Source organism: Amblyraja radiata, chromosome 8 (assembly GCF_010909765.2).
Source record: "Amblyraja radiata isolate CabotCenter1 chromosome 8, sAmbRad1.1.pri, whole genome shotgun sequence".
In the NCBI taxonomy this organism is placed as follows: domain Eukaryota; kingdom Metazoa; phylum Chordata; class Chondrichthyes; order Rajiformes; family Rajidae; genus Amblyraja; species Amblyraja radiata.
Genome location: NC_045963.1, coordinates 14,856,245 through 14,928,333, shown reverse-complemented (window position 1 = coordinate 14,928,333; position 72,089 = coordinate 14,856,245). Strand labels below are relative to the sequence as shown.

Here is a 72,089-nt window from a genome sequence, read left to right as displayed (position 1 = left end):
AAAAATCACAAAATCTTCTGTGTTCATTAACAACTGAAATTGTCTTTAGGCTGCTTTTTCAACATCATGTCAGGAAATGTTAGAGGTCAAGGTGATGTGGCTATTGCTGTAGTATCCTCTAGGATAGCAGCTACATTTCTGCCTGGTGGAAGAACTACACATTCTCGATTCAAGATACCCATCCAAGTGGCCGAGGATACATTGTGCAACATCGAGAAGAACTCTAAGACGGCACATTTCACGAGGCAAGTGAAAGTCATTGTTTGGGATAAACGTCCAATGATTAGGAGAGAATGACTTGAAGTTGTGGACAGAACTCTTCCAGATGTCTTCAGCAACACTAAGCATTTTGGTGCCCCCCTGCCAGTACAGGCCTCAGTGACTGAGCTGCCAGCCCTCAGTGACTGAGCTGCCAGCTCTCAGTGACTGAGCTGCCAGCCCAAAAATCCATTCTGCCCACAAACTCCTTACTAGCCCTCTGGAAACCAGTACCTTTGGCCCAACATACTAGCTCAACAGAAATATGAAGGGAAATGTCAAAGGTTTCCTGAAGGATGGAACATCGCCCAAGAATGTTGTCATTAATAGCGTGCTTCGTTGAATGATGACTTCTGAGATAAATTCTCAGATTTTCCTTCTTAAAATTTGACCGCTGACTTTCTCTATATTAAAATTGCCTCTTTTTATCAACAGGAAATAGTCATCAAGAGGCAGCGAGCAGCAGAACTCAACAAGACGCAACAAGACAAAACAAGTAAAAACTTAATAAATCTCACCTTTAAAATTTAAATTGTTCTTATATTTTAAGAGTCATTCACATTTTAAACTTTAATAAAACCTTTTTGCACTTTTAATGCTGTGTGTTCTTCATCACAATAGAACCTAATAGGCAGGAACGGCTGCTCTGTGGGAGAGCCACTAAGAGTGCATGGGGGGGAGGTTGTTTGGATATGCACTGAATGTGTGGGTGGGAGGGTAATGGCAAGGAGCAGAGTGGGGGGGGGGGGGTGAAGGTAGGTGGGGTGACTGAGTGAACTGTCAGCGTACCAGGCGTGAGTGACTGCACTGCCAGCCCACAAGCCGTGAGTTAGTGAACTGCCAGCCCACCAGCTGTAAGTGACTGAACTGCCAGCCCAATAATCCATTCAGTCCACCCTCTTCCCCCTTCTCTCTTACAGTCTCACCTGTTTTGGGCAGAATTTCTGGCAGTTTCTCAGCCGCCAGCCTGCCAGGTCCGAGTGATTGTACTGCCAGGCCTCAGTGACTGAGCTGCCATCCCTCAGTGACTGTGCTGCCAGCCCAAAAATCCATTTGGCCCACAAATTCCATACTAGCCCTCTGGAAACCAGTACCTTTGGCCCCCAACACTCATACTAGTGCAAAAGAAAGCCCCCCCCCCTCCCCCACTGGCCAGCAATATTGGAATTGGTGGAGAGGTGGAATATTGTGTTGGGTGTCCAGCCCCCCACTTAGTCTAGTATATATTAAATTTCTTGTTGTTAGAATGAGAGGAATAGATCAGGTAAATGCACCGTCTTTTGACCAGAGTAGGGGAATCGAGAGCCAGGGGACATAGATTTAAGTTGAAGGGGAAAAGATTTAATAGGAACCTGAGTTTAGTTTAGTTTAGAGATATAGCACAGAAACAGGCTATATGTTTGGCCCACCAATGATCCCCGGACATTAACACTATCTTACACACACTAGAAACAATTTACACTTATACCAAGCCAATTTACCTACATTCAAATCAATTCAATTCAATTCAATTCAACTTTAATGTCATTGCACAAATACAAGTATGGGTACAACGAAATGCAGTTTTGCATCAGTCCGTAGTAATAGTGCAATATAGAAATAAAAATACAGAATAAGCAAACAATGTGGACGGAGAGACTGGAGAAATCTATCGGCGGGACTCCGAGTTCAGCAATGTGATAGTGTTGTTGTAGAAGCTGTTCCTCATCCTACTAGTACGAGACCTGAGGCTCCTGTACCGCCTCCCTGATGGGAGGAGGGCAAACAGTCCATGGTTGGGGTGGGAGGGGTCTTTGATGATCTTCCCGGCCCGTCTCAGACACCGTTTTCGGTGGAGGGTATCCATGGCAGGGAGCGGGGCACCGATGATGTACTGAACAGTTTTCACCACCCGTTGTAGTGCCTTCCTGTCTGCTACGGTGCAACTGCTGTACCATACCGTGAAGCAGGTGGTCAGGATGCTTTCAATGGTACAGCGGTAAAAGTTGGTCAGGATCTGGGGGGACAGGTGAGCTTTCTTGAGCCTCCTCAGGAAGTAAAGTCGCTGCTGTGCCTTTTTGATCAGCTTGGAGGTGTTGAGGGACCAGGACAGATCCTCCGAGATGTGTACCCCGAGGAATTTGTAGTTGGAGACGCGCTCCACCTCAGTCCCGTTTATATGGATGGGGGTATGTCTGCCCCCTCTGATCTTCCTGAAGTCAACAATAATTTCCTTCGTCTTCTTGGAGTTGAGGATGAGGTTATTGTTGGCACACCAGGTTGTCAGGTGCTGGACCTCATCCCTGTAGGCTGACTCGTCGTTGTCACTGATCAGCCCTACCACCGTGGTGTCGTTGGCAAATTTAATGATGGCGTTGGAGCCATTCTTAGGGATGCAGTCATGGGTGAAGAGGGAGTAGAGGAGAGGGCTGAGCACACAGCCCTGTGGCACGCCGGTGTTCAGTGTTATAGTGGAGGAGGTGAGGTTGTTGACCCTAACAGACTGTGGTCTGTTGGTGAGGAAATCCAGTGTCCAATTGCAGAGGGAAGTGGAGATGCCAAGTCCGCTGAGTTTGGTGATCAAGCTGGCGGGGATGACAGTGTTAAAGGCGGAGCTGAAATCAATGAACAGCATCCTGATGTAGGTGTTATTGCTGTCCAGGTGGGTCAGGGCAGAGTGTAGGGCCGCCGATATGGCGTCATCTGTAGACCAGTTGGTCCGGTAGGCAAACTGATGGGGGTCCAGTGTGGGGGGGAGGCTGGCTTGGAGGTGGGCCAAGATCAGCCGCTCAAAGCACTTTGCAATGACAGGGGTGAGTCTTTGGATTGCGGGAGGAAACTGAAGATCTCAAGAAAACCCACGCGGTCACAGGGAGACCTAGACACTCCGTACAGACAGTGCCCATAGTCGAGATCGAACATGGGTCTCCGGCGCTGCAAACACTGTAAATCAACAACTCTACCGCTGTGCTGCTACTGAATAATTTTTTAACACAAGAGGTGTTGGGTATATGGAACGATTGCTAGAGGATATAGTTGAGGCAGGTACAATTGCAACATTTTAAGAAGCATTAGGATAGGTACATGGACAGGATAGGTTTAGAGGGATACTGGCAGGAAGGTGGGACGTGTAGATGGGGCATGTTGGTTGGCATGGACAAGTTGGGCCGAAGAGCCTGTTTCCACGCATTATGACTTTATAATGCTATGACTCTAATTAGAATGAGTACCCTTGTTCAAAACTCCTGTAACTCTTTTGCCAGTACCCCAGTTCTTCCAAAATTCAATTCTGATGAAAAAATGATTTAGTTGGGTAGTTATCGACTAGATGTTATTCGGCCCAGAACTGAAGATGATCACCAGTAAATCCAACAGGAATTCAGCCAAAAGCCAAGAGGGTGGTTAGAAGGTAGAACTCACTATCACAATGAGAGCATAAATACATTTGAAGGAATACTAGATAAATGCAAAAAGGAGTGAAAGGATATGTTGATCTAATTTGGTAAATAATAATGAGAGGAAGTTTATACCATTATGGACTAATTAAGCTAAATTACAGATCTGTGTGCTTTAAGTAATATTGGGTAATCTATTTTGTTCTTATAGAGGGAAGAAAATATAGAACAAGACAGGACTATTTCTGTAATTTACAATATATAATTAGCTCAGTCATTCCTTTAACAATATATTTAATGTTCAAAGGGAACTGATTGCTGCAAAAAAAATTGAAGATTGAAGATTGCCTTGTGAAATTTCTTCCTGATTCATGAGATTGTCCAGTGAAGCCCCAAAGTAGCAATCTAATGTTCAGCTTACATAAAAAGGCTGTAATATTAATTCATCAAGAATGCAGTAAAATATTGCACAGTATTTTGTATTTGCAGTCATTTTAACCAAAACGGGTGCTTCTGAGTCTTAGTTTACTAAATATAAAATTCAACTCATTTACAATGTATGAAGAAGAAATCTTAATGTATTTTGTGTTTTATTTTGCTACAAGCATGCTTAAAATCATGCAAAATGATTCAGTTGCTATAATTCACAACAGAATTAATGAATTCACAAAATATTATTCAAAAGCCTGATTGAGTTGATCAGCATAAATAACTACAAATTATATGTCAGGAAAACTCAAAGAACTGATGGCAACAATTGTTAAGAGATCATCAGACATGAATAATAACATCCATTCATACTGTCAATGTATCATGTAGGATCTTAAACATTGGTTCTTACAATCATTTTAAAACATGTTCCATTTAGTTATTTGTCAAGATCAGGCAGATTTTATGGTGGAAAATGATGCTGTGATGGTCCAGTGAACCAGATTTATTTTATATTCAAGCTCAGAAGGTATAATCTACATCAGTAAATATTTCATTAAATGCAGATTGACTAGACTGGCACATTGTGTATTGGATTTAGCCCAGGATTTCATTCAATTGTATTCATGAATTTTATTAAGGTCCCATTTCCTCAGTGATTAAAAAAACCAGAGATGTTTCACACCTGTACCTTAATTAGAACAAAGCAATAAAAACTGTACATTTGATTTTGAGTTCAGAAGGTTGCAACATGCCCAGATGGAAGATAAAGCATTTTCCTTCAGGAATATTGAATCCTCCAGCTTTCGGTAACTCACTCTATATGTCTCCACCAGACTGACCATTTCGGCTTGTTCACACCATGACTCCGGTTTTCTTTATTAATATAGCCTGGCCTATGGTGCGATTCCCACAACCTTGTTACTTGCAATGTGTATAACGTGAATGCATTTGCTTTGATGTATTCAGAAAGAAGAATTATGTACTGCATTACTGTATTCTTGCTTTCTGAATTTAATATTACAGCTTTAGTTTACTTTAGACTTTGGAGATACAGTGCAGAAACAGGCCCTTCAGCCCAGTGAGTCCGCACCAACCAGCCAGCGCCCCCCCATACACTAGCACTATCCTACACACTGGGGACAATTTTACTGAAGCCAATTAACCTAAAAACCTGTACATCTTTGGAGTGTGGGAGTAAACCTGAGCACCCGGAGAAAACGCATGTGGTCACAGGGAGAATGTACAAACTCTGTACAGACAGCACCCATGGTTAGGATCGAAACCCGGTCTCTGGTACTGTAAGACTCTATCAAGATGGCGCCTACCTGCGGCCACATTTTGCGAACAGCACAATAAAAAAGGAAAATCCACTGAAATCAACGCTGTAAGTAGCGAGCTGCTTACGCATTTAAATGCATTAGCGCTAGGGAGAACTCCCAACGTTAGTGACGGTAAGGGAATCCCCGATCAGAGGAGAATCCGCAACCTTGCGGAGGAGTGTAGGTACAGCAAGAACCTTACCTGCAAACACCGAGGAGGCCTTCATGGAGTTCGGAATCGAAGCTGTCGGGCAGGATACCCCAGCAGCAACAGAGCTGGAGGTGCCGACTGTAAGGGAATCTCCGATCTCAGGGGTTCCCCAACCTCGCAGAGACCCGTAAGTGCTGTACCTTTAAACACAGAGGAGGGTGCCATGGGGTACGGAAACGTGGCCGTCGGGCAGGACTACAAGTAAGACTGAAGTGGAGGGGACTTCGGCCCCCTCTCAAAATTCAAGATGGCGGCGCTGCCTTAGCAGCTGCGGCTCGCCTGCAGTCCGTTTTTTTTTGTTCTTTTGTCCTGTTTTAGTTAATTTTTGGTTTTATTTTATTATGTTGTGTATGGGTGTGGTGGCCGGGAGGGGGGGGGGGGTGAGAAACATGTTTTTGGTCTCTTCCTTCGGGGGGGGATGCGACTTCTCTTGTCGTATCCTCCTTGTCCATCTCTGTCTGCGCCGAGGCCTAATGGCGGAGCTGGCAGCCTCGGAGCTGGGGCAGCGTTCCAGCGGCAACATCAGAGCTGTGGCGTGCCAGTGGGAACATCTGAGCTGTGGCGTTCCGGCGGCAGCGGCAGCGGCGACCCGACAACGGAGCTGTGGCGATCCGGTGGCCGCGGCAGCGGCGACCCGGCATCAGAGCTGTGGCGTTCTGGCGGCAGCGGCGACCCGGCATCAGAGCTGTGGCGTTCTGGCGGCAGCGGCGACCCGACAACGGAGCTGTGGCGTTCCAGCGGCAGCGGTGACCCGACAACGGAGCTGTGGCGTTCTGGCGGCAGCGGCGACCCGACAACGGAGCTGTGGCATTCCGGCAGCAGCGGCAGCGGTGACCCGACAACGGAGCTGTGGCGTTCTGGTGGCAGCGGCAGCGGCGACCCGACAACGGAGCTGTGGCATTCTGGCGGCAGCGGCAACCCGATAACGGAGCTGTGGCGTTCTGGCGGCAGCGGCAGCGGCGACCCGACAACGGAGCTGTGGCGTTCTGGTGGCAGCGGCGACCCGACATCGGAGCTGTGGCATTCCGGCGGCAGCGGCGACCCGACAACGGAGCTGTGGCGTTCCGGTGGCAGCGGCAGCGGCGACCCGACAACGGAGCTGTGGCGATCTGGCGGCCGCAGCAGCGGTGACCCAGCATCAGAGCTGTGGCGTTCCGGCGGCAGCGGCGACCCGACAACGGAGCTATGGCATTCTGGCGGCAGCGGCGACCCGACAAGGAGCTGTGGCATTCCGGCAGCAGCGGCAGCGGCGACCCGACAACGGAGCTGTGGCGTTCTGGCGGCAGCGGCAGCGGCGACCCGACAACGGAGCTGTGGCATTCTGGCGGCAGCGGCAGCAGCGACCCGACAACGGAGCTGTGGCAATCTGGCGGCAGCGGCAGCGGCAGCGGCGACCCGACAACGGAGCTGTGGCGTTCTGGCGGCAGCGGCAGCAGCGACCCGACAACGGTGCTGTGGCGTTCTGGCAGCAGCGGCAGCGGCGACCCGACAACGGAGCTGTGGCATTCCGGCAGCAGCGGCAGCGGCGACCCGACAACGGAGCTGTGGCATTCTGGTGGCAGCGGCAGCGGCGACCCGACAACGGAGCTGTGGCATTCTGGCGGCAGCGGCAGCAGCGACCCGACAACGGAGCTGTGGCGTTCTGGTGGCAGCGGCGACCCGACATCGGAGCTGTGGCGTTCCGGCGGCAGCAGCGACCCGACAACGGAGCTGTGGCGTTCCGGTGGCAGCGGCAGCGGCGACCCGACAACGGAGCTGTGGCGATCTGGCGGCCGCAGCAGTGGTGACCCAGCATCAGAGCTGTGGCGTTCCGGCGGCAGCGGCGACCCGACAACGGAGCTGTGGTGTTCCGGCGGCAGCGGCGACCCGACAACAGAGCTGTGGCATTCTGGCGGCAGCGGCGACCCGACAAGGAGCTGTGGCGTTCCGGCAGCAGCGGCAGCGGCGACCCGACAACGGAGCTGTGGCGTTCTGGCGGCAGCGGCGATCCGACAATGGAGCTGTGGCATTCTGGCGGCAGCGGCAGCAGCGACCCGACAATGGAGCTGTGGCAATCTGGCGGCAGTGGCAGCGGCAGTGGCGAACTGACAACGGAGCTGTGACGTTCTGGTGGCAGCGGCAGCGGCGACCAGACAACGGAGCTGTGGCGTTCTGGCGGCAGCGGCAGCAGCGACCCGACAACGGAGCTGTGGCGTTCTGGCGGCAGCGGCAGCGGCGACCCGACAACGGAGCTGTGGCGTTCTGGCGGCAGCGGCAGCGGCGACCCGACATCGGAGCTGTGGCGTTCCGGCGGCAGCGGCGACCCGACAACGGAGCTGTGGCGTTCTGGCGGCAGCGGCAGCGGCAACCCGACAACGGAGCTGTGGCGTTCTGGCGGCAGCGGCAGCAGCGACCCGACAATGGAGCTGTGGCGTTCTGGTGGCAGCGGCGACCCGACATCGGAGCTGTGGCGTTCCGGCGGCAGCGGCGACCCGACAACGGTGCTGTGGCGTTCCGGTGGCAGCGGCAGCGGCGACCCGACAACGGAGCTGTGGCGATCTGGCGGCCGCAGCAGCGGTGACCCAGCATCAGAGCTGTGGCGTTCCGGCGGCAGCGGCGACCCGACAACAGAGCTGTGGCGTTCCGGCGGCAGCGGCGACCCGACAACGGAGCTGTGGCGTTCTGGCGGCAGCGGCAGCAGCGACCCGACAACGGAGCTGTGGCGTTCTGGCGGCAGCGGCAGCGGCGACCCGACAACGGAGCTGTGGCGTTCCGGCGGCAGCGGCGACCCGACAACGGAGCTGTGGCGTTCCGATGGCAGCGGCAGCGGCGACCCGACATCGGAGCTGTGGCGTTCCGGCGACAGCGGCGACCCGATCTCGGAGGATCGGCCACGGGCCCGGTGGACGACAGCGTCGGGAGCTCACAGATCGCCTCGGAGCAGAGGAAGAACAAGGAGGGAAGAGTCAAGGACTTTAAGATTTTTGCCTTCCATCACAGTGAGGTGGCGCCTGATGAACTCACTGTGCTGGATGTCAGTTTTGTGTTTATTGTGTGTTTTTGTCATTTTTATTATATGTATGACTGCAAGGCAACGAAATTTCGTTCAGACCGAAAGGTCTGTATGACAATAAAGGCTACTTTACTTTACTTTACTTTATCCTACTGGCCAACGTACAGTCACTTGAAAATAAAGTGGAGGACTTAAGAGCAAGGCTGCTTTATCAAAGGGAGCTGAGGGAATGCTCTGTGTTCTGTTTCACATAGACATAGCTCACCCCCAGCTCCCCAGACGCAGCGTTCCAGCCTGAAGAGTTCTCTATCCACCGTATGGACCGTACACAGGCATCTGGGAAAGGGAGAGGAGGGGGCGTCTGCCTCATGGTCAACTCTGCGTGTTGCTCAGACGTGGCAGTCCTATCCAAATCCTGCTCAACATTCCTCGAACATCTGGCGGTGAAGTGCCGTCCCTTCTACCTTCTGAGGGAATTCACCTCCATCATCTTGACTGCGGTCTACCTCCCACCCCAGGCAGACATCCGTCTGGCACTGGAGGAGCTGCACGTCATGGTCAGGGGAGCAGAGGAACAACTCCAGGACTGTTTGGAGTCTGTAGACTGGGCAATGTTCAGGGACATGGCAATAGACCTGAATGAATACTCCTCAGTTGTTACAGACTTCATGAAGAAATGTGTGGAGGACTACATCCCAACAAAATCCTTCCAAGTGTTTCACAATCAGAAGCCTTGGATGAACTATGAGATCCGCACTCTTCTGAAGTCCAGACACCGGGCATTCATGTCTGATGATACAGTGGTCTACAAGAAGACCAGATTCGACCTTAGTAAGGCCATCAAAAAGGCCAAAGGAACTTCTGCTCCAAGCTGGAGGATGAGACTGATGGTTGGCAGCTGTGGTGGGGCCTGAATGCAATCACCTCCTACAAGGCAAAATAGTAAGATTAAACGAGAACTTACCAGTTTGAAGTTTGATCTGTATTTTATGAGGAGTTACGATGAGGGATTACGTGAAGAACCCGCTCAGTGCGCAGGCGCGGCATACTTCCAAGCAGCGGTGTGGAATCACAGATAGACACAGTTATTTTGAAGTAAACATAGTAAAGATAAGGAGACATCAATTTATTAGTTTGATCCATATAATGAGGGTGGGAGCGGAGGGCACGTAATCCCTCATCGTAACTCCTCATAAAATACAGATCAAACTTCAAACTGGTAAGTTCTCGTTTAATCTTACTATTTTACTTCGGAGTCACGTGAGTGACTACGTGAAGATTTCAAAGCTCTGTGATTTCAAACCGTGTAACAGTTTCATTTCACTCACTGCCGAAGTTCTTGAGGGAGGAAGTGTTATCGTAATGAACCAATGAGTCTATTTGTAGAAAAACACAATGGTATTTTTTAAACAATAACAACAAAGAATTAAGTTGCTCCCCTGGGCTTAAATTAAATATTTGCAGTTCGTAAATCTTTACTGCAAATAAACCAGGTTTTGCCAACGGCTTATTATAAAATTTCTGAACGGTCTTTTCCCTTCCCACCATCCTGCTGTAGCCAGGATGTGGTCTATAGGCATGTCCATTCTTTAGCCGTCGACATGGATGCTGCCCTGGTGGAATAAAATTTGTACATGTTAGTGTTTATCCCAGCAGTTTCTAGCACCTGCTTGAGCCATCTCGCAATGGTTTGGCTCGTACCCCACCATAAGGTTTTTGTGACTGACCCACAAGGCTTTTCATCTCCCTCGAATATTCTGGTTGTGTCTATATAGGATAGTAGGTGGGTCATGGCACATAACCGTGGTTCTGGTGGGTAAGCCACGACTGGATTAGGTGTTCCTGGTCTGCTCTGTTTGACCAGTCGCTGGATAACGACAGATCTGGTCTGGAGCTGTGATCATGTTGTCCAGTCGCAATAGGTGTAGTGACTGGACCCTCTGAGCGGATACAAGTGCCATCAACATGAGCGTCTTTAGTGTAGCTTGCTCGAGGCCGGGGGATCTGGCTGGTGGCCATTCCCTGAGATATGTCAGGACCACACTGATATCCCAAATATGGGTATACCTGGGCTTAGGGCTTGATATTGTAAATGCCCTTCATCAGTTTTACCACCAGTGGATGGGATCCCATCGCCTGTTGTCCTGCCGCTGGTTTGAGATAAGCAGAAAGAGCACTCTGCGCTGTGTTGATGGCACTGTAGCTGATCCCTACATCGTGGTGTAGATGGCCAGGAACTCCAGTATGTTGGTGGCTGTAGCTGTTGCGTATGTTGTCCATGTTTCCTGGCAGTACTTCTCCCTTTTTTGATGCTGGTTAAGTACTGCCTCTTGGTGGATGTTCGAAGGGATGCCGACATGGTGGTGATGGTTTGTTTGGACAATCCCAGTTCCAGGTAAGGTCTGTTCAAACTTGCAACCCAGGCGTTTAATTTTCTCATGGCATGGGTGTTTAGCTTACCTGGTAGGTAAGTAGCTGATAGCCAAATATGTCTTTCGACATACCATTGCCAAATCATGTTGACCAATTTGTCGCATGATAATGATTTTATGCCACCCATATGGTTAATATAAGCCATCACCGTAGTATTTATCAATTTGTAACCGAACATGCAAGTGCTGCATATTAGATAAATATGCTTTTAAACCATAAAAGGCGCCCAACATCTCTAGATAGTTAATGCCCAGTGTAAGTAGTAATGATGACTCTAGTTTAGTCCATCTACCACTTGTGCTGGATATGGAGTTAGTCGCTCCCCAGCCTTGAGCACTGGCATCTGTTTGAATAACTAAAGTAGGGTTAGTGATAAAGATAGGGCTGAAACTATGCCAAACGTTTTCTGCCCACCACTGTAGCTCTGATATTGCTTCAGTGGGTAAGTTCATGACACGATCATAGTGACCTGTATGTCGTTTTATTGCCCGTACCTTTGCTCTCTGTAAATGTTTTGATAGTGCAAAGGTCCGAATTGTGTAGCCGGAAATGCTGCTACCATTTCCCCAATTACTCTTGCTACTTGTCGAATAGTTGGTCGCTCGTTGACCATTAATTTGTTGCATGATTGTGCTAATTCAACCATTTTTGACTTTGGCAAGGTAACAGTCATATGGACTGAGTTAATTGTGAAGCCCAGGTAGTCCATGATAGTGGATGGCTTCAACTTAGATTTATCTGGATGTAGGACGAACCCCAGAGTTTCGAGGAGCTGTTTTGTAGCTGATACTGCTGCCACAGCCAATTCCATCGTTTTCCCTACTATGAGAATATCCTCCAGATATGCCATGACAATATGTTTTGTTTTCATTAGTATTGCCATGGCTGGGTTCAATATTTTGGTGAATAATCTTGGGCTGAAGTTCGCCCATAGGGCAATGCTTTGTACCATCCAGATAAATTTTAGGTATCTGCGATGATCCTTGTATATGGGTACTAGATAGTAAGCATCTTTAAGATAAATGCTTGCCATGAAGTGTCCTTTGGAATTCAGTTGTTTGGCAGTAACATATGTCTCCATTTTGAAATGTATATACTTAACAAATTTGTTTAGTGATGTTAAGTCAATGATGATGCGACAGACACCATCTTTTTTGGTTTTAGTGAATATATTCGATACAATTCCAAAGGTTCATGTTTGGTCTTTTCGATGACCCCCTTTGTGATAAGTCTCACCAGTTCAGCTTGTCCCTCACGTTTCTCTTTGACGGAGGGAGAAATACCCTTTGGGGCCATTGTTGAACTGGCGGCGTTTTTTCTGACATGAATTGTATTTTATATCCTGTAATGTTGTTGAGTATATACTTGTCACTCGTGACCATACCCCATGCTTCTTTAAACAAGTGTAATCTCCCCCTGTTAATAAAGCACCCTTATTCTCTATATGCTGGTAGGGACCAGACCCACCTACCTCCATGGTTATTGGCGATTCTGTTTCTTCATTTTCCTGAAGATTTTGTTCTGACGTGCTGGCGATGTTGGGGGGAGGCGCATTTTCCAGAGGGTCCGCTGCGGGCCCTGATCTGAAAGATCTTTGGGGATAATGTGCGGACCCCAAGCGTTCACCAGTCCCATATTGCGGACGTCGACTGGTGGATGCCGTGGGGTGCTGCCGCTTGGGTATCGGAAGGTCTTGGTTTGCTCGTCCCGGGGCCTGCCCTCATTAGGCCGAAGGTTTTTGATGCTTCCTGCATCTCCTTCAGTTTTTATTGAAATCTTTCCCAAATAGCAGCGCGTCCGTCTCCGCAGCTGGGGCTTTACACAAGCCAGCAAATTTGGGATTGAGGGCAGGTCTTATGTTTCCCTCCGTAGATTGTTGATCTCAAATTGTGTGGTACACATTAATGCCAGCACATCCTGCTGGCAGGTATCCATCTCCGTGGTCTCCACGGAACGAGCAAAGGCTGTGATGGCTGACGTCAGGAGCCTTAGGATCCGCTGTAGCTTGAGTTCTTGGGTCGGGATGTGTGACCCACATGCCCCCAGATTTGGCTGTTGACACTTTTTACTTTGAGGGCCTCACCGTTTTCTGGTGCTGTGTTGTTTCAGCACCTCAGCGAGCACCTTTTCCAGTAATGGTTGATGCTGGCCGCCATTCTTGGTTCCAGCGGTGCTCCAGCCCGTGGGGTTGCTACAAGCGGTCCATCACACCCAACAGCTCTTCATGTTCCTGCACCCCTGGCATACTCCCGAATTCGTCCGCCTGCCCCTGTTCCAGACCAGCCCAGCCCTGGTCACCAATGCTAGCCTCCAGTAATGAGGGAGCAAAGGGCAGTGCATGAAGCACTGTGGAGGGGGTGCCTGACCTCCCTCCGCGAGAGCGCTCTTTCTGCGCATCTCGCTGGAGCTGCTCCAATTGCTGTTGGATGCAGCTCAGGCGGCTGTCTCTCCTCCATTTAGGTTGAGACATGTCCCCGTCCGACGAATCGGACGCCACCGGCCGGATGCCTGTTCGGATGGCTAGACATCCAGCCCGCAGTTCAGGCACTAGCGGGACTGGGCTCGGCGCGGTGATGGGGATAGCGGGGCGACCGGTAATTGTTCCTACCGCCTGTTGCTGCCCCCCTTGCAATGGAACGCTCCTCCGCTGGAGTCGAGCGGGGGACAGGTTCTTCTGGAGCTTTTGTGCCTTGTAGTAGCGAGAGCGCCCCTCTAGCAGCGCGTCTCGCAGGCATTTGCTCCGTGAGCCGCTCCAGCGGCTCAGGCGGCTCTCTCTCCCCCCGTGCGGGTGGAGAGACGTCCCGTCCGACATCGGGAAACACCTGCCGGATGCCTCTCGAGTGGCTATGCGTCCAGCCCGCTGCTTCAGGTACTAGCGGGCTGGCCTCGGCACGGTGTCGGGGAATTACGGAACACCGGGTCGCTCCTACCGCCGTTGCTGCCCCCCTCCCCGACGGGAAAACGGGGGACAGTTTTGTTCCAGAGCCTTTTTCTCTGCCTGTAAAAACACAAGCAGAAAAAGGCTCACCTGTAAAGAAAACCCGACCTCAGGGTACTCACCTGACGGTCCGGTTCATGCTGTAACGGGACAGCCTAGCTCCCGTGGCAGCCGCTGTTGCACTGCTGGCGTAATGCCGCGCCTGCGCACTGAGCGGGTTCTTCACGTAGTCACTCACGTGACTCCGAAGTAAAATCAGGAGGCAGCTCACATGTCAGCGAAACATCACTCCCTGACAAGCTCAATGCGTTTTACGCACGCTTTGATAGGGAGAAGACTGATGTGCCTTCTCGAGTCCCCATTCGCTGTGATGGTATTTCAGTCCCGGTCACAGAAGTCGACGTCAGAAAATCCTTCTGAGGGGTGAACTTTCGGAATGCGCCTGGACCTGATGGCATACCCGGTCGTGCTCTAAAAACCTGCGCGGACCTACTGGCTGGAGTTTTTACGGACATTTTCAACCTCTCACTTCTGAGTTCTGAGGTTCCCACCTGCTTAAAAGGGCCTCAATTATACCGGTGCCCAAGAAGAGCAGGGTGACGTGCCTCAATGACTATCGACCAGTGGTACTAACGCCGGTGGTGATGAAGTGCTTTGAGAGGATGATCATGGCTAAAATCATCTCCTACCTCGACAAAAACCTTGACCCACTGCAGTTCGCTTACCGCCACAACAGATCAGTGGTGGATGCGATCTCGCTGGCTCTCCACTCCGCTCTGGACCACTAGGACAACAAAAACTCATATGTATTCATTGACTACAGCTTGGCATTTAACACAATCATCCCCTCCAAGCTGGTTACCAAACTTTCAGAACTGGGTCTCTGCGCATTTCTCTGCAATTGGATCTTCGACTTCCTCATTCACAGACCACAGTGTGTTCGTATGGGTGGAAATGTGTCAACGTCGATAACAATCAGCATGGGAGCACCTCAAGGCTGCATGCTCAGCCCCCTGCTATACTCACTCTATAGTCATGACTGCGTAGCCGGTCATAGTGCGAACTCCATCATCAAGTTCGCTGATGACACCACTGTTGTGGGACGTATCACTGATGGAGATGAGTCAGAGTATAGAAGGGAGATCGACCGTTTGACCAAATGGTGCCAGCACAATAACCTGGCTCGCAACATCAGCAAAACCAAGGTACTGATTGTGGACTGGAAGGGGTAGGATGGGGACCCATAGTCCCATTTATATCAACGGGTCAATGGTCGAGAGGGTCAAGAGGTTCTAATTCCTGGGCGTGCATATCTCTGAAGATCTCTCCTGGTCCGAGAACACTAATGCAATTATATAGAAAGCTGATCATCGCCTCTACTTCCTGAGAAGATTACGGAGAGTCGGTATGTCAAGGAGGACTCTCTCGAACTTCTACAGGTGCACAGTAGAGAACATGCTGACCGGTTTCATCGTGGCTTGGTTCGGCAACTTGAGCGCCCAGGAGCAGAAAAGATGGCAAAAAGTTGTTAACACGGCCCAGTCTATCATCGACTCTGACCTCCCTACCATCGAGGGGATTCATCGCAGTTGCTGCCTCAATAAGGCTACCAGCATCATCAAGGACCCACATCATCCCGGCCACTCACTCATCTCCTTGGTGCCTTCAGGTAGAAGGTACAGGAGCCTGAAATCTGCAAAATCCAGGTTCAGGAATAGCTGCTTCCCCACAGCCATCAGGCTATTAAACTCAACTCAAACAAAACTCTGACCATTAATAGCCCATTGCTCTTTATGTGTTTATTTATGTGTGTGTATATATATATTCATTGGTATATGGTCACACTGATCTGTTCTGTTCTGTTCTGTATTTATTTATGCCATCTAAATTCTGTTGTGTTGAAGCAAAGCAAGAATTTCATTATCCTATCTGCGACACATGGCAATAAACTCTCTTGAATCTCTTGAATCTCTTGAATTTTGAATCTCTATCACTACACCACTGAGCAACAACATTATATTTCATATGACCATAGAGGTCTTTGTTCTAGGATTCCAACCATTCAGTGTGATAATCTCAGAACCTATTTATTCAATACCTTGACCATTCATATCTTTGTTTAAGATCATAGCTGTGACACAAATGTGATTATGTAATCAATGTTTTTTCTCTGTTTTCTTTTTTTATGTCCCTCAGCCTTGCTCTAACAGCTGCGTTCGGCTTAGGTTGCAGCTCAAAGAATAAATAGTTTTAAAAAATGGTTAGAGGAAAAGACAATATTATTGGTCAGTCTGAAACTAATGGCAGGGCAAAAGGCAGATTTTACTTCGGAGTCACGTGAGTGACTACGTGAAGAACCCGCTCAGTGCGCAGGCGCGGCATTACGCCAGCAGTGCAACAGCGGCTTGCAACGGGAGCTAGGCACTCTCGTTACAGCATGAACCGGACCGTCAGGTGAGTATCCTGAGGTCGGGTTTTCTTTTACAGGTGAGCCTTTTTCTGCTTGTGTTTTTACAGGCAGAGAAAAAGGCTCTGGAACAAAACTGTCCCCCGTTTTCCCGTTGGGGAGGGGGGCAACAACGGCGGTAGGAGCGACCCGGTGTTCCGTAATTCCCCGACACCGTGCCGAGGCCAGCCCGCTAGTACCTGAAGCAGCGGGCTGGACGCATAGCCACTCGAGAGGCATCCGGCAGGTGTTTCCCGATGTCGGACGGGACGTCTCTCCTCCCGCACGGGGGGAGAGAGAGCCGCCTGAGCCGCTGGAGCGGCTCACGGAGCAGATGCCTGCGAGACGCGCTGCTTGAGGGGCGCTCTCGCTACAGCAAGGCAAAAACTCCAGAAGAACCTGTCCCCCGCTCGACTCCAGCGGAGGAGCGTTCCATTGCAGGGGGGGCAGCAACAGGCGGTAGGAACAATAACCGGTCGCCCCGCTATCCCCATCACCGCGCCGAGCCCAGTCCCGCTAGTGCCTGAACTGCGGGCTGGATGTCTAGCCATCCGAACAGGCATCCGGCCGGTGGCGTCCGATTCGTCGGACGGGGACATGTCTCAACCTAAATGGAGGAGAGACAGCCGCCTGAGCTGCATCCAACAGCAATTGGAGCAGCTCCAGCGAGATACGCAGAAAGAGCGCTCTCGCGGAGGGAGGTCAGGCACCCCCTCCACAGTGCCTCATGCACTGCCCTTTGCTCCCTCATTACTGGAGGCTAGCATTGGTGACCAGGGCTGGGCTGGTCTGGAACAGGGGCAGGCGGACGAATTCGGGAGTATGCCAGGGGTGCAGGAACATGAAGAGCTGTTGGGTGTGATGGACCGCTTGTAGCAACCCCACGGGCTGGAGCACCGCTGGAACCAAGAATGGCGGCCAGCATCAACCATTACTGGAAAAGGTGCTCGCTGAGGTGCTGAAACAACACAGCACCAGAAAACGGTGAGGCCCTCAAAGTAAAAAGTGTCAACAGCCAAATCTGGGGGTATGTGGGTCACACATCCAGACCCAAGAACTCAAGCTACAGCGGATCCTAAGGCTCCTGACGTCAGCCATCACAGCCTTTGCTCGTTCCGTGGAGACCACGGAGATGGATACCTGCCAGCAGGATGTGCTGGCATTAATGTGTACCACACAATTTGAGAAGGAGGGAAACATAAGACCTGCCCTCAATCCCAAATTTGCTGGCTTGTGTAAAGCCCCAGCTGCGGAGACGGACGCGCTGCCATTTGGGAAAGATTTCAATAACAACTGAAGGAGATGCAGGAAGCATCAAAAACCTTCGGCCTAATGAGGGCAGGCCCCGGGACGAGCAAACCAAGACCTCCGATACCCAAGTGGCAGCACCCCACGGCATCCACCAGTCGACGTCCGCAATATGGGACTGGTGAACGCTTGGGGTCCGCACATTATCCCCAAAGATCTTTCAGATCAGGGCCCGCAGCGGACCCTCTGGAAAATGCGCCTCCCCCCAACATCGCCAGCACGTCAGAACAAAATCTTCAGGAAAATGAAGAAACAGAATCGCCAATAACCATGGAGGTAGGTGGGTCTGGTCCCTACCAGCATATAGAGAATAAGGGTGCTTTATTAACAGGGGGGAGATTACACTTGTTTAAAGAAGCATGGGGTATGGTCACGAGTGACAAGTATATACTCAACAACATTACAGGATATAAAATACAATTCATGTCAGAAAAAACGCCGCCAGTTCAACAATGGCCCCAAAGGGTATTTCTCCCTCCGTCAAAGAGAAACGTGAGGGACAAGCTGAACTGGTGAGACTTATCACAAAGGGGGTCATCTAAAAGACCAAACATGAACCTTTGGAAATTGTATCGAATATATTCACTAAAACCAAAAAAGATGGTGTCTGTCGCATCATCATTTACTTAACATCACTAAACAAATTTGTTAAGTATATACATTTCAAAATGGAGACATATGTTACTGCCAAACAACTGAATTCCAAAGGACACTTCATGGCAAGCATTTATCTTAAAGATGCTTACTATCTAGTACCCATATACAAGGATCATCGCAGATACCTAAAATTTATCTGGATGGTACAAAGCATTGCTCTATGGGCGAACTTCAGCCCAAGATTATTCACTAAGAAAACAAAAACATATTGTCATGGCATATCTGGAGGATATTCTCATAGTAGGGAAAACGATGGAATTGGCTGTGGCAGCAGTATCAGCTACAAAACAGCTCCTCGAAACTCGGGTTCGTCCTACATCCAGATAAATCTAAGTTGAAGCCATCCACTATCATGGACTACCTGGGCTTCACAATTAACTCAGTCCATATGACTGTTACTTTGCCAAAGGCAAAAATGGTTGAATTAGCACAATCATGCAACAAATTAATGGTCAACGAGCGACCAACTATTCGACAAGTAGCAAGAGTAATTGGGGAAATGGTAGCAGCATTTCCGGCTACACAATTCGGACCTTTGCACTATCAAAAAATTTTACAGAGAGCAAAGGTACGGGCAATAAAACGACATACAGGTCACTATGATCGTGTCATGAACTTACCCACTGAAGCAATATCAGAGCTACAGTGGTGGGCAGAAAACGTTTGGCATAGTTTCAGCCCTATCTTTATCACTAACCCTACTTTAGTTATTCAAACAGATGCCAGTGCTCAAGGCTGGGGAGCGACTAACTCCATATCCAGCACAAATGGTAGATGGACTAAACTAGAGTCATCATTACTACTTACACTGGGCATTAACTATCTAGAGATGTTGGGCGCCTTTTATGGTTTAAAAGCATATGTATCTAATATGCAGCACTTGCATGTTCGGTTACAAATTGATAAATACTACGGTGATGGCTTATATTAACCATATGGGTGGCATAAAATCATTATCATGCTACAAATTGGTCAACATGATTTGGCAATGGTATGTCGAAAGACATATTTGGCTATCAGCTACTTACCTACCAGGTAAGCTAAACACCCATGCCATGAGAAAATTAAACGTCAGGGTTGCAAGTTTGAACAGACCTTACCTGGAACTGGGATTGTCCAAACAAACCATCACCACCATGTCGGCATCCCTTCGAACATCCACCAAGAGGCAGTACTTAACCAGCATCAAAAAAGGGAGAAGTACTGCCAGGAAACATGGACAACATACGCAACAGCTACAGCCACCAACATACTGGAGTTCCTGGCCATCTACACCACGATGTAGGGATCAGCTACAGTGCCATCAACACAGCGCAGAGTGCTCTTTCTGCTTATCTCAAACCAGCGGCAGGACAACAGGCGATGGGATCCCATCCACTGGTGGTAAAACTGATGAAGGGCATTTACAATATCAAGCCCTAAGCCCAGGTATACCCATATTTGGGATATCAGTGTGGTCCTGACATAACTCAGGGAATGGCCACCAGCCAGATCCCCCGGCTTCGAGCAAGCTACACTAAAGACGCTTAGGTTGATGGCACTTGTATCCGCTCAGAGGGTCCAGTCACTACACCTATTGCGACTGGACAACATGATCACAGCTCCAGACCAGATCTGTCGTTATCCAGCGACTGGTCAAACAGAGCAGACCAGGAACACCTAATCCAGTCGTGGCTTACCCACCAGAACCACGGTTATGTGCCATGACCTACCTACTATCCTACATAGACACAACCAGAATATTCGAGGGAGATGAAAAGCCTTGTGGGTCAGTCACAAAAACCTTATGGTGGGGTACGAGTCAAACCATTGCGAGATGGCTCAAGCAGGTGCTAGAAACTGCTGGGATAAACACTAACATGTACAAATTTTATTCCACCAGGGCAGCATCCATGTCGACGGCTAAAGAATGGACATGCCTATACACCACATCCTGGCTACAGCAGGATGGTGGGAAGGGAAAAGACCGTTCAGAAATTTTATAATAAGCCGTTGGCAAAACCTGGTTTATTTGCAGTAAAGATTTACGAACTGCAAATATTTAATTTAAGCCCAGGGGAGCAACTTAATTCTTTGTTGTTATTGTTTAAAAAATACCATTGTGTTTTTCTACAAATAGACTCATTGGTTCATTACGATAACACTTCCTCCCTCAAGAACTTCGGCAGTGAGTGAAATGAAACTGTTACACGGTTTGAAATCACAGAGCTTTGAAATCTTCACGTAGTCACTCACGTGACTCCGAAGTAAAATAGTAAGATTAAACGAGAACTTACCAGTTTGAAGTTTGATCTGTATTTTATGAGGAGTTACGATGAGGGATTACGTGCCCTCCGCTCCCACCCTCATTATATGGATCAAACTAATAAATTGATGTCTCCTTATCTTTACTATGTTTACTTCAAAATAACTGTGTCTATCTGTGATTCCACACCGCTGCTTGGAAGTATGCCGCGCCTGCGCACTGAGCGGGTTCTTCACGTAATCCCTCATCGTAACTCCTCATAAAATATAGATCAAACTTCAAACTGGTAAGTTCTCGTTTAATCTTACTATTAATCATAAGAAATGGTGCACCATGTAAAAAGGAAAATTAAAAGAATGTAATTCAATAAAATAAGAGGTGTCAGGAATAAAAAGTGTGTTACTGAAACATCAGGGCAGAAATATGTTTGGCTCAAAGAAGCATTTACAAATGTACAAATTCACTGAGGTTAAGAAATAAATTGGATGAACCGCAGATACAAATTCAACCTAGAAGATGTGGCAGCTGTTCAACACATATAAATAATTTTCCACATTATTCACCAAGAAAATTTGATTTGTGAATAGACCCATAAAACATGGTCTATATTTCATCTTTTAATTGCTAATTTTAATTGTATGTAATACTGAAAAAATATCCCATATCCTCAGTCCTTGTTAGAATGGCTGCTCTGTGCCCACTTCCTCTTGAAACTGTCTGATACTGGAACCACTTATTCATGCATAGGGAGGATGCCAAATGATAGCAGATGGGAAACCTAAACATTGAAAAATAATATTGTTTCCATCTTCAGTACAGTAAATGGGACCCATTATAGTTGCAGGAAGTGCAATGAGATAACAGTATTTTGCTTGTACTTAATTTTTTATTTTAGTTGAGTTTAGAGGCACAGCACGGAAACATGCCCTTCAGCCCACAGAGTCCGTGTTGACCAGCAACCCCACACACAAACACTATCCTACACACACCAGGGACAATTGGAGTGTGGGAGGAAACCGGAGGACCCGGGGAAAACCCACGCAGGTCATAGTGAGAACGTACAAACTCCGTACAGAGAGCACCCGTAGTCAGGATCGAACCCGGGTCTTTGGTGCTGAAAGGCGGCAACACTACTGCTACGTCACCGGGCCACATAGTAATGAAAAGTAAAAAACTGCAGTTGTTGGAAATCTGAAATTAAAGCAGAAAATGGTAGAAACACTCAGCAGGACAATGGAAAGAGAAACGATTAATGTTTAGGTTTAGGATTTAGGTTTATTATTGTCAGGTGTACAATGACTGGCTTTGTTTTGCATGCTATCCAATCAGACCAGATGCAAAATATACATAAATGCAATTAAATCAAACTCGTACAATAGGTGAAGCAAAGGGAAAGATGCAGAGTGCAGAATTTTGTTCCCAGCGTTGTAGTCCACCAGTTCCATAGACAAAGTTCAGTCCCTGCAATGAAGTAGAGATGATGTATCCTCCAGAACAAAGCGTTTAATCAGAACTGTAATTGGGCGGATGGTGGCACTGAGGTAAAGTTGCTGCCTTACAGCGCTTGCAGCGCCGGAGACCCAGGTTCGATCCTGACTGCGGGTGCTGTCTGTACAGAGTTTGCATGTTCTCCTCATGACCGCGTGGGTTTTCTCCAAAATCTTCCGGTTTCCTCCCACACTCCAAAGACATACAGGTATGTTGGTCAATTGGCTTGGTGTATGTGTAAATTGTCCCTAGTGTGTGTCGGATAGTGTTAATGTGCGGGGATTGCTGGTCAGTGCGGACTCGGTGGGCCAAAGACCTGTTTCCATGCTGTATCTCTAAACTAAATTAAAAGTGAGGGAAAAAAACATATGTTTCAGTAGAGGCCTGATGAGCTCAGGGCATGGATTGGCACATGGGAACATTTTATTATAGTTATTATAGAAACTTGGTTGTGGGATGGGCTGAACTAGAAGCTCAATGTTGTGGAGTAGAGATATCATCATGTGTGAAAGAGGTGGAGGTATGAGAGCAGGATGAGTTGCAGTTATGATTAAGGAGAACATCAAACTGGCGCTTAAAATTGACATTTGTGGGGAAGTGGCCAGTGAGGCTGTATGGGTAGAAGTTTGGAATAAGATGGGATGATCAATTTTCTGAGATTGTACTATAGAAATCTCAGTATAGTACAGTGGGACTTAGTGGAGCAAATGTGTAAAGAGATCACAGATAGCTGTAAGAATAATATTGTCACAGCAGGCAATTGTAACCTTCCTAATGTTGGATGAGACAGTTCTAATAGATAAGGGTGCAGAATTCATGAAATGTCACTTGGAAAGCATTTTGGGATCAGTGATCATAATTATATTAGTTTTTAAATAATTATGGAACGAGATAGGACAGGTCCACATGTTAAAGTCCTAAATTAGGACAAGGCTAATATTGATGGCATTAGACAGGAACGTCCAAAAGTTGCTTGGGAGCGGCTGTTAGCAGGTAATGAGACATCTGGTGAGTAGGAAGCTTATAAACATGAGATGGGATCGCTCAGGGTGAACATAATCCTGTTAGAGTGAGAGCAGGATTAGGGAACACTGGCTGATGAGGCATAATGAGGCTCTGGTTAGAGCATGAGGTTTATGTCAGATACAGGCAGCTGCAATCAAGCGAGTCCCTTAAGTAGTACTGTGAATACAGGGTTCACACTGACTATCCTTAATCAGCCATATCTCTCTTTATAATCCTCCAGTCATGGTAACTTCCTTGTGAACCTTTTCCTTCTTTAATGCCGAGGATCCATGAACCTGTCTTCATGAATGGAATGGAGGTGGAGAGAGGCAACAGCCTCAAGTTCCTGTGTGTTCATATTTCTGCAGATCAGTTCTAGGTCAGCACATTAATGCAGTCACAAAGAATGTTCATCAATACCTCTACATCCTCAGGGGTTTGAGGAGATTTGGCATGTTGCTGAATTCTCCATGGAACTACATTTATGCGGTCGAGAGCATACTGACTGGATACATCACAGCCTGGTTTAGTAACTCAAATGCTCAACAAAAAAGGGTTTTGCAGAAAGTATTGGACATTGTTAGGTCAAATCATGGGTATTGACCTCTCCACCATTAAAGGAATCTACAGGAATTGTTGTTTCAAAGATGCAGCTAATTTCATCAAAGACCACCCTGACCACAGTCTCATCATGCTATTATTGTTAATCCTGGCCAAACCCTAGGACCCTAAAATTGAGTAAAGGCTTCGGGGCTGCTAGGCCATTTGGTCAATTTAAAAGTGCTTTCTGTAGGAACATCTGCAGACCATGACAATTTTGTGCAAAATGCATGAATGGATTGGATGAATGCAATCCAGACACATTGTACATAATGTCGCAAAGCTTTACTTTGCTGTATGTTGATTGGATCAAGTATTGAGCCTTGTCTGGATTTCTTGCATATCAGGGCACATGCTGCTATGTTCGTTTCCTCTGAGAAACACTGTTTGAATACAATGTATTAGCCACTATTATTGGGTTAGGGAAATGTCTGTCATGTATGGGGTTAATCGATATCTTTTTATTTTATTTATATTTATAAATACTTTATTGATCCCCTCAGGGAAATTCAGATGTCCAGAAGCTCCCAACCAACAAACCCACAGATTCAAAACGAACGCAGACAGAAAATACATAGAATACAATGTGGACACTACCTGAGAGCAATAAATACTTAAAAAAACCAATAATTAACAGTTAAAAATTAATAATTGCAAAATGCATCCCCCTACAGCCTAGCGGTCCGAATTATAAAATCTAATGGCTGCAGGGGTGAAGGATCTCCTGAACCGCTCCGTTCTACAGGGCAGGGAGAGGAGCCGGTTGTTGTTCCGAGTGCTCTTTTGACTCTCCAGAATTATATGGAGGGGATGCCCGGGGTTTTTCAGGATGACCTGCACCTTGTGCCTCATACGCCTCTCAAGCACCTCCATCCCAGAGTCTACTCTCCCCTCCAGCACTGAGCTAGCTCGTTTAACCAGTTTGACCAGCTTCCTATTGTTTTTTGCACTAATGCTGTTGCCCCAGCAGACAACAGCGTAGAAAATAAATCTGTAATTGGATTGTAAAGAGACCACCCCCATGTGGTTCGTCCCTCGAGGTCCGGGGATCTATAAAAGTCCGCTACCATGAGGTCCTGTGTCGATCTTCTGGGAGAGCACTGTGTGACCTTCTGGAGTCTCTCTGTTTGAGCAAGGCCAAGATGGCTTGATCAGGCAGATATGAGGATCGAACCCGCTGTGGTTAGGTACAGTAGTTGGAACTGCAATTGTGTTTTGTCAAAATAAAGTTTAGATGCGCAAGTGCTTGGTTCAGTGATTTTTGACTGAAACTAGACTGGGGGGAAGCTTAGAACGAGTTATTTACATTGGGGGCTCGTCCGGGATCTCAACAGACCCCCAAACACAAGTTTGCGATCGAGGGTGTTGAGCTGTTCTGATCGCGAGTGCAGAAATTGGGCCCACTGTGCAATTTTCGCATTGAATTTCGGCACTCGCTAGTCGGGGCAGATCGATCATTCACGGGCTTGGCAAAGGGTCCAACCGAGATCATTAGAATAGAGCATGGGGGGGGCGGGGGTTAGCACTCCTTCGGGTTAGGGACACATAAAACAGGGCGTTGGGTGGCCCAAACCTGGTCAAAATTGGCAGACTGCAGCTGCTTTAACGAGCGCCTGACGTGCGTCATTGGGTGAGGGGTGGCGCACTGTCCAGATTGATATCCAATTGGTGGGTTATTGAAACACAGGTCTGATCTATATATTGATCTATCTTTGCCGGGATCGCTGATTGGAAAAGTGCGTTCTGAAAATCGGCATCGACTGCCAGCTCGAAGAGGCTAGGCGCTGAACTCTGTGCCCAGCAGAGAGAGGTGTCTGCATGAAGGTGTCTGAGTCCCTCCCAGGAGTGGCGGACGAGGAACCTCGTAAAGGTACTGGGCTCGGTGGTCCATTCGAGATTTCATTGGACAATTTAGTTTGAATTGACGCGCATGCGGGCTGGCGGGTTCTTCACGTAGTCTCGTCACGAGACTTCGAAATAATATCGCACTTGACTCTTGATTCTCTTGACATCCTTCCTATAGCTTCATGACCTCAACTGCACAAGCATGATGTCACCCACGGCTCAACACATAGTGGAATACACTGATCTTTAATGAGCCTATTCTTTCCCTAATTGCCTGCTTGCTGTTAATGTACTTATAGAATCTTTTATAGAATCTCTTACAGAATCTCTTGGGATGTTCTTTTACTTTTTCTGTTAAAGACATCCTCTTTGTGACCTCCTACTTTCCTTATTAAGATACTGCTTCGTCCTTTGCACTTCTCAAAGGTATTTTACTTACTAGAAAATCCATGTCTGAGGATTGTGTAAAGGTGTGAGTGTAGTGGCCATGGGAGGTTAAATTTCATTGAAGCAGGAAGGGGACATGGAGTTTGAAGAGCCAATACAATGTTGTGGGATAATCAGCCATCTGCAGTATTCAAACAACGAAGGTCATCACTGCCCTCATTGGCATTGCTTAAGGGCCTATTTTGGCATCCAAGGAACAATTCAGCACCTTAATTGGCTTTTGCATTATTGATGCTTTAGTCTCAGCACTAAAAAAGAATCACAGACCTCCTGATACATTAAAAGTGAATTAATTTTAATCAGTTGTAATGTGACTTGGTATTTGCATTGAATGTATTATGTTACCACAAAAGCCATTAAACTGCACAGGGAGAAAAATGCAAGGGGAGTTCCTGCAAGTGTGATGCAGACATCTCATTGTCTGAATGCAAGTGCTCCAATAATTCAAATGCAATGTGTCTTTTTGTTTCATAACCTGCGATGCAGAGCAAAATCATTGCTGGCCATAAAGGCCATCCAGCTGCTGACCAGAAATTGCAGGGAGGCTTCATACAAGTTACAGATTTACTTACATTTAGAAGGTGGACATCCATAAAGGATTTGGAATCACTCCAACATTGTCCACAAAGAGAGATGAAACTGGCATTTTAATCCTGATGTTCTTATTAAACAGGCTGAATCATGCCTACCATGTTGTAGAGATCTTTATTTTATATTCCACAGTCACTGACAACTGCAGCTCAATATAATCAGGGACATATAATGCACAGGCCTATGCAACTCAAAGAGCCTTCCTTCCATTGTTGTTCACAGAGGTGTACGTGAAATCTCAATGCCTTTCTGATTGCATGTCAGATTACCTTTGAGTTTTGATTATCCATACACCTCTGTAACTCTGATATTAGGCTTTTCCGGTTCTTTAAACAGAAAAAAAAACTGATATCCAACCTTTTTGCCTGTTCTGCATCTTCAGTGCCTATCATATGAATTTGCCTTTATAATACCTGCCAGTTTATCCACATTATTACATCATGGTAAAGAATAGTAAGATTAAACGAGAACTTACCAGTTTGAAGTTTGATCTGTATTTTATGAGGAGGAACGTTGAGGGAATACGTGAAGAACCCCGCTTACGACGCATGCGTGTCATTCTTCAAAGCAGCGGTGTGAGGTCACAGATATCCTATAATTACCTAACATAGTAAGATTATGAAAGAGATACCAGTTTATGATATGATCATAGGAGGGTGGGAGCGGAGGGCACGTATTCCCTCAACGTTCCTCCTCATAAAATACAGATCAAACTTCAAACTGGTAAGTTCTCGTTTAATCTTACTATTTTACTTCGGAGTCACGTGAGTGACTACGTGAAGATTTTAAAGCTCTGTGACCTCATGCCGTGGAACGAGTCCATGCTTCACGTCTGCCTTGATTATTGGGAGAAGTATTGTTAACAATTTTTAAAACACCTCCATACAAAACTGTATGATGTTACGAAAAAATAAATTTATTAAATTGAAATCATAGCCCATTGGATTTTTGGGCAAATTATATTATTGAACGTAAGAGTCTTTCTGAAAACGATGATAGATCCAAAACTGGTTTGTTATAAACCTCTGAAATGTCTTCTCAGATGACCATCCTGCCATCCTGAGGATTTGGTCTGTTGGCACCTCCAGATTTTTTGCTGCGGATGTTGCTGCAGCCCTGGTGGAGTGAAATTTAAAAACATTAGTGTCTATCCCCGCCATCTTTAAGACATTTTTCAGCCACCTTGAGATAGTCTGGGTCATCACCCTTTTGTGTGGTTTCTTGTATGAAATCAGCAGAGCCATTTCCTGCCCTCGAATAATTTTTGTGTATTCCATGTATAGTAGGATATGTGTGACTATACACAGGCGTTCGTCATTCGGGTACACCATAAATTCTATTACTTGCCCCGATGACCCCGGTCTATTTTGTTTTATGAGATCATTAATGACAAACACCAGTTTTTCAGGGCAGATCATCAAGCAGTCCAGCCTCAGTTTGTGTAATGACTGGACTCGTTGTGCAGTAACCAACACCATCAGCATAACCATCTTCATAGTGAGTTTTTCAAGTGATAATGCTGTAGTAGGCGACCAGCTTCTCAGCATGGTCAAAACGACACCCACATCCCAGATTCGGGAGTACCTGGTTTTAGGGGGTTTCGCATTAAATATGCCCCTCATGAGTTTAGTTACCAGCGGGTGCGTTCCCACTGAGTGCCGCTCCGTTCCTAGCGATAAATAATTGGAAAGAGCACTTCTGGCACTATTGATGGTACTGTAGCCTAATCCTTCATCACAATGCAGGCTTGTCAAAAATTCCAATACAGCCGGAATGTCCTTGGCTCTTTGATCAAGGTTGTTATCAAAGCAGTACTTCCCCCATTTTTTGATGTGTCCTAAGTACTGCTTTTTTGTAGACAGTCTTTGAGCTGATATGATCATATTCATAGTTCTGTCTGACAGTCCCATGCCAAGTAGTGGGTCTTTCAGACTCTACAAATCAACAAATTCATACTATTATGGCATGGGTGACTACCCTGTGTTACTGGATGAATTAGTAAATTAGGGCTATGCCTCATAATGGTACATGGTTCTAATACCATTCCCTGTATAACCGAGAACCATGGTTGAGTAGGCCAATCGGGTACTATGAGAATCCCAGATGCCGAATCTTAATGAATTTTCCTTAGTACCCGATTGATGAGGCAGAAAGGAGGAAATGCATAAAAACCCATTTCCCCCAATGCAGAGAGAATGCATCTGTTGCTTTTGCCCCATGGTCTGGTTCCCATGACACATACCTTGGTAGTTGGTGATTCAACCTGGACGCAAAAAGATCAATATCTGGTGTACCATATTTTGCTGTAATTTCAGCAAATACCTTTTTATTCAACATCCATTCCGTGTTTTCCTTAAATTTACGTGACCTGGTGTCTGCCACTGAATTTAGTTTCCCTGGTAGGTATGTAGCCGATATCCAAATATATCTTTGGATACACCATAGCCAAATCGAATTTGCCAATTCATCACAAGATGTCGATATATTTCCACCCATATAATTTATATATGCCACCACAGTGGCATTATCAATTTGTAACCGAACATGCTGGTGCTCAATGCCTGAGCAATATGACTTAAGGCCATAAAAAGCCCCTAACATCTCTAGGTAATTTATACCACGTGTGTTAAGTAAAACTGGCTCCTGTGTCTTCCATCTCCCTCCACAGCTAGAAACAGAATTAGTGGCTCCCCAACCAATCCGTAAGTTTTGCCAACAATGAAAATGTCGTCTAGATATGCCATATCCTATGGTTATGTTGACCCCATCCAGTTAAATTTCAAATACCGTCTGTGTTCACCTCTAATGGGTACTGTTTAGTAAGCATCTTTTAAGTGAATGCTTGCCATATAGCACCCTGTTGACACTAATTCTTAGCAGTGATAAAGGTATCCATCTTAAATGAACATATTGAACAAATGTGTTTAGGGTTGACAGATCAATGATTATCCGGCAACCCCCATCTTTTTCATTTTTAATAAATATGTTAGGTACAAATTCTAATGGCTCATGTATTGTAGGCTCAACTACGCCTATTGTATGCAATCTTTGCAGCTCGATGTGAGCTATAGATTGTTCGGCTTCCGTGAGTACGAAGTGCCTTCTGGTGTATGTTGCACTGGAAGGTTATTTTAATGAATAAATTCTATCAGATAACCCTGAATACTGAATATATGAGTCTGTGATCCTATTCCATTCTTTCGTATAATATTGCAGCCTCCCTCCAACTCTCGTGCTCCCCTTTATTATAAGAGAACCAGACCCACCTACCTCCATGGTTACTGGTGGTTTTTGAATTATTTCCTTGGTTTCTTTGTAAAGGGGGGCTCTGTTTTTAGAGGTTGTGTTGGAGGTTGAGGTTCCCGCATCTTCCAGGGTGGTCGTACCTGGCCATACGCTAAAAAAAAAGGCTGCTGCGGGTTGTATCTGGGTTTAGCACTGCCACCGCTAAACGCCCCTTTTCTAGGTGGTCCATATGGTTGGTATCTTTGCCCAAAGTCAGACTTTGCACTAGTCTTAATGAGCCCCAATGTCTTTGATTCCTCATCAAGCTCTTTAACCTGTTTAAATAAATCTTTTCCAAACAATAGGGTTGGAGGTTTGAGGGCTCTCTGTTTGCAAATCACCGTGAACTTCGGGTCTAATGCTGGCTGAATAGCACTCTTCCTCATGCTATTCAGCTAAAATTGGACATTACAGAACAAAGCTAAAGCGTCCTGGTGATCCTTTGTTAATTCTGTTTTCTCCAGGGTGCGGGCAAAGGCTGTGATCCCCGCTGTAAGCCCTTTTAAGGCTTTCTGGATTTTCAAGTTGTGTGTTCGGGTGGCTTTCCCCATATGCTTCCATATACATTGGTTCACGCTGGGTACTTGTAGAGAATTACAATTCCCGGGGGGCAGATGTCTAGCCAGAGTCTCTGTAAAGGTTTGTGTTTGTAACTGATATTCAGACATATAATTTATACTGGCTGCCATCCTAGAATCCAAATCTGCCCCAGTTTGATTTGGTTGAAAAAACTCGTCCACCATATCAAGCAGTTTTCCTTTCTCCCCTCCTTCAGGGTTATGTAAACCTGTGCCTTATTTTGGCCCTGGGGTCTGACCAAATTTGGTCCTGCCCACTCTCCTCCGAGGAGTAAGAGATATATTGCGGCCCCACACGGGGTACCGCTGTGGGACTTACCTCTTGCCCACTGTGGCTAGCCTCCATATTTCTGGGACTGCCACCATGGAGGAGCTCCTCCAGCAACTGCACCAAACGGTCTTTGTGCTCACTGGCACTAGACGTTCTCGGCTGCACCCATTCCTGCAGCCGGTCCGCAGTCTGCTGCTCTCTCCCATATGCCCGCTCTTCCCGTCCCCGGTACTCACGGGCACTGGTTTGCGGACTGTCCTCGTCCCGCAGCCGGCTGCACCGGCCCTTATGCGAACGTTTCCTGGCCGCTTCCGGCTGCTCCATGTAGGTCCACCGCTGTTCCACCGGTAATCTCGGCACTGGCCGCTAGCGGCTGCTCCAAGCCAGACTCGCTTGCACAATCGAGACTGGCATATGGGACGTCTTTTGCTTCGCTTCCCGCCCGGCCGAGAAGTGAATTTTGCCGGTGCGGGAGCGAAGTCGGGCACAGCTGTTTCCTCTCCGGAAGTTTCGCGTGCCGCTGCTGCTGCTGCCGGCTGCCCGCACTCCGCGGTTCTCCCCCGCCAGTTTTCCGCAGCCTTCATGGATCCGGTCCATGTCTCCACCTAAAAGGTAAGTGGAAGGAACGCAGAGTCTCTTACCTGCTGCTCCCGACTTTCAAATTCTCCACTAGGGGAACGTTGTTCCCCCTGCTGTGACTCGTTGCAATGCGTGTAGCAATATGACACGCATGCGTCGTAAGCGGGGTTCTTCACGTAGTCACTCACGTGACTCCGAAGTAAAATACACTGCAACAATAGGTTTGCTTTATAATGTCCTGTAAGTGTCATTATCCAACATGCATATGAACATTGCTTTTATTTTCCTTGAGCACTGAACAATATTTTAATGTATTGGTCTGTTAATTTATAAAAATTTTGTGATTTCATCTGCTGGCCATTTGTATCTTTCAACATTTGTATCAGATGGTTGAAAATGTTAAGTGATGCTTCTTTCTAAATGTGCTCATGGCATGTGGGATGTGCTTGGAGGGCAGCGTTCATGCCCACCCCTACTTACCACAGAGAAGCTGGTGCTAAATCATCTTTACCCCTCACTGACTGTGTGTTGAGGGTATCACTAAGCACTTGAGAAGAGAGTTCTAGAAATGTAATCTTACGATAATAAAATAACTGTGAAACATTTCTAAATCGGGCAGTGTGCAACATAGAGTGGAGCTTGTGAACAATATTTACCTGATTCTACCTATACCCTAATCCTTCTCGACAAGAGAAGTCGTGGATTTTGGAAATGTGAACAAAGAAACTGAAATGAGTTGATGGAATGCATTTATAAATAGTGCGCACTGTGCATTCGTGGTGAATGAATGTTTGAGAAGGTGAATAGGGTATTAGTCAAGTGTACTACACTGATCAAATGTTGTTGAATCTTGTTTGTAGTTGAAGCTGAACTCATCCTGACAAATACATATAATTTTAAAACACTGCTAAATTGTATGTTGGAGGTGATGGAACACTTCAGAGGAAACAGGGAATGTGTCATCCACCAACGCACAACAACGAGGGGTCTTCCTTGATCATCTCTTGTTGTCTTTGTATCTCCATTGTTTCCAGAAAATGTGCTAGTCAGTGATGATGATATCAGCCATGATTGAATGGCGGAGTAGACTCGATGGGCCACATGGCCTACTTCTGCACCTATGACTGCAACCCACAAGCAATTATTCTATGGTAATTCCTATTATTGGAGGTGACCATTGCTTGGCATTTTGAGAATTCATATATGTCTTGCTATTTTTCTTGCCATGCCTGAGTTTTTCCAGACCTTATGGCATGCAGGTGTGGACTGTTGTGTAATCCAGTATGGAAAAATAAACTGAACTCTGTGCAGTTATCACTAAACATGTCTACTTCTTAAATGATAGAAAAGCTCACTGTTGAAGCAGCTGAAGAGGTCTGGGTTGAGCACACTTTATTGTCACATGTGACAAGTCACAGTAATATTCCTTGTTTTGCATACACAAGGACTCCCTACATAAATGGCGCTGACAAAATCACAAAGTATTGGATTTTACACAAACTATTGTTCACACACTCCATTTGTGGTCCCCCTTAGTTCTCGGCAGTCCCACCACACCAGGTCCTCCTTTGTCTTCCACCAACCACACCCCCCCCCCCCCCCGTTCTCACGGCGGTCCCCCCACGCCGGTTCCTCCTCTGTGTCCCCCCCCTTTTCACAGTGGTTCCCCCACACTGGTTCCCCCTTTGTTCTCAGTAGCATGTCCGTCCCCCGACACCCACATGGCCCGATCGCCAACGCCGTCCTCGACCGACAACCCGAACTCCATGCTGACCTCTACCCGACTTCCATGCTGGGCTGGCCTTGGGGAAATACTGTTGTGGTGTACTAGGTCTGGAGTAATTGACCTTTAAAAATTGCAACCATCTTCCTTGCATGAAACGATTCCAACCATTGGAGATTTTGCACCTTGGTTCAAATTAATTTCACTTTTACCAGAGTTCCTCACACCCAGTCGATTGCTTCCTTGATAATAAGACCACTTTCTCCTCACTTCTGAAATTCAGCTCTTTGCTTCATAATTTTTAAACAAAGCCGTATTAATGCCCATAATGGAGAAAATTATCCACATACAGCACTACATCTGATAAATCATGTTAAACTTTGGCAACATCTGAAAGTTGGAAAAACATCACACTTAATAAAGGGGGATGTTTATTAAGTAGTTCAGGTACATTTGCTGGCATTGTGCTTTGATTTATTTTCTACTAAAAGAAATGTTCATTGGTAAATCAGTGTTGCATAGCCACATGTACAACATAAAGTACATTTGTAAAGATTAGGATGCTAAAGGCATAAATGAAAAGATCTGATAGGAGATTTTAGTTTTTTGAGTTTAGTTTAGAGATACAGCCCGGAGTCAGACCATTTGGCCCACCGAGTGAGCGCTGACCAGCAAACCCCGCAGGGTAATGGGCTTGTCCCACTTAGGCGACTTTTTAGGCGAGTGCAGGAGACCCTGCGCTTGCCACGTGGTCCCCACATGTTCACTGGTGGTCTCTGGTGAGTCTCCTTCATGGTCGCGAGGAGTTCCCACATTCTGGGAACTAGTCGTGGCCTCAGTATGGTTGCCGCAAATTTTTTAACGTTGTAACATTTTCTGCAACCAAAAATTGGTCGCCATGGAGAAAATCGATAATCCTGTAGTCGTAGGTGCAGTTGTAGTGGGGTTGCCATGTGGTTGTAGGTAGTCAAGGTAGTCGTAGGTAGTTTTAGTTAATCACCTTTTCTGATCAGTCATTTTCATTGGCTCATTGGGGAAATAAAACATAAGCAGTAGTTTTCAGAACCAAGGATAGCCGACCGGTAATGTTTAATGTCCGCCGAACATAACAGCTGTGTATCTCTGGCTTATTAAAAATTGTCTTCACCCCTTTTCCCCACTCCCACCTTCTTCCCCCCTCTTTTAAAGGACTTATCATACACTGTGCTAGCCGTCTTAATTAAAACGCCAACCTTCCTGTTCATCGCGGTGTGTGTCTGTATCACCTTGGCTTTGCACTGTGTACATTTCAGACAGTGCTCTCCCTGCTTGCCCTGGCCCCCGCCTTTGCGATGTGTATGTGTGTGTGTGTGTGTGTGTGTGTGTGTGTGTGTGTGTGTGTGTGTGTGTGTGTGTGTGTGTGTGTGTGTGTGTGTGTGTGTGTGTGTGTTCCACTCTGATAGTCGCCGTTCCAGTTCCTGGTTTTTCAGGCGACTTCCGGCAACTTGACAGTCGCCGGCAGTCCGCTGAAAAATCACCTAAGTGGGACAGGCCCTTAACTATAGCATGTGCTCAGTTTATGAAAGACATTTGTTTAAAATATGTGATAAGGAAAATGACAGGAGATCCTTGTCCTCAACTGGGTGATTTCAGGATATTTACCCATTTAACACCACAAACCTATACTTTTTAGGCATGATGTTGGAGGACATATTACATATTCCCAGAGCCTACATTTCACGGCAATTCGCCTATAGTCGAAACAGACCAAGGACAAATGCCTTCTCCCTGGGCATACACTCTTGCATGGAATATCTGGATACCATGGTGACTTGCGTCAGACTCCTATTTATTGACAATTGCTCCACCAACATCCTTATTACAAACAATTTTTTAAACCTACAAATCTGTACCTTTCTCTAAAACTAGATCCTGGACTTCTTGACTCATAAACCGGTAATTTCAAGTCTTCAATGCTTATCCTCAGTATTAGAGTAAATAATTACTTGCTTCTGCGGTTTTATATTACAACTGGAGATTCAGGACAAGGATCTTGCTGTGCAGGGATCTCTGTGCAGGAAGCAGCCAGTGGAGCATGGAAAAGATGGAAATATTAGTGAGTTTGTGTAGGAGAAGCCGAATATGTTTGCACAGTGTGGAAGTGAAGTGAGCTGAGAGGCGTTGGCAGGGAATGTTGAGGAAATAGCTTTTCTTTAAAAAAAAGAAGGGGAAGAGATGTATTTGCCTTTGGAGAGCAACCTCTCTGCTGATGCATGTGTAGCCCTGTGTAACTTCATATTAGTTTTTCTTATTAAGAAATGTATATAAGTTTTGCTGTGAATATGTGTTCTGCATTTTGATTTGTTGTAAATGAGTTCAATCATTTTTCCTGTGTGGTGATTGGTTTGGGGGCGGGAGCTGGGGATTGTGGGTAATCGAAGTCCAGGAGAGAGAGAGAAGAAGTCCAGAAGAAGACAGAAGAAGCCTAGGCTAACTGTTACCCCTTCAGCTCGGAGGGGTGGATTAAAGACTGTGGCTGTGTGGACTTTGGGATTACGAGGAGAGTGAGAGCAGCGGTTAGCTGAGCCCTGGAGACAACGAGGGAGAAGGAACATTTCTGCCACATGGGGTCCTCTCTGGTCAGCCAACTCCCCGCAATCTTGTGAGCTTCTGCACTGCACTTGTCGGCTTCCACTGTATTTGGCCGCGACGCTCTCCAGCTTCGACCAGGCCTGCAACGTGGGGTTATTCTTGTTTTGTTTTGAATGTTGCCGGCTTGTGTGAGTGAGTGTGTGGGCCCACATAGTAATTAGTACTTAAAGGTTCTATAAAAGATTGATTTATTGAGTGTTGTTTTTTTTTGAATATCTGTGTGAGAAACACCAGTAAAAAACCTATAAGGGAATTAAAGTTAATGAACCTGGGGCGCAGCTCATGTAGAGGGCAAAGAAGCGCTACACAAAATGGAGGCACCGCTGGGATTAATTCCCATTTCATTTACTGTTAGTTTTTGCCTTTAAGAAGTGTTTTTGTTTCCCGATTTTTGTATTAAAGTGCCTATAGCAGTTGTAGTATAATGGCTACTCAAGCAGACTCTCAGTTAGCAGCTAAGCTTCATAGCTGGTGTAGTGAAGCATGTTTAGACCCAAACCATGCTTTTGTCCTGTTTGACGTGCCGACTAATACTGACCAAGCAGACATTGAAGAGACTGTTCAGACAGTAAAGGCACTTGGGAGAGTAAAGGTACGGGACGTCCAAAGTGACATTCAGACTGGCAGCAACCTGGTACTCTGTGAATGCCGTGAAGTTGTACAGCCAGATCGCATTCCCCCCCAACTGCAGCCAGTGAAGGGAGGCTTAGAATGGAAAATTTTCCTCTTCAATGAACCTGTGAGCCCAGCTGAAGATTTTTTAGCTAAGCTAAACAAACTAATGACTGATGAAGGGAAATCAGTAAATGATGTTCAAGCCATGCTGACTACAGAGACTCCACAAGGAAGTTCCCCAGAGTCCATCATCCGAGCAGTGGGAGACCTGTTGGGAAAAACGATGAGACCTACCAGTGAGAACAATGCATTTCGACGTCTGCGGATGTTCTCTGGAAACCTTCCCACACCGCCAGGAGAGGAGAGCCTTGACCATTGGCTCGAACAAGCCTATCTAATGATTGAAGAATGTGACTGCTCTGAACGTGAGAAACGAAAGAGAATAGTCGAGAGCTTAAAGGGGCCGGCCCTGGAAATAATTCAGGCTGTACGACTAAACGACCCAGACGCTAGCCCTGATTGCTATGTAAAGGCCTTGGAAAGTGCCTTTGGCACGCTTGTGTCAGGAGAAGACTTATATTTTGCCTTCAGGAGCCTTCACCAACAGTCTGGTGAAAAGCTCTCTGATTTTTTAAGGAGGCTGGAATGCTCGTTGATCAAAGTAGTGCAGAAAGGAGGCCTTCTCAGCCACAGAGCCGATCATGCTCGAATTCACCAACTCATTAGAGGTGCTACTGACTCTGATATGATGCTGTTACAGCTAAGATTGAGAGAAAGAAAAGAGAAACCTCCTACCTTCTTAAAGCTCCTAAATGAGATTCGTGAAGAGGAGGAATATGACACAGCTCGACGAAAATTAAATACAACAGTAAGACAAGTACAAGTCAGAGACCAAGCCAATACCAAAGCTACAGAAGACCAAAAGTTGAAGGCAGAGATTCAAGAGCTTCGTGCAGAGCTTGGTGAGCTAAGGGAAAAGCAGTAAGACACACATACTGAGCCAAAATTCAAACCCACCAAGAAAACTATAGACACTGAAAAAGAAAACGAAGTTCAAATGTTGAGGCAACAGGTGCTGCAGCTACAACATCAGCTAACTGTGATGTCTGTATCTCACAGTCCTGTGACTGCAGACCCTAAAAAGAGGGATGGGAAGGCCAGACCCAGCCCAGCAGCTAAACCATATAATGCCAAAGACTCAGAGAGCTTCTTCTGTTACAGATGCGGAGACAATGGTCATATTGCCACACACTGCACAGCCCCAGAGAACAGCCCAAAAGTAATCCAAAAACTACTCGGTGCTCTGCGCAAAAGTAAGGAAGATAAAGCGTCACACAAAAGGTTTGCTGGGTCGAAGCAGGTTGGTCCAGTCTACACACAGCAGCCTCGTAACCTGCCACAAGGACTGGTTGGCCCATCCATGATGGCTGATGTGAAAACTGATGGTCAACCCTGTAGAGCCATTTTAGACAGCGGCTCCAGAGTCACTATCATCTTTGAGAGTTGGCACACCAGATTCCTTCCCAATGTGCCCATTCACCCACTCAAAAACCTTGCCATATGGGGACTGAGTGACACTAGCTATCCATATACAGGCTATGTGGCAGTTGAGCTGGGACTGCCTCCTAATTCCAAGGGAGTTGAAGAAATATTTCCCGTGGTGGCTCTAATATGCCCTGATTCGCCAAGTCCTGACCCAGTTCCTGTTGTCATTGGCACTAACACAATAAAATTGCGCTCCCTGCTGTACCAATGTGAGGAGCTCAAAGGCAACGATGAGGTTCACTCTCTGAGAATAAACACTGTTGGTTCTGAACAATCCCCATCACCTTGTAATCCACCAATGGATGTGGACGGCCAAGTGAAATGGCAGGGCCCTGGGACTCTAAGAATCCCACCTGGAGGAGCACACTATGCTGTCTGTGAAGTGGAGAAGCAGCAACCTATGGATAAAAGCATCCTAATGGTGGAGGCTGATGAAAGTACCAACCTTCCTGCTGGTGTGCTGGTTCCGCTAGTAGTCCTGCCACCCTCAGCTATGGATACCAATGGCTTCACACTCATGCTGAGAAATGAATCTCAAAAAGAAACTGCTCTTCCTGCGGGTACAGTGCTAGCCCAAGTGTACCTGGTTGACTCTGTCATTGAGCCAAAGAAGTCTCCGAAAACAATGTCAATTGATCCTGAACTCTTCAATTTTGGGGATTCACCCATTCCCGAAGCATGGAGTGCTAGGTTAGCCAACAAGTTGTCAGAGAGAGCTGATGTATTCTCATTGGAGGAATGGGATGTGGGTCTAGCGAGAGGTGTGACACACCACATAAGACTCAGAGACTCTAGACCATTCAGAGAGAGATCCCGCAGAATCGCACCTGCAGACATTGAGGATGTTCGGCGCCATCTCCAAGAACTGCTGGCAGCCGGAATAATCAAAGAATCCCGAAGTCCGTATGCCTCTCCCATTGTCATAGTGAGGAAGAGGAATGGCAAAGTGAGAATGTGCATTGACTATCGTCTGCTGAGCTCCAGAACCATCCCAGACCAGTACACCATGCCGCGCATAGGTGATGCACTTGATTGTCTGACTGGCAGTAAATGGTTCTCTGTGCTGGATTTGAGAAGCGGATATTTCCAAGTGGAAATGTCTGAGGCAGACAAAGAAAAGACAGCCTTTATTTGCCCTCTTGGTTTTTTCCAGTTTGAGCGGATGCCCCAAGGCATCACAGGTGCTCCTGCAACCTTTCAAAGATTGATGGAGAAGGCTGTAGGAGACATGAACCTGATCCAAGTTCTTGTGTATCTTGATGATATCATAGTGTTTGGAAAAACACTAGAGGAACACGAAGAACGTCTCCTCAAAGTTTTGGATCGGCTGGAGGAATGTGGACTCAAGATCTCCATTGACAAATGCCAATTCTGTCTACCAAAAGTGAAATTCCTGGGGCACATTGTCTCCGCCGCCGGCGTCTCAACCGACCGGGAGAAAGTTAGTGCCGTCACCAATTGGAAGAAACCCATTGACCTAAAGTCCATGAGGTCATTTCTAGGATTTTGTGGGTACTATCGGCGGTTCATTGAGAACTACTCTGCCACTGTCCGCCCTCTCACAGACCTAACTAAAGGGTACCCTCCAGCTCAACGCAAAAACAAAGCCACCTTCAAGGACAAGAAAGACTACTTTAAAGTCTCAGAGCCGTTCAGCGACCGTTGGACCTCAGCCTTTTACACCATCATCCACAAGCTCACGCATGCTCCTGTGTTGGCTTTCGACAAGGCCCTACATATTGCATGTAGACGCAAGCCTGAATGGCCTGGGAGCTGTGTTGAATCAAGAGCATCCTGAAGGACTCCGTCCAGTTGCTTTCGCCAGTCGCAAGCTCAGCCAGTCAGAGCGGAACTATCCCATCCACCAGCTAGAATTTCTAGCTTTGAAGTGGGCGGTAGTCGATAAGTTCCATGATTATTTGTATGACACCAAATTCACTGTGAGAACGGATAATAATCCGCTCACGTATGTCTTAACCACTGCCAGGCTTAATGCCACAGGCCACAGGTGGCTAGCTGTCCTCTCCACCTATGACTTCAACGTTCAGTATAAGCCTGGTCGTGAAAACATTGATGCGGACTTGCTTTCCAGACATCATCAGGAGACAGAGGATGGATGGGTGGATGTTCCTACTTCTGGGATGAAAGCTCTCTGCCGAAGAATCGCTGCATGTGGTCCCGGCGAAAGCACCACTAGATGTGTCGACCAACCAGGTGCTTCCCCCGATGCTATTCCTGCTGTTTATTCCTACCTCACTCAAGTGGAGGGAAATGAGCTTGAGCAGTTGAGCCGTAAAGAACTGATAGAGGCCCAGAGATTAGACCCTGTCATCAGTGTGGTAATGTCTCAAGTGTAGCTGGGCAAATGCGACCCAGCTCCTAAACATCCAAATGCTGATGTCGCCTTGCTGCAGCGAGAAAGTTCCAAGCTTCGGATAAAGTGTGACCTCCTGTACAGAGCCATTAAGGGACCCTCTGGAAGAGAGGTGAGTCAGCTTATCTTACCTGCTCAGTACAAATCAATGGTTCTGAAGTCCATGCACGACGACATTGGTCACCTCGGCATTGAAAGAACCACAGAGCTTGTCAGAAATCGATTTTACTGGCCCAAAATGGCCTCTGAGATTGAAACCTACATCCAAAACTGTGGGAGATGTGTGGCCCGGAAGTCCCTTCCACACAGAGCTGCCCCTATGCAACAGATCACGAGTAATGGACCGTTGCACTTGGTCTGCATGGATTTCCTTTCTATTGAGCCCGACTCCAAAGGCATTGTCAATGTGCTGGTCATCACAGATCATTACACAAGGTATGCTCAGGCATTCCCGACCAAAGATCAAAAGGCCCTCACCGTGGCTAAAGTCCTCTTTGAAAAGTTCTTTGTTCACTACGGACAGCCAGCACGCATCCACTCAGATCAGGGTCGCGACTTTGAGAGCAAAATTATCAAAGAGCTCCTGACCATGCTGGGCATTCGCAAGTCGAGAACCTCTCCGTACCACCCTCAGGGAGACCCCCAACCTGAGAGATTCAATCGTACTCTCCTGTCCATGCTTGGCACCCTTGATCCAGCTCTAAAGCCCAAATGGAGGCAACACATAAGCCAGCTAGTGCATGCTTATAACAGCACCCGAAATGATGCAACAGGGTACTCACCCTACTTTTTAATGTTCGGGAGAGAGGAGCGGCTACCAGTGGATCTTTGTTTTGGCATTGGTTGGGAGGAAGAGGATGGTCTTAAGCGTCACCAATATGTGGCCAAAATGAAAAAGAGTTGCGGGATGCTTACCAGCAAGCAGCTGAAGCAGCTTCCAAAAACCATGGACGGAACAAAAGACTCTTTGATGCAAGAGTGAGAAATCAGACACTGCAAGAAGGAGACCGTGTCCTGGTTCGCAATCTTGGCATCACTGGAAAACACAAGCTAAGGACAGATGGAACCCCTTGCCCTATGTGGTGATAGCACAGTTGCCCAATCTTCCGGTGTATCGTGTGAAACCAGAGAGAGGAACAGGCGCAGTGAAAACAATGCACAGAGATCACTTGCTTCCCATTGGTTACTTGGTAAGACTGCCTGCTCCTGCAGAGAGGAAAACACAACCAAAGAAACCAGTAACCAGAGCACAGAAAGTAAAGTGTCAAGCCCAAAACCCAGAACATGTGAGTCAAGAGAACCAGACTTCAGAGTCTGAAGAGGAGAGTAATTACTACTTACCCCAGCTAAAGCTCTGTCTACGTCCGCAAACCCAAGGCCTGGAGGCTGAACACAGACATGGTCCGGTCATGATAGATGCAGCTATCAGCATCTGCTCCAATGATCATGACTCTCCTGTAGAGGAGGATCAAGTGGATGAACTGCCAGTAGCAACAGAAGATCTGGAAGAACCCTTACAGCCACACCAAGACTCTGTGGTGGACACAGAGCTGGGGGAGGGAGACGTCCCTACCCCTAGCACCTCGGCTGTGGTTGCTGAGTCCTCCCAGACACCCTGTGCCAAACGGCTTGTGAAACCTGTCCTACGCCTCAGTTATGACAAACTTGGACAGCCGACTGACAGACCTGTGACGATAGTTTATAGAGGCCTGATTATTCAAATATGCTGTGACACAGAGACCACAGACACTAGTGAACCAAGATTAACGTTAAGTTCAGAATCCATCTAAAGAGCCTAAGTAAGCAGATGTGTTTAGTGCACAGTAGGTTAGCCTGATAGGGACATCAGACGTTTAGCAGGGGGAGGGTGTAGCCCTGTGTAACTTCATATTCGTTTTTCTTATTAAGAAATGTATATACGTTTTGCTGTGAATATGTGTTCTGCATTTGATTTGTTGTAAATTAGTTCAATCATTTTTCCTGTGTGGTGATTGGTTTGGGGGCGGGAGCTGGGGATTGTGGGTAATCGAAGTCCAGGAGAGAGAGAGAAGAAGACAGAAGAAGCCTAGGCACGACAGATGGCGCAATGAGCTAAATGTTCGGCTGGCGACCGGAAGGTAGCCGGTTCGAATCCCGCTTGGAGTGCATACTGTCGTTGTGTCCTTGGGGCCGTAGGCGCAGATTGGCAGCCACGCTTCCGTCAGTCTGCCCCAGGGCAGCTGTGGCTACAGAAGTAGCTTACCACCACCGAGTGTGACTGAGGAGTGAATGAATAATGCGATGTAATGCACCTTGAGTATTAGAAAGGCGCTATATAAATCCCATCCATTATTATTATTATTATTAGGCTAACTGCTACCCCTTCAGCTCGGAGGGTGTGGATTAAAGACTGTGGCTGTGTGGACTTTGGGATTACGAGGAGAGTGAGAGCAGCGGTTAGCTGAGCCCTGGAGACAACGAGGGAGAAGGAACATTTCTGCCACATTGGGTCCTCTCTGGTCAGCCAACTCCCCGCCATCTTGTGAGCTTCTGCACTGCACTTGTCGGCTTCCACTGTATTTGGCCGCGACGTTCTCTAGCTTCGACCAGGCCTGCAACGTGGGGTTATTCTTGTTTTGTTTTTAATGTTGCCAGCTTGTGTGAGTGAGTGTGTGGGCCCACATAGTAATTAGTACTTAAAGGTTCTATAAAAGATTGATTTATTGAGTGTTGTTTTTTTTTTAATATCTGTGTGAGAAACACCAGTAAAAAACCTATAAGGGAATTAAAGTTAATGAACCTGGGGCGCAGCTCATGTAGAGGGCAAAGAAGCGCTACACATGCATGTACCTTTGTGTACATTTTTCTTAGGCAGTCCTTTGTGACTGAGGATGACTTACTTCCACTCTAGTTTTGTGCGTTGGAAGGTAACTAATGAGGTCAATGTGGGAAATACAGCTTCTTTCACAGATGGGGCAAGCGTAGTTTCACCTGCTGGAATATACAGTTTCACCTGGTGGTCCAGTCCTTATGGGAAAACATTGAGCATTGCACACTCACAAATCCTTAATGGAAGCAGGGCAAGTCACTTAGGTGGTTGAAAAGGCATACAGGATATTTGTCTGTATTCCCCAAGATGCAGAATATAAGAGGAGGGAGGTTATGCTAGTAGTGTAAACGACACTTAATTCACAGGTTACGTGCCCTGCACATTCCCAGTCACAACATTAGAGGAAAGAAATGATTGTACTGGAGAAGGGCAAAGACGATTTACAAAGGCGTTGCCAGAAATGTGTTTGAGTTTAATTTATTGTCATGTGTACCATGGTATAGTGAAAAGCTTTTGTTGCCGTCTAACTAGTTAGCGGAAAAACATTACATGATTACAATTGAGCCATCCCCAGTGTATAAATACATGATAAAGGGAATAACGTGAATAACATTTAGTGCAAGATTAAGTCGGATCAAAGAGAGTTCAAGGGTTTCCAATGAGGTAGATAGTAGCTCTGGACTGCTCTCTAGTTGTTGGTTGGATGATTCAGTTGCCTCACTATAGCTGGGAAGAAACTGTCTCTGAATCTGGAGGTGTGCGCTTTCCCACATCTATACCTCATGCCTGATGGGAGAAAAGGGAGTGGTTGGGTGGGATGGGATGGAATGGAATACTTTGACAAGGCTCAGTGAAATTCTTTGCTTGCATACCCAAGGTATACAACTAATCGCCACATATACGGCTCTGACAAAGTTACAAAATACCCCCACTGGCTCCTCCATTGTTTTCCCTCCCTTCCCCGCTCCGGGTACCTCTTTGTTTTCCACCCCTCAGCCTCCCTCATGGCGGTCTCCCCACCTGGTCCTCCATTGTTTTGCTCCCGACCCCTTCAAGGTAGTTCCCCCAAGCCCTCGCCGACCGGGGGTCAACCCGCGAGGCTTCACCACCGCCACCGAGGCTCCACAGCCACCGAGGCTCCACCCCCACCGAGGCTCAACCGCCACCGAGGCTCAACCGCCACTGAGGCTCATCCGCCACCGAGGCTCAACCGCCACCGAGGCTCAACCGCCACCGAGGCTCCACTGTACCGAGGCTCCACTGCTACCGAGGCTCCACCGCCACCGTGGCTTCATCGCTGCCGCGAGGCTCCATTGCACCAGGAGGGCTTTGCCGCCCGGCTGCTCCACGGCCGCTGCAGCCTCCTGGGAACTTGCCAAGGCAGCGTGAGGTGCAACATGGAGGCAATGGAAGGGAGGTTAGTTTGTGTGATGGTCTGGGCTGGAAAGGTATAGCAAGAAGGATAGATGATCTGAGGTTATATTATTGGTTTGAGTTTATTTGTGATAAATGATAGAACCATTGTTTGCTGTCACCGAAAGGATATTAGAAAGAAAACAGAGAATGCTCAAACACAATTCATTCAACGAATTGCATTCACAGAGAGAAACAAAACTCATTCATCGTAGTGGGCTTGATTCAACACCAGGTCTGGTTGTTGAAAGACTAGCTCACACAGAGCACAGCAAGACTGATAAACTACCTGTCTCCGTGCACATTTATCTGGACTACTCAAAGTGCCAAATCACAGCACATATTAAGTATTTCACAAACCAATGATGCCTTACAAAGTTTTTTTTTAAAGTGCGTGCCAATAATGAAAAATGTTCTTAATTACAAGGAGACAAACAGAAACACTTAAACATGAAGAAACATTTCCCAGTCATCCTGTTTAAAAGTATTTCCTGCGTAGAAAGACATTTATTTTGGAGAAGGACAGGAATTGTCATCTGGAGAAAGGGTTATATTTTTGGAACAGAGGAGGTTGAGGTGAGATTTAATTCAGGTGTGTTAGAGAACAAGAGTTCTAAGAGAAATCACAAGGGACAATTTCTGTTAGCAAAAGGGTGAAAAAGGAAGGCTTAAACTAAATGTAGTTGGTGGAAAGATGAGGGGAGATTTGAAAATCATCTCTCACTCGTGCAGTGGTAAGATTCTTGCACTAGTTGCTTGAAGAATGATTTATGCTTATGTAAACAGTACTTGAAAATGTACTTGATTCTGGTGTTGGATGGGGAGCGGGGAGGGAATTGGATTAGTTCTTATTCTGCTGGCACAGTCACCAGAGGGCAAACACTCGCCTTGTGTGATGTAGAGTTCCAACAATCCTATGAGAATAAATAAATCATGACAACTCCCACTTTAGCATTTGCTGGAATGCTGAAAGAGATGCTTACATTACTTCATATCTGAACATCAATGGTTAAGCCCAATGCTATTAGGAAAATGATAACATTTCACACCAGGCCTTTGATCCCATATGGAGGGCATTAATAGGAACCCTGCAGATGCAGAAAGGCAGGAACTTAGAAGAAGCTTTTGGCTAGTTCTCATTTTCTGCTTTGCCGAATCCATTTGGAACTGGATAGATTCAGGGTTGTGCTTGAATAGATCATTTGCGCCCTGCCTAATGCAGTGAAGAAATGCTGAGTGATGTGAATGTTGTTTCTGCAGGGATTAGGTACATGAATAGCAAGCATTGCTGTCACCTGCTTAGCCTCAGACAAGTCAGTGCCCCTGGTGAAAAGAGATGGCAAGATAGATTTCAACAGCTGGCATATCTCTGTCCTGATGCCAGTTTTTAAAAAGAAAACACATCCTTCCGTTTTTTTCCTAAATACCACTGTGACTACATCTCAAAAAAAAACCTCATCAACTGTAAAGCAGTTTGGACATCCTGACATAGTGACAACTGGTATATAATTCCCAGTGGATTCGTTTTGCTGTCACTACCTCTATAATAAAGCTAGATAGATTTGGGGCAGCAGAGAGATGCAGCCAAAGGAACTGGTGCATCACAGCTGCCAGTGACCTGGGTTCAATCCTAACCCCGGGCACTGTCTGCATGGAGATTGCACATTCTTCCTGTGACCATGTGGGTTTCATCCTGGTGCTCCGGTTTCCTTCCACATCCCAAAAACGTGCAGGTGGGCAGGTTAATTGGCCACTGAAATCTCCCCCTCGTGTGTGGGTGAACGGTAGAATCTGGGAATGTGGAGAAAATAAAATAAGATTAGTGTACAATCTGGTGGACTGAAGGCCCTGTTTCTGTGCTGTGTGACTCTACCTCTCTGACTCTATTAAATCTTCACAGCTATATATGGATAAAATGCTGCCTGTGCACTATATTCTCTTGCCATACTCATTGCCTTCCCCGTATGGATCTAGTTTTCCTCCTTTAAGCACATAATCAAGGAAATCACTCCCTTGAAGCCTCATTTAAATTCTCAGCAGTTTTCACAGAGAACTCTAATTTGCTGTCAACATGAATATGATCCCAATGGTGCTGGGTATTATTTATGCATTGGGTGGTAGCAACTTCAGGCAAGGGCAAAATGCAGATGGGTCACTTTGCCTTCAGTGTTTGAAGATGACAACTTCTTGACTCCCTCGTATGAAATAATTGAAAGGTGTGACATTGCTTTCCTTGGGCTGCAGGTAAAATCTAAACTGGCTCCAGAAAATTAATTACCTTTGAAGATTTCAAAAGCAAATCCTTTATTTTCCCACCTTCTGCCCCTCCCCTTCCTCCAGTTTAATGTGTCTTTCACTCTCATATAGAAACATAGAAAATAGGTACAGGTGTGGGCCATTCGGCCCTTCATGGCTGATCATCCACAATCAGTACCGCGTTCCTGCTTTTTCGCCATATCCCTTGATTCTGTTAGCCATTTCTTTTTTCATATCTAAAAGCCCTGCCTCAAAGTAGCGACCAGAATCAAAAACGTCAAAAACACAGCAAGGCTAATGACAGCGGTGGTTGTTTATAGACAAATGGTGTAAACATTGCCAATATCTTTGCTGATTCTGCATCTCAACCTCATGTACATTCGCCTAAAGACCTCCTTGATCTCCTGCCACAGTTCGGAGGGTGTCAAATGTAACCTCATTATTTAATATAAGGAAAAATAAGGGGGAGTTACAGATCAAGCCTAACCAATGGATCAAGCACCAAGCCTAATGCTAGTAGTAAGGAAAGTACTGGAATCTATTATGAAAGATGTAGCAGCAGAACTTGGAAAATATTAGTGGGATATGAAAAAATTAAAAAGGATTTATGAAAGAGACAAAAAACATTTTGGAGTTTTTAATGAGGATCTAAGAAGATAAACAAGATGTAGATTAATTGACCTCTTTAAATTAGCCCTAATATGTAAGGTGTGGGATAACATAGAACGGTTCATCGATGGTGGGCATGGACTCAGTGGGCCAAAAGGCCTATTTCTATCTCTAAACTAAATTAAGAATAGTGAATTTAATGTATTTAGTCATTTAGAACATTTTTGATACAGCTCCGCATAAGATTAGTGTGCAAAACCCGCTTCTTGACCCTCAATCCCCCTCCATTCATTGTTTCCCCCACCCTTTAACATTATACTCAATCTGCCTCTCCAGAATCCTGTTGCTTTGCCTCCTCAGTCTGTTCTTGCTCTTGGCTGTCCTTCCCATTTCCCCCCACCCTTCTGTTTTCCACCAACATCTGCCCATGTGGAGGTATCATCAATTGCAAACTCTCTCATTCAGAAGTCGAACTTCAAGCCACTGTCGACACATTCACTGAAATATGAGAATAGCAGTCGTACACTTGACACAAAACGAGTGGCCGTTACCAATTTCTCCCACTGTACAACAATAGATTTCTCATATTACAAAGTCTGGGAAGAGTTATCCCATTATTGGATTTAAAAATAACAATGAGGATTTTAAAATTAAAGATTTCTTAACCCAAAGCCAACTTAGGTCAGCAAGCGGTTTGGGTGACGAGGATTTTGTAAAAATTAAAGAATGGAGAGAGGAATAAATAGCGAAAATACTGGAAACACTCAACGTATCAAGCACCATCTGAGCAAAGAGAAATAGAGTTAATGTTTTAGATCAGAGCCCCTTCATCACAACTACAGAGAGAGGAATTTGACGAGTTTCTTCAACAACAAGGGGGGATTGTTGAGAAGAAGCTGCAAGGTCTTTCCTTCATGTTGGATCTCTTCCTAATCATTTAGCCAACTCATTTGGTGGCAGGATTTCCGAGCAGCTTGGTCACGATCATTGGAGTCCTTCATTTAGAGTAACTTGTCTACCTTTGGTGCCCTCATTACTTTTCTAAATGCTGGAGCATTTGTTTATCAGCTGATGGTGGGAATCAGTAGGAGGTTACCTTGACCATGATTGCCCTGATTCCATTTAATTTTATGACATCCAAGTCAATTCTGATGAGTCTTGGAGTCACAAACTCCCAATGATAAATCACTCTGTGACCACCGCTCATAAGTCTAGGCAGCTGGTAATAATAATAATAAATTTTATATTTAATGGGCGCCTTTCATACAAAATCTCAAGGACGCCTTACATAGTAATCGGAATAAAAACATATAATCGGAGTAAAACAAGTAATTAAAGACATCACAATGACACAAATTAAAAACAGAATTCAATCCAAAAACAGAAAATCAAAAACACAGTGTGAAGAGAGAGCAGCAGCAACCAATTCGCGCCAGCGTCCACTCTCCCTTCACGGCAGCCATCTTGGACACAGACCTACAAGACTACAGTTAGACAAAAAAAAAAATCATCCCCCCACAGTGGGTAGCACTGTGGAGGAAGGCACAATGTCCAGTCCCCACCCCATGTTCACCCCAAAGTCAGGCCTATTGGGGCCACCGCAGTTGCCTCTACGGAGGCCCGATGTCCCTGGCCGTTCTCACCGGGTGGTCTTGCCCCGGCGTCGGGAGAGTCCTTTCGGCGGCTGGGCCACTTGGAACGGCCACTTCTTGGTTGGAGCCCGCGGCTGCCGAAGCCGACAAGGCCGCGCCGGTTTGGCGCTCCTAGGCTCCAGATGAAAAAGTCAGCGACCGCTCTCCTCACTGCCGCCTTGCCGCCTCTACGCACGCCGTCTCTCCGCACGCCGCCTCTCCGCTCCGCAAACCCGCAGCCCGGAGATGTTGCTCACGGCGGTCCAGCTCGCCAGAGCTCCAGCGCGGCGACCCAGGCAAGGCATCGCCCGCTCCGCTCCGCTCCAGCGCTCCAGCGCTCCAATGCAGTGCCGCCACGCAGGCCGAGGTGCTGGGTGGTTCCCGCCAAGAAACGGCGCTCCAAGCCCGCTGGTAGGCCACGACGAGGGGTCGACGGGCAGCCCGGAAAAAAGGCTGCCACACCGACCAGGTAGGGACCTATAAATAAAGTAACACCTACCCCCCCACATTAAAAGACCATATCCCCTACAAACAAAAAAACAGGACTCACTAAAAACTAGAAAAAAAACGAATTTAAGACGGACGGCTGCTGCTAGCAGCCGTTCACCAAGATGGCTCCTCCTCCTCAGTGGGTGGGTCTGGACATACCCAACGATGCTGATGGAAGAATCTAGAATATTAGCTGATAGCTATTGGTGTGTGTAGATGGTTTATGCATGCAACCTATAATGTAGCTACCTCAATACCACTAACCACGCCCAGCCATATCAGTATAACTGTGATATCCTCCCCTTGTTCCTCCCTGTTTGTTCCAGTACGCCTGAAGACTAGATGCAGTCAGTACTGGGACGTGTGTAACATGTGCCTTAATTAAAGACTCAGTAAAGGTTACAGTGTGTCAGACTTGGCTCCTTTACATGGTGTCAGCAAGTTAAACGCGCGCCTCCTGTTTATCGGGTTTTATTTGTCCCTAGTCTAACTAGTGTTTAATTCCCCATTCAGCATGGCATTCTCATGCCGAAAGCCCTCTCCCCTTGTCTTTGACGCTGACATTGCGGAACGCTGGTCTATTTTCGTGATGGACTACAACCACTTCATCAACATCGTGCACCGAAATGACCCTGATGCGGTCAAAGCCTCGCTCCTGCTGAACCTTGCCGGTCCCGATGCTATGAAGCGAGCTCAGGCTTTCAACTATAATCCAGCTGTCCTGGATGACAACGACCAGGTCGTCGAGCCGGCGGAATCTGCAAATGACCCGGTATGTCTCTTACGCAAGTTTGCGGAGATTTGTGACTTGCCCTCCAACCGCATATTGGAGCGGGCTAGATTTTTTACACGGAAGCAGCAGCCTGATGAGCCTGTTGAATGTTTTATCGCTGACCTGCGCTACCTTGCTCAGTGGTGCCATTTCGAGACCATGCGTGATCAGCTCACCAGAGGTATCCTTGTCACCGGCATGCTAGATCAGAAGCTACGTGCAGATCTGTTGCAAAGACCAGACCTCACCCTGACTCAGGCAATGCATGCATGCCGCATAGCTGAAGTAGTTGCCCCGCCACATGGGCAGAGGGGATCTGACAATCGGGCTATTAATCTGACTGGTGTTGCTATGCCCCGTCGCAAACAAGGCAACTTTCGCCCTACGCCACGGCCGACTTATGCCCCTCGGGTCCCGCTTGTCAAGAAGTGTCCCAACTGCAATTATATCCACTCCATGCAGTTGCAGTGCCCAGCATTTGGCAAAGCTTGCAATTTCTGTAGGAAGATGAACCATTTTTCAGCTGCCTGTCGCTCCCGTGGGAACGTTCCCCCAGCTCCTAGACAAGTTTTAAACAACCTTCAGCAAGCTGATAACGAATTTGATTCCCAGTCTTCTGTCGACACTGCCCTCGACTCTGAGCCCAGCAATTCCATGGGAGATGCCAGTGTTTACGCTCTCCTTCATGGCTGATCTCGCCTCCCCGATCCTTCTGTGCTCATTACTGTCAACAGCAAGTCCTTCACTGCTAAGCTCGACACGGGGGCGAAGGTGAATGTTATGTCAACATCCCTATTCAAACAGATAAGAAATAATGAGCTGTTGACTGTTGATCGCTCCATATTGCGTGCTTATGGGGGAGAGGAGCTAACACCTGTGGGGAGGGCCACCTTCCACTGTGTGCTGCAGAAATCATCCCGTGACCTGTCGTTTTTCATTCTTGACTGTGACAGTGTGACTCTGTTGAGCAATCAGGCCTGTCAGGATCTCGGTCTGGTGTCTTTCGACCGTACGGTCCCACGAAGTGCGGGTGATGCTGAATCCACTCTCCAAGTACCCTGACCTCTTCGATGATAAGCTGGGGAAGCTGCCACTTGTATACAAGATCGCAACTGACCCATCAGTCGTACCAGTGGCCCGTGCTCCACACAGGGTGTCGTTTGCCATGAAGGGCAAGGTCGAAGCCATGCTGAAGAACATGGTTGACATGGGGGTGCTTGCAGCCGTCAGCGATCCCACCGAGTGGGTCTCCACCATGGTCGCCACCATGAAGAAGGGTAAGAACGAAATACGGGTGTGCATAAACCCCAAAGATTTGAATCTGGCAATAAAACGTCCCCACTACCCTATGAGGACTGTAGAAGATGTTGCTGCCCAGGTCGGTCAGGCCACGGTGTTTTCCTGTTCTCGATGCCAGGAGCTCGTTCTGGCAAATACCTCTAGACAAACGCTCCTCAGACTTAACCACTTTTGGCACACCCTTCGGAAGATTCAAATTTTTGCGGATGCCATTCGGCATCAACTCCGCTAGCGAAGTGTTTCAACGCTCCATGGAACAACTGTTTGCTGGTCTGCCGTGTGCCATTATTGTGGATGACATCCTGGTCTATGGGAAAGATGCTGCTGAGCATGATCACCATCTCTGACGGATTCTAGACCGCGCTCGCCAGATCAACTTAAAGCTTAACCCGTCAAAGTGCAGGTTCCGTGTAGCTGAAGTACCCTATGTTGGCCACATCTTCACGGCCCACGGGTGAAACCTGATCCGCAGAAGACCAACGCTATCTCCGAGCTGCCTGCCTCGACAGATGTTACCAGCCTGCAGCGTTTCCTGGGCATGGTCAACTATTTGGGGAAGTTTATCCCCGACCTCAGCGAGTTGAGCGCACCGCTGAGGCAACTGACGAAAAAAGACATTGCCTGGTCCTGGTTTCCCCAACACCAGCAGGCTTTCGACTTCCTCAAAACGAAGCTGATCAGCACAGCCGACTCTCAAGTTTTTCGATCTGCAGCGTCCAATTGTGGTAACGTGTGATGCTTCCCGTTTCGGACTAGGTGCTGCTTGCCTGCAGCTCTATGATGATGGCTCGCTGCAGCCCATTTCTTATGCCTCGCGAACCATGACGGACACTGAGCAGCGCTATGCACAAATCGAGAAGGAGCTTCTTGCTGTTGTGTTCGCCTGCTCCAAGTTCAAGGACTTCCTTTTCGGTACCAAGTTCACCGTCGAGACGGATCACCAACCCTTGGTGACAATCCTCAATAAACCTATCCACATCGCTCCAGCTAGACTACAGCGAATGATGCTACAGCTCCAGCGGTTCGACTTTCAGATCGTTACAAGAGGGGCACCGAGATGCATGTGGCTGACGCGCTGTCCAGAGCCCCCCGGTCCTCCTGCGACAGACATCCCTACCAACAGGAGGATCTGCAGGTATTCAATGTCAACTTTGTTCCCTCTAAGCAGCTGCAGTGCCTGGTTGCGCACACTTGCCAACGACCCAGACCTGCAACAGCTCGCTGCTGTCATCCAGCAGGGGTGGCCAAGCAAACGAACCTCGCTGCCTGCTGGTGTCCACCCTTTCTGGTTCGAGATGAACTAGTGCTCCGGGATGGGATCATCATCAAGGGTCACAAGGTGGTCGTCCCTGCCTCCCTGTACGACTTGTATTACAACGCTGCCCACATGGGGCATCCCGGAGCCGATGCCAGCTATCTCACATGCCCAAGAACAATACTATTGGCCCGGCATGGCAAAGTACATTAAGGCCCGAGTAGCCTCCTGTCCTGTTTGTAACACTCTTGCCCCACATCAGCAGCGCCAGCCACTTCTGCAGCAGCCCGCCCCTGCTATGCCCTGGTCATCGCTGGCTGCTGACATATTCGAATGGCGTGGAAAGCAATACCTAGTGTTGGTCGACTCCTACTCGAACTGGTTCCAGGTGGACCTTCTCCCTGCTATCACCTCTGAAATGGCCATCAGTAAGCTGCGCCGACTCTTCGCCACTTTTGGGTCCCCGGTCCGCTTACAGACCGACAACGGCCGTCAATTCACCAGTGCAGAATTCAAAGCTTTCGCTGTGAAGTGGAACTTCACTCACTACACCAGCAGCCCTGAATACCCGCAGAGCAATGGCCAGGCTGAACGTGCTGTCCGCAGTGCCAAGAATTTGCTTGAGCAGTCTCGTCTCTCCAATGGTGACTTCTACCAGGATCTGCTAAACCTTCATAACATTTCCAGGGACACCACCATGCGATCCCCGGCCCAACGTCCGATGTCCCGCGTTCTTCGCCCACCGATGTCGATCGCCCAGCAATCCCTAGTGCCCAAGGTCCTCCAGCCTGCCGCCGTTCAGCAACGGATTGCTCAAAGGCATGAAGTACAGCGCCGCTCTCACGACAAGTCCTGCCGCCCTCTCTCACCACTACTGCCTGGCCAGGTCGTCCGCATGCAGACAGCCACCGGATTCTCCCGACTCGCAACCGTGGTTGGGGTGGACAATTCACCGAGATCCTACTTGGTGGACTTTGAAGGAACTATCTACCGCCGTAGGCGCCAGCACCTGTTGGCCGTTAACGAGCCTCAGCCTCCTCCTGCGGCCCCCTATGCTCCTCCATTGCGTTTCGAGCCTCCCGCTACTAACTACCCCTCAGCTCCCTGCATGCCCCGGACTAACATCACCAGTTAGTCCGCTTGCCGCGTTCTCCTCCCTCTGCCCTTCCGGGGTTCTCCTCCCCTGCCTGCTCTCCTTCTCCTCCTTCTCCCCCGTCTCCTCCCCTGGCTCGCCTGTGCCGGTCGGGTCTCCTTCCACATTCCCGGTTGGGTCTCCGCCGGCTTTCTCCTTCCCGGCTGATATTGCTCCTCCTCCTCTTCTTTCGGGTGGGGAGGGTGAGGGTGCCATGCGCACTCGCTCGGGTCGGGTTGTCAAACCTCCTGTCCGATACGGTGATTTCGTTTAGATTTGCAGGTGTTGTATAACCACCCTGCCACTGTTATAACTTCAATTTTAAATTTCCAAGGGAAAGGATGTAGATGGTTTATGCATGCAACCTATAATGTAGCTACCTCAATACCACTAACCACGCCCAGCCATATCAGTATAACTGTGATATCCTCCCCTTGTTTCTCCCTGTTTGTTCCAGTACGCCTGAAGACTAGATGCAGTCAGTACTGGGACGTGTGTGACATGTGCCTTAATTAAAGACTCAGTAAAGGTTACAGTGTGTCAGACTTGGCTCCTTTACAGTGTACAAAAATGATTACTTCAGACTATTGGTTGACTGGTGTCTTTCAACTTTGGAAAAAGTCCCAGATGTTGACCCCATTGGGTTGAGTGTGTCTTTTTTATATCTGAATCACACATCAATTATGTTTATGGTCATTTGCAGCAATTAGATGCTTGCTGGGTGGTTTTAAAGATAGTTAAGAATCAGCCATGTGAAGGCATATATGCAGCATAAGGTGTTCATTTACCCTCTCAATTCAGCCTCACCATTCCATAAAATCATTAATCTGAAATTTATCTTCCAGCAACATCACCAGATCTCTTAATTCACTTAGTGTCTGTTTCAAACTTGTAAACACAGTGATGGAGGATTTCAAAGATTCACACCCTTCGAATTAAGCATTTTTTTCCCTTGTCTGACCCTTTATTATCTGATTAATGATGGTGGCTATAAACTCTCAGTCAGAGGAAATATTCTCCCATCACTTACCTAGTCAAGCCTTATAAGAATATTATCCATCAGTAACACCACTTCACATTTTTCTAAATTCCTTTATGTATATGCCTCGTGTAATCTGTGTAAAGCAAACATATCCTTCGTTAAATAGGACACCAAAACTGTGCTGCAGGTGTGGTCTCACAAAGATATTTTATAGTTGGTGTTATACTTGTTTTCGTGTAACCCAATTTCGTTACAACAAAAGCTAATAAATCAATGCTTTCTTAATTGCTTGTTATACCTGCAAGTTAACTTGTATACACAAATGCCCCTCCCAGCATTGAAACAAATATCATCTGTTTTTCCTACTAATGTGGACAAATTCATATTTCTCCACAATATTTTCCAGTTGTCATGCTCTTGCTCATTTTCTTAATATGTCTACGTTTCTTTGCAGCCTCCTCAGGACGGCCTTTCCCATTTGAATTTTGTACCATCAGCAAACCAGGATACAAATTACATAGCCCTTGCTCCAGCTATTGATATAGATAGTAAATGGCTGAGGTCCAAGCACTGATCCTTGAGGCACTTCACTAGTAACAGTCTGCCAGCCCGGCGATGACCCAGTTATTCCAACTATATTTTCTCCTCATTTTTAGTCTGTTAAAGAATCCTCAATCCATCCTAATACAATTTCCTTAATCCCACGATCCTTAACTTTGTACAGTACTGATTGTATTGTGCTTACCAAATGCTTTCTAAAAACCCAATCTTTTGTTCTGTTTGCTAATTCTTGAACATGAAGACTCGAAAATGTTCTCACAGTTTCATCAAACACGTTCCCTTTGTCAGTGATGTTATGATTTCCTTGGTAACATTTCCAACTATTGTCTCTTCTGATGATTACTGTTCTTTTCTACTTTTAGTATCTACCTTTCTTGTTTACAGAGGTTAACTATGTCACTTCTCAATTGACAGTGGCCATTCTGAAATCTGGGGAATTCTGGAAAAACAGACATATTACAATGCCAGAAAATACACAAAGTGCTGCAGTAACTCAGCGGGTCAAGCAGAATCTCTGGAGAACATGAATAGGTGAAGTTTTGAATCAGGACCCTTCTTCAGTCTGAATGACAACCTGAAGAAGGGTCTCGAACCAAAACACACCTATCCATGTTCTTCAGAGATGATGCCTGATCCGTTGAATTAATGCAGTGCTTTGTGTCTTTTTTTTGTTGTATGAACCAGCATCTGTGGTTCATTTGTATCTCTTGTTGCAATGTCTATCCATAATGGTTCTTTTTTAAATCCCAGGAGGTTGGTTTTCATACAGTATTTGTCAGATTCTGGTCCCATTAATTTCTCCTGTATCATCGTTTTGCGAAAATGCAAAACCACATTGTCAGACCGATAATTCTATTAGGAAGGCATTAAATAATCTGAGGCAGAAATTATGACTGGCCCCAAACTAGCAACTTGCCTTAACATTAGAGTCGGAGAGCGTAGGTATGCAGTGGAAAGTGTCTGGGAAATTGAGGGTGGTTTTCGCAGAAGTTTGCACCAAGAAGGAGGGATCATCTTTGTAGATGGATGATGAATAGCTAAGAGCCTGCATTGCTGCTGTGGGATGGCAGAGCTATCCTTTCTTTGTTCAAAGATAGATTTCCCTGGATAAAGGGAGATAAGGACGTTACTGTGTCTGATTGTGAGGATTGTCCTGACCACAGCAGGAGGCAAAGCTTTTACTGGTGTCAGAGGAACCACTGTCAAGACAATCTTACAGACCATTGAAACATGGTGTAGAAAACTATTTCACAAGACATTTTGCAAAAATCAAAGGCTACTGTAATGCAAATATTTAAAGTGAAGATTTGGATGTCTCTCCAGCATCAAGAAGGGATTGAAGAGAGACACAAATTGCAGGAGTAACTCAGCGGGACAGGCAGTATCTCTGGAGAGAAGGAATGGGTGACGTTTTGGGTCGAGACCCTTCTTGAAGAAATATGTTTTTGGCTCCCTTACTGCAGAGGGAGGGTAACAGATGGTGTTGTTCAATAGTGGGCAGTATGATGTGCGATGAGGGCCACAATGCACACCTGGCAGAAAACTAATCCATGACCATATGAGTGAGCTAAATTTATCGATGTGAAATTTTGTCCTGCAGGCTGATAATTGGTTGATTAGACATTGTAGGATCATTGAAACACTAGTTGACTGAGGGTAATGTGTTCTGAATGGTTGATCCTCCTGGGAGGAAGAAATAAGTTGCACAACTGAAATGCAAATCATGCCTTTTTAGAATGTTGCCATTACTTTGTAACTCGCCTTAGCTTTTGGATTCTCATTGCTGCACCAGGCCTGAATCCAAATATTGCAACCAGTTTAACATCTAGATGCTTGATAAACAAAAACTGCAAGCAATTGTTTGAAATAAGTATTTCAAAAGCAATTGGAAAACAAATAAAAAATGGCATTCGAATGATTAAAAAGATGAAGCAGCTTCCCAAATATTTGATAGTGCTGATCGCCAGTGATGGAAACACTGCAATTGCAAGATAGGAATTAATTGAGAAAGCAAAATATTATCTTTATCCAGGGGGTATTTCTGATATTTATACCGAAATCCTTGAAAATTGATTTCAAAACTGAGCAGAAAGAAGAAGCAGTTGTAGACGACCCTGCAAAAATCTATGGCAAAATGAAAGATAAAAAAGAATGTGGATCAGACGGGAGAATCTGTGGCCGAAAAGGGACTCTAGGATGGTGTGTTGCCTCCATGGTGCAGGGTCCAGGATGTCTCAGAGCAGCTGTATTACATTCTCAAGGGGAGAGTGAGCAGTCAGAGGTTGTTTCCTTGTTAGCACAACTGGCATAGATCGGAATAAAGATGTGGTCTTGTAGAGTGAATGTAGGGAGTGGACAAAGTAAAAGAGCAGGACCTCAAGGGTAGTAATCTCCAGGTTACTCCGAATGGGCCGTACAAAAGAGAAGGCTAAGATTCACCTACCCTTAGGGAATAGGGCAGGGCAATTAACTGAAGTGACAGTGGCTGAGCTCCTTGGGAGTAGTGACCACAGTTCTATTAACTTTAAAATAGTTATGGACAAAGATAGGTCTGGTCCACGTTAAAGTTCTAAATTGGGGCAAGGCCAACATTGATGGTATTAGACAATAACTTGCAAAAGTTGGCTGGAGTAGGTGGTTTGTGGGCAAAGGAATGTCTGGAAAGTGGGATGTTTAAAAAAAAAAAAAGTGTGATAGTGAGACCTCAAAGTATGCATGTCCCTGTTAGAGTAAAATTCATATTTGTGTTAAAAGAGCAGAATTAGGCCATTCGGCTCATAACATTTGCTCCACCCTTCAATCATATCTGATCTATCTTTTCCTCTCAAACCCATTCTCCTGCCTTCTCCCCATAAGCCCTGACACCCTTACGAATCAAGAATCTGGCAATCTCCACCTTAAAAATATCCAATGACTTAGCCGTCATAGCCGCCTGTGGCAATGAACTCTACAGATTCATCACCCTCTGACAAAATAAATTCCTGCTCACCTCCTTTCTAAAGGTGCATCCTTTTATTCCGAGGCTATGAGCTCTAGACACCCACCAGTGGAAACTAAAGGCCAAAGTAGGTGGGAGTAAGGAAGCCTGGATGGTGTGAGAAATTGAAGGTTTGGTGAGGAGAACAAAGGAGGCATGGGTCAGGTATAGACAGCTGGGATCATGTATTCCTGTGAAACTACAGGGGATTGAGGAGTATACATAAGAACACAAAGTGCTGGAGTAACTCAGTGGGCCATAAGTCCTTTGTGTCATTTTATGTAAACCAGCATCTGCAGTTCCTTGCCTCTATACTTAAAAAGGAAATCAGGAGGGCAAAAAGGGGGTACAACAAAGGTTCAAAGGTTCAAAGGTTGATTTATTGTCACATACACCTAGATGTAGTGAAATTCCTTTTGCCAATGCAGCACATAAGAAAGAATACAAACATAACAATAATAAATAGCTTTAACATAAAAACATCCCCCCACAATGGTTCCCATTATGGGGGAAGGCACAAAGTCCAGTCCCATCCCCAATGTCCACCCATAGTCGGGCCTATTGAGGCCTCCACAGTTGCCTCTACGGAGGCCCGATGTTCCAGGCCGTCCTCGCCGGGTGATGATGTTCCGGCGTCGGGAGAGTCCTCCCAGTGGCCTGGGAACCTCTGGCAGTTAAGATTAAGGAGAATCCAAAGAGATATTATCCGTATATTAAGGGAATAAGGATAACTAAAGGGAAAATAGGACCCTCAGAAATCAAAGTGGTCATCTCTGTGTGGAGCCACAGGGGATGGGCAAGGTTTTTAATTAATATTTCTCCTCTGTTTTACTGAGTAGAAAGACATGAAGACAAGGTAATGTGGGAAAGATAACAGTGATGTCTTGAGGACAGTTCATATTACTGTCGAGGAGGTGCTGAATGTTTTAAAATCTATAAGAAGACAGATACATCTCCTGGGCCTAATACAGAATATCCAAAGACACAGTGGGAAGCTAGAGAAGACATTGCAGGAGTCCTGGCTGATATACAAATCTTTGTTAAACACAGGTGAGCTGCCAGAAGACTGGTATTGTGGCTAAAATTGTCACTATTTAAAATAAAAAACTAGGAACCATTAAAAGTTACTGGAAATGGTAAAGTTACTGGAGAAGATTCTGAGGGATAATATACACATGCGTTTGGAAAGAAAAGGGTTGATTAAGGATGTTTAGCATGGTTTTGTGTGTGGGACAATGAATCTCACAAATTTGATTGAATGTTTTGAAGTCGTAATCAAGAAGGTTAATTTGGGCAGTGCCTTGGGCATAATTCTACATGATTGGCTGCTCTCGAAGATTAGATTGAATGGGATCCAGGGGGAACTAATTCACTAAATGCAGAATTGGTTTAATTGTGGGAAGCAGAGTGTGGTGGAGGAAGTTGTTTTTTCTGACTGGAGGCCGATGACCAGTGTGCGACTCAGGGATTGGTGCTGGGCCCATTGATGCTTTTCATCTGCATCAACATGTTTGATGATAATGTGCAAGGCACGATTGGTAGGTATTTACAGATGACATTAGAAATGATGTTTTTTAGCTAGTGAAGATGGTTATCAAGAATTACAGCAGGAGCTTGATCAGTAGGGCAAATAGTGTGAAGAATGCTACATGGAGATTAATTCGGTTAAATGTAAGGTGTTGCATTTTGGAAAAGTCACACCAGGGCAGGACCTTCACAGCGAGCAGTGTAGGGCAAAAGGATCGAGGCGTACAAGTTCATATTTCCCTGCACTCAAAATAACATTATATTTCAAATGTAGGTAAGGGTCATGGTCTAAGGATCAAGGCATGATCTCCTTTGGGAGTTATGGTTTGAGCAAAAGGGAGGTATGAGTTGGGAGGAAAAAGTTGATGGAAATTTGGTCATGTTTGGTCATCCTGCCAAAGAAAATGTCATTAAACTGGAAAGGGCGCAGAGAAGATTTACAAGGATATTGACAGGATGTAAGAACCTGAAGTATACGGAGGAGATTTGACAGACTAGGACTTTTTTCTTCAGATCTCAGGAGGCTAAAGGGTGATCATATAGACCTGTATATAATCTTGAAGGGTTATAGATAAGATGAATGCACAAAATCTTTATCTGGGGTAGAACTATGAACTAGGGAGTGCATTTCTAAGTTGAAAGGGGAAAGACTTAATATGAATCTGAAGGGCAATTGTTTCACACAGAAGATGAGGGGGTTTATGGAACAAGCTGCCAGGGGAGAATTAATTGAGACAAAAGATAGACACAAAAAGCTGGAGTAATTCAGCGGGACAGGCAGCATCTCTGGAGAGAAGGAGTGGGTGACGTTCATTGGTGGCGCCTGTCCCTGCTGAGTTACTCCGGGTTTTTGTGTCTATTTTCGTTTTTAACCAGCATCTGCAGTGCTTTCCTACACAATTAATTGGGACAGATACATTTAAAAGACAATTAGGCCTGTATATACATAGGAAAGGTTTAGTGGCATATGGGGCAAGTGCTGGCAAATGAGACTAGCTTGGATAGGTTATCTGAGTAGACATGGATAGGTTGGGCCATAGGACCTGTATCCATGCTGTATGACTCTATGATCTATGATTCTATGACTCCATACATAACTTCACAATTACCATTATCTGAAAATGTGGCAAATTTTCTCAGCTGCAGGTTTTCTTAAATTTATTAATGTAAATTTAGTTTCACATACTGCCACTGAGGACTGTGTACTCACACTGGCAACATAAAACTTTGGATGGGCACACACTCTTTCTCCTCCCTTCACCCATGGTGCCAGACTGATGGCTATCTACTAGTATCAGAAGACTCACTGGTGCCAAGCATTGATGCCAAGGCGTCTTCCAACACTGCAGTAAAATCTTTCTGTGCTATTAAAGGGGAAATTAAAATCTGGTACTTCACATTTGCCCATTGAAATAGCAAAATGCCACATGTTATACTACTGATTCTAATTAGCAGCAGTGTAAGGAGAATAAAGTAATTCAATAAAAAATGAATGCAAGTTCACTAGTCAATCCACAATCAGTAAAAAAAACTTATGGGGTGATAGCATTTGTGGAAAATGAAAAGGAATTATGCTTCAATTCAAAGACCTGCTGAGTATTTCCAGCAATTTCTGCTTTCATTTCTCATTCCCAGCATTAGCTGTTTTTTTTAATTTTCATACAGATCCTGGTTTTAAATCCATGCCAGATTTTGGCAGATAGGGCAATGTAAGAATTAGAAACACATTCACTCTGCCAAAAAGTGCCTGGTAATGTTTAAGTTTTCTGAATGTTTGTTGGGTGATATCACTTCTGTTCTAAGATTGCAGTGTCTGCTGGACTTGAACTCTGTGGTGACAGAGCTTTCCGTACAAAGCTGTAGGATGCTTAGAGCATGCCCAATGCTTCTCAATCACCCGTTTAGAGCAATCACTTTGCTGAAGGAGAGCAATGTGTCAGTGAAAGTAACGTAATGAGATTAATTGATGTGTTTGCCTTATTTGAATAGCGAGCAGTCTGTGCAAGCTTTGAAAACTGAAATTTAGAGTAGTATCAAGTGCATAAAAATGTGGAGATTGTTAATATAATTTGGGAGTGCTGTTTGAAATTTGAGTTGGTAGATATGATTTGTTGTATTATATGGAGCAGCATGTTATTGGAACCGTCATTGAACTTTTCAAACTGTTTGTGACCACGCAGTTGCAGTAAATAAACTTAGCATGACACTGTCCCGGCAATTTCACTCTTTTGGTTGACTCTGCTTGTGATCACCTGCCTGATGCTTACCTGATGCCCTAGAGGGAGTAGGTCTTTCCCCTTATTTCTACCTCATTGACCAAGGCCTCCACAAATCAGGGTGCGTGCTGGCGCCCATGATCAGCCATATCTTCCAGTAAGCTCCCAACATCTACAGAATTAACTCCATCATGAAGCTCTTCCCCTTAAAGAGATGCAATACGACCTCTGCCAATATGTGTCAGATACACGGAGCTCATAAATAAGGTGGTTAGTGCAGCTTGAATGCTGAAATCATGGCGATTTGTTTGAAGAATGAATGCCGTGTGGCATTGCACCAGATAAAGTAGAAAACATGTGTTTGTTTTGATTTTGACTTTAGTGTGCAATCTATGACAAAGTCCAGTTTCACTTCCCATCTCCTCAGCACCATGAACTGTACCTGGTTTATCTCACACACTTTGTTCACCAGCTATTCAAAGAATACATTTAATGTAAAAGCTGGATGAAGTTGGTTGTGATAAATGTGTTGGCATGTAGACTGGAAGTCTGTGGGCTCAGCTATACTATTGTACCCCATTTTAGGCAGAAATATTGCAGCCGGCCCTTTTTTGTGGTGAGAAGCCCACAATTTAAAATCTTGTTCAAGATATTAAAGGCACAGTCACAATTCAACAGATAGATATAATCACATTTTTGCAAGATGTGTTCATTGAGATTGTTAATTTAAAATATATATATATATATTCTTTGCATATAATGCATTTAATGTGTGAAAACTAAAGGAAAATCTGAATCAAATATAGAGGGTTGTGAACAACTTGTGGGAAACCCTGTGATGTTGTGCAGATAAATACAAGGGACTGTACCCTGTGTGTTAAGTAGTAGCTATTGTACATTTGTCACAAAGTGTGTGTTATATTTAGCCTGAAAAAGGTACACAATTTGACATTGCCATGGGAAAAAAAGGTCCGGAAGATCTTCAAACACATATTTATTGAATCCCTGAAAGCTTCCTGTTTGAAAACGAATCCACACAAAAATGTGCAGTAGTGCCTTCTTCTGCTTTGGCTGAAATTATGTTGGTGATTTTAAAGGGACCAGTGTTGTACCATGATGTTCAAATTCAATTGAACATCAGTGGCATCTTCTTAAGCATTGACTTAATATTTGCCATAAATCCTTGGATGATTCAACATCAAGTATGCACATTAACTCCCTATCTTCACACTGTCAGGCTCAATAATCCTTCCAAAGTACATATTACTAATGATGGCATTCCTCTCTTGCGGGAATATTCTGAGAATGGGCAATCAATACATGAAAACAAGAGCATATTAAAGTGAACCATAACTCTCTCCAACCACCCTGGGTTATATAGGTTCCCATTACCACTGACAGGAAAGTCCGCATAATTGATTTAAGGCTAGGCTTTCTCATCAGCATAGAATATAATAATGCATTACCCTTCCAATAAAACACTGCCACATTTTAAAACATATTCCACTGTTTGCAAAAGCTCATTATTTAAAAATACATACTTCTGATATGTTTCTAAATGAAGGTAGGTTCAAAACCATTCTGACAGGACCAACACTTTGCTTTGAATGAATTTTCTGCTGTCAAGTTTCAAGTAAATTGGAAAAATATCCAGTGACATTGAACACTTCATGACTAAATACTTCTCCCAGTAGCACCGATATGTGTGTGCGGTGGACCCGTTCAACACAGTCTGTGCTTGAATTAGCATTTGTTTATGCAGTTCTGGCAATGCTATTTGGCAATAATTTCACAGCACAATGCGGATTTCGCTTCTCCCATGAACTTGGCTGTTGTCTGCAATATTCTACTGCCATGGAGTCTGTAGAATGCCCAAAAATTAGCCATATCCTTCAGTGAAATCTGACATTGCCACAATTAGCTGCATAGCAACCCTGTTAGGAGTACTTAAGGATTGAGTGGCATGGACTGACTTATCACTGTTGGTTTTTTCGGGCTTGGATTAATCTGGAAATGTTTTTTTATACTTCAGTAACTTTAAGCATTAACGAGGAAGGAAAAGCTGGGTTTTCACAAAAACATGCTTTTTTTTAAATTAACTAGTCAGCACAGAGGCCACATGATTAATATTTCTTCCCATTGATATAATAGAAGACAAACAGATTGGAAAGCAGAGGGAACTGATTCCAATAACCACTGCTACTTAATTTACTGACTTCTTCAGCATCTATCATTTCCCATTTCTGCAATATCTGACACCACTGATTAAAGGAGAGCTTAATCAAGAAAAAATGTAGATTGGAAGAACCTGCAGAAAAAGTTGGAATCTAAATGCTTTTTCCCCATCTCATATTCAGTGAAAAGGAGAAGCAAGATTGCAGAAAGAAGAAATGGCATCTGATATTCTACTTTCAATACCGCTGATTATATGGCATGATGTTTGCTAGATTTTAAAATGATTGCAAATGCAACATCTGTCAGGGAAGCTGTCAGAGGGATCCTTCCACATCCCATAACAAAATATGTTATTGCAGAGTAAAAAATAATTTCAACTTTTGTTCTGTTTATGCCACCAGCTCTAATAAAATCACAATATAAATCTGATTTTTTTCCTGAGCAAGTAAAAATCCTCTACGCTCAGTCTTAATCAGGCGATTCCTTTCTCTGAAACTTCTGAATGTAGATTTAGAATTTCCCGTGAGGGTAAACACCCCCTCAGCTTATATCAATGTCCTCAGGATCTTATATGTCTAAATTAGATCACCTCTCATTTTTCTAAACTCTCGTGAACCTGCTCAATCTTTCTTTATAAGCCAACTCCATCATTCTGTATCCCATTATTGAATTGTCTTCAATGCAAGTATATTAAGTAAGGACATTCCTTCAGGAATGGTCTGATCAATGCCATGTGCCATGACTCCTTCTCGGTAACGCTCAATTACCCTTGCAAGACAAAATTCACGTTAACTTCCTAATTTTTTGTTGTACTCTTATGCACATTTTCTAGCCTTCAGGTATGAGGCAAAGTAAATATAGAAACTGGGAAACAGAAAGTGTGGGTGGATCATGAAGTGGTGATACACCATACTTGATGCAGGGTGGAAGGTTTTTAAGCTGCTGTGTTTAATGGTTATGAGAGGTGTCCTCCTGATATACCAAGATAAGACCTGCTGAAGTCAACCGTGCATCATGCCTCTCAGCCTAGTTAGCGAACTGTGGGGACAGATGGGAAAGAGTTGCAGAAGCATCTTGCAGGTTGCACAATAGCATCATGTACAGCTTGAGCTTGTAGAATATCACATACACCATGGCACCTCTGGGGCACATATCAGTGGGACGAGCTATATTTCCCTCCAAGTCTTATCATCAATCTGTTACACATTTTCAGTTGATCTACAACAAATCAGCAGATATTTTTTCATTGCCTTTCATGTGCTTGTCTCTCTTAAAAGCAACTTGTATTTTAAAGACTGCCATCTACATAGATTGTTTGCATTTAGAAGCAGCGTGAAACAAAAGAGCTGTGGGCTCCATTGTCACTTACTGACATTCACGATGGACCCACTGTACAAGCAACCTGTCATTAAACATTTATTTGCTGCATTTAAAATTGCATGGTACTCATTAGCATAATATTAATATATTTTCCTTGAGCTACAAGGTTATAATTGCTGATAGCCAATAAAAGGAGGAATTGATATTCCTTGGGTACTCTGCTAGCTGCTTGCTGGAAGCAGTGAGAAGAGAGCAGTGGAAGTAATTGCATGCCATAATCTTGGTTGTTTTTCTATCATTTTGGAGATCTCCTCTCGAGTGCAGTCTCTTGCCATCCATACACCGCCACCCAAATGTGAGGGCCCATTGCAATTCTAGTTCACCAAGGCAGAAAAGGCTACCAGCCTCCAATCCATTTGTGAACAGGTTATCCAAACAATTATAAACATTATCTGCAACCTGCAAAGCTGAAGGAGATATTAACAAAAAAAATCTATCAAATGGCCAACTTACAAAATGCAATGTGGGCAATTTCCTTCATGTTTGTGGAGGCTGGGTTATCATCTGTTCCTTTGCCTGACATCTCATTCTACAATTTTGTGGCGATGGCATGGGGAGAAACTGGAAAGTCCGTTCAAAGAGCTGGCAGGAATATGAAGGGGCGGGTGGCCTCCTTCTGCAGTGCTTCATTCTATGTGGTCATGTCTCGAGAGGGTAAATTCGATGCCTAGGCATGCGGGATCGCATTCTTGCCCCACTGCTTAAGTCACTGTGAATGTCTGCAGTCAGTGGCAGGTTGACTACTTTATTCATGCATGTAAAGGTCTGCCTGTCCAAGTATTATTGTGTCAGATATCTTAATTCTTCAACAGAGATGGGCCATCGTGTTATTTCACAGGGATCTTGTCAGAAATCCTCTAATTAGAACAGGTCAGCAGAAAGGATGATTGCAGCTATGAGATGAATTGAAACCATCCATGTCTAAGATACTGTTCCTGATAGATCCAGAAAAGGTTGGATACTAATAATGAAGAGCAGTTGAGCAGGTAGCTTATTTCTTTCTTGTATTCTGCTCACGTGCCATAGAATTGATTTAAAAGCTTTTTCCCAGGTGGCAGCCTGACTGTTTCTCGGATGGACAACCTTTACATATTTAGCAGAAAATAATGGCTTTGCTTAAAAGATAAAATGTATACTTGAGGGCAGCTGTAGTTGGGCATTCAGGAGAGTTATTTGAATTCACAGGAGGAGATGAGACCAAGAATACCACATGGAGAAATTTGAAAGGAATATGATTTGATTGATCCATTGAACAAAACGTACAAGACATGAAGAAGCACTGCAAAAAGATCAGAATTGATGTTGATTGAGAGTGTGTGATTGGTGGGTTGTTGGAGAACATTGAGTGGAATCACCAGCACCACGGGGGGGGGGGGGGGAGGGGGGGGATGGAATGATCTGCAGTGAATGCCACTATTAGTTAATGAGAATAGAGTGGAGAAAAGACCATTCTTTGAGTAACTCGTGAGTTAAGGCTTTCACTCAGCAATAAAATCATAAATTGTTGTCCATGAATGTTAATTTTGAGAGAGCTGGAAAGAGACAATCGCAGCTTTTGTCCAGGATGTATGATGGCAACTGGGAAATACACGACAACATGCTTGACAACATCCTTCATCAAAATATTTACCATGTCCATGGCAGAGAGCAATTAAGAGCAATTATGATAAATTATTACCGGTGTTGTATTTAATGCCAAAATATTAGATCGATTTGGAATTTGTCAGCATTTATTGCTCATTCCTGGTTGCCTTGAAGAAGCTGGGGATGCGTCATTGATATTCTCAATGGACAAGGAGGATTCCTTGTCCATGTACACGTAGACACTGTGATGTTGTGGGGTTGGAGCCAGTGTTGATGACAGATAGAACTGCTCCCTTCTGGCTGATTAGTGCAACACAGCCACTTCTGGTGGTTCTGGCTTCCCAATGGGATACTGCCATATCAAGCTGTCATGCCAATGACTTTAAGATAGACACAAAATGCTGGAGTAACTCAGCCATGCCAAAGACTCTATTGCACTGCTCTCACAGGTTTAGTACAAATATTCAGATGATTGTGAGGAGATTTTGTGAGATTGACCAGGAATGGGTAAATCTATGTTCTGCTCCAATGTAGAAACTAAGGCAATGCAAGTTGATTCATCCTATTTTGTTTCTCCTGATTTCTTATGCAATAGCTGAATACAATTGAATAGCTTGCTGGGCCATTTGTAGGCAGTGATGGACTCAACCATCATCTTACTCCAGCATTTTGTGTCTTTCTTCGGTGTAAACCAGCATCTGCATTTCCTTCCTACACTCAACCGCACTCTTGTGAGTCACATGAAGGCGAGACCAGATATGAGCAATAGACCTCCTTCACAGAAGTACATTAAGAGGTTTCTGACTATCCAGGAGTTTCATGGGCACTGTTATTAATGTTAGAACATAGAAGCTTATAGTATTATAACAGCCCCTTCACCCCACATTGTTTGTGTTGAACATGTTGCCAAGTTAAACATATCTGCCTGCATGTTATCCATGTCAATACATTCCCTGTATATCCATGTCCCTATCGAAAAATATGGACACACTGATCTGTTTTGTAGCAAATGCCTACTATGTTCTGTGTGCTGAAGCAAAGCAAGAATTTCATTGTCCTATCAGGGACACATGACAATAAACTCACTTGAACTTGAACTCTTAAACACCGCAATCCTAACTGCTCCCATCAACTGGCAATGCATTCCAGGCATGCACCACACTCTGTGTAAATAACTTGCATCACAAATATCCTTAAACTTTCCTCATCTGAGTTGAAAGCTATGCATTCTTGTCTTTGATATTTCCACCTTTGGGAAAAATCTGAAACATGACTTAATCAAACTCAATGCCCTGATGTAATGCATAACATAAACCATATTTTCTACTCTTTACCACTATCTTTTTGTGTTGCCAAATTCAGGGAGCCTTGGACTTTGACACCAAGATCCCTCTGTACATTAATGCTGTCAAGGCTCCTGTCATTAATTGCATACCACCCCCATACAGTCAACCTTCCGAAGTTCAACATCTTATACTTGCTTGGATTAACTCCATCTGCCACTTCTCCACCCATATCTGGAACTGATCTATATTCCAATATATCCTTTATAGTCTTACTCACTTTTTGCAACTCCACCAATTTTAATGTTTACTGCAAAGTTACAAAAATGTACATTACGTCTAAGTTGTTTATATTTATCACAACAATGGGGGTCTCAGCACAGATCCACGTGGATCTCCAGCCAGAATAATACCCTTGCACCACCACCCTCTGTCTTCTGTGGGTAAGTCATTTCTGAATTCAAACCACCATGATCCCATACTTCTTAATCTTCTAGATCAGTCTATCATGAGGGATCTTATCAAATGCCTTACTAAAACACATGTAGACACCATCTATTGCCCTGCCTCATCAAACACCTTTGTCACCTCCTTGAAAAACTCAACCAAGTTAGTAAGACATGACCTGCTGTGGGCAAAGCCATGCTGACTGTCCATAATTCTCTTCCAAATGCGAGTAAATCCTATCTCACAGAAACCTCTCTAATATCTTCCCTATCACTGATGTGATCATTTCCAGCCTATAATTTCCTGGGTTATCTCTACATCCCTTCTTAACAAAGAAATAATGTTGGCTATTCCCCAGTTCTCCTGAACCCACACCTGTGGCTGAAGAGGAAATGGGGAAAATGGTCAATACCCCTGCAGTCTCCTCTCTTGCCTCCTAGTCTTAACTCTCTCAATAACCTGGGCATGGGGATTTATTTTAAAGTTTTTCAAGAACCTAATACCACCTCTTTCTTGATATCAAATTGCCCTAGTGTTTTAGTGAGCCCTACACTGATCTCACTGCCTTCCATGTCCTTTTCCCCAGTGAATTCAAATGCAAGGTCCTAGTTTTGTAACTTTCCTATATCCTCTGACTCCAAGCATAAATTCCCTCCTTTATCATTGGGTGAACCTACCTTCTCCCCAGTTATGCTCCTGATTTTAATGAATGCCCTGAATTTATTTTATTCCATTTTGCCAATGATATTTCATGGTTTCATCTTTCCTTTTTAATTCTCTGTTTGAGATCTTTCTTGCTTGCTTTATATTTATCAAGGGCCCTGACCTATTTCACCTTCCTAAACCTCACATATGCTTCCTTTTTTTCCACCTTGACCAGATTTTCAAACCCTCTGGTCATCAAATGTTCCCTTACTTTGCCATCCATACCCTTTCCTCTTACTACTAATTCCTTAATTGAACACGGCGGTCCTGACTCTGACTAGAGGACTTACCAAATAACTGCTGCTCCCAATTTACTCTCCTGAGCTCTTGCCTAATAACATTAGCTTTTTTTGCCAAATGATTTAATTAAGTGAACTTTCCAATTCAGAATCATATCCTCGGATTATCTTTCCAGCAATCTGTACACACTGCCACTATCGCCAAAGTTGAATTTCGGAGACCACTTTTTGCATAATAACAAGTCCATGTTGAATATTTCTGGTTTTCCGTGAATTTCAAAACTCGAACTCTGAGCATTAATTGAAAAAAACATTCATGAATGGGAAGCTGTGCTGGGATCCTCCATTTTTTAATCTGGAAGTTCTTAATGGCACAGCAGTGGCTTTGAATTTGGTTGGGCACTGGTGGTGTCTTGAGGCTGTGACTTCGTTCTAAGTCTGCCCACTCCTGGTGGGATTCTCTAGGTTTAAATCAAACAAGACCTCAACTCTTTTCAGAATAATATTAATCTGATTCCTAACATTTATTCCTCAGATGCTTCTTATTTTCCCAAAGTGGAGCTTAAAAATTATTTAAATTATAAATTGTGCATTATTTATGAAATATATTGGATCGTTTTGCTAAATGATCTGTTCAGCTGCTGTTGTCCAAAACGGTTTCTCAACAACGGTTTTTATGTCATTGCAATGAGCAAAACCCATGAGCACCGCTTTAGGTTGAACTAGTGTAAAGATACAGTACTTTTAAAATATTCCTCACTGTAAATAATATATGGTGATTTTCCTTGTGGTCTGAAGTATAGTTCACACTTAAGGCAGTGTGCATTAATTCTGAAATCCTTATTGTACTAATTTTCATTTCAGCATTCTTTGGTTCAAGCTGCTCAAATGAGAAAATTAAACCTCCATTTTCCAATATTTATTATAATAGTCCACAGAAAGAAAAACATGCTGATCAGGCTTTAGATTCATACTTCAATGATACTTGGTTAAAAATATATTGTAACCTTAATGTTCAAGAAATTTTATCTTAAATAATATTTTTTATTATTACTTGGGAAATTATTATTATTTTGCTCACAAAAAGGTACATGGTATGCTTGCCTTCATTGCTAGGGATACCTCTACCCCTAGGGCTAGGGGTACTCAGGAAGTCATGACGCACTTCTATAGGACTTGGTTCGGCCACATTTGGAGTTTAGCATACAGTTCTGGTCGCCTCAATACTGGAAAGATGTCGAGGCTTTGGCGAGGGTGCAGAGGAGTTTTACCATAATGCTGTCGGGATTAAAAGGTTTCAGCTACAGGGAGAGGTTAGATAGACTTGAATTGTTTTCTCTGGAAGGTCAGAGATTGAGGGGATACGATAGAACATATATAACTATAAGAGGCATAGATAGGGTAGACCCTTTTACAATGGGTGGATATATCTAAAAGGAGATGGCTTAGCAATAAGGTGAGAGGGGGAAAGTTGCACGGAGATGTGCGAGACACGTTTATTACATAGAGTTCTTAAGTTCATAAGTGATAGGAGCAGAATTAGGCCATTTGGCCCATCAAGCCTACCTCACGATTCAATTATTGCTTATCTATCTTTCCCTCTCAACCCCATTCTCCTGCCTTCTCCCCGTAACCCCTGACACCTGCAGAAGAATCTGTCTATCTCTGCCTTTAAAATATCCATTGACAGCCTCCACAGCCTTATATGGTAGAATTCCATAGATTCACCACTTTCTGACTAAATAAATTCCTCCTCATCTGCTTCCTAAAGGAACACCCTTTTATTCTGAGGCTATATCTCTGGTCCTAGACTTTCCCCATTAGTGGAAAAATCCTCTCCACATCCACTCTATCCAGGCCTTTCACAATTTGGTAAGTTTTAATGAGGTCCCTCTTATCCTTCTGAACTCCAGTGAGTAGAGGCCCTTCGCCGTCAAATGCTCAACATACGTTAATACACTAATTCCTGGGATCATTCTCGTAAGCCTCCTCTGGACCCTCTCCAGCACTAGCACATCCTTCCTCAGATATGGGGCCCAAAACTACTCACAATACTCCAAATATGGTCTGACCAGCACCATATTAAAGCCTCAGCATTACATCACTGTTTTTGTATTCTAGTCCTCTTGAAATAAATGCTGGCATTGCATTTGCCTTC

The 72,089-nt window shown here is 45.5% G+C and overlaps 1 protein-coding gene across 1 annotated transcript; it reads left to right on the top strand.

The window, feature by feature from the left end:
- The first annotated feature begins 36,080 nt into the window (after positions 1–36,080).
- Positions 36,081–37,256, top strand: LOC116976471 (paraneoplastic antigen Ma1 homolog). The gene has a single exon (XM_033026363.1). It carries the CDS (start codon positions 36,081–36,083, stop codon positions 37,254–37,256), a length of 1,176 nt encoding a protein of 391 aa, XP_032882254.1.
- The last annotated feature ends 34,833 nt before the right edge of the window (positions 37,257–72,089 follow it).

Bases quoted from the DNA above. Each gene is read 5' to 3' on its own strand.
- LOC116976471 (XM_033026363.1), top strand. From the start codon at position 36,081: ATGGCTACTCAAGCAGACTCTCAGTTAGCAGCTAAGCTTCATAGCTGG.